A 69627-nucleotide genomic window follows, 5' to 3' on the forward strand; every position below is an offset into this window, starting at 1 on the left:
GCGGGCCACCGGAGTGGACTTGGAGTGATCGTGGCGAGCGGTCTCCGCCGGAGCGGGCCACCGGAGTGGACTTGGAGCGACCGTGGCGAGCGGTCTCCGCCGGAGCGGGCCACCGGAGTGGACTTGGAGCGTTGCTGACGATCCCATGAATTACGCCACCGGACCTTGCAGCAAGGTGTAGAAAACCAGACCTTATACTAGAAAGGAGCCCGGGACCTCTAGGGACAGCAGTCTCGGATACTAGGGAACTCGTAACAGGGAAGTGAAGTACGTAGGCTTAGGGTACATTACCAGGCTAAGCTACGCGGAGCTTCTCTACCCCAGGATACGGGCACCACTTCTCCGGAGCAGGTCCTTAGAGGTCCGAACTGCCTTCCAGCTAGAAGGGGTGTCCCCACCTAACCACAAGCCAACAACTCAATTTGGATCGTTAGCAACAAAAGAAAAGACTCCGTACGGAAGAAAGAAAACATGCAAGCTGAACGGACAAGTGCTATCAGGTTAATGTAAAGATAGGACTGAGAAAGTAAATCTCCTTCATTGCTTGATTCGTGGTGTACATCAGAGGTCGGGATTACGAGGACGGACCTCTACCGCTCTGGACCACTTGCTGGTGTCACCTGTTTGTGCGATGAAGCCAGAGGTCGGGTTTACAAGGGCAGACCTTTACCGCTCTGGACCACACGTAGGCACCAAATCATTACAAAGGAGAAACACACTCAATCCTACTCAATCCTATCTAGTGATAACCTACATCCGCTGCCCCGTAAGGCATGCACGTTGCTAGCCGTAGTGGAGCTGGCACCTTGGGGGCTCTTCTGAGTCGTTGGGGGCGAAGGCGACCTGGACGTGCTTGTTCAGCATCATCCAGCATCACCTCGGGAGCTTGCAGGGTTCTTCTCAGCACAAGAACTGTCCCACGCTCAGATAGCGTGGGAACAAATTCTTTGGCTTTGAATGGGAGTGCCCCTGCCGTTGCCAGCTGCCGATGGAAGCCAGCCCAATGGCCGCTCATAGTGAGCTGAAGCCAGCTCGACGCCCTGGCGCAGCGGAAGGACGGGTGCTCGTTTGGACAAGCACGGAGCGTGGAGAAGGGCGGTCGTTCGCCGGCTCCGCCTTGGTGCTGGCACAGGGCCCCCGCGCCTTGCGGTGGAGGCTGACGCCTATCTGCAGCAGCTCCAAGGGGGGCTTGAGCCAGGCGAGGGAGAAGGTGACGGACGTCCTTCCGGCTCCAGGCTCCATCTTGAGAAGAAACCTTGAGCCGCCGCCGCAGGAGACCCCCGGTGGTTGCTTGAGAGAAAACCTTGAGCCGACGCTAGGGTGTCGCAGGGTGACGCGCTGCAGGCGTCGCCCCTGCGCGCCTCCGTGCCGGCTCTGAGGTGTCGTAGTGGCGACGCACAGCAGGCGCCGCTGCCGTGCGCCACCGCACCGAGGACGCTGCCGCCTCGGTGTCAGGGCATGCGGCGTAGGTGACGCCGTGCCATTCTTCATCTTCTCGTTGTCGTTGCAGAGGACGAGCTCAACCTCAAAAGCCAGGAGGAGAGCGAAGATCTGGCCAACGCTTGCGCGCTCCCCACGGACGGCGCCAGATGTCGTGGCTCTAAGAGGAGGGCCACAGCCGGGTGGCGTAGTGCACCCGCCTAATCCCTGATGGTGGATACTCGGGAAAGTGCAAGCTATTCGACAGATCTACCCCTCCCCAAGAACACATGAACACTCGAGGATTTTAGAGTGGTTCGCGCCGCCGGAGCGTAATACCATACGTCCACTTGAGAGTAGTCTTGCTCTTGTGTCGGTGGATGAGTCTATCCTCTGCCTTCCAGTCCTCTTCTGGACCTGAGTGCTTCTATAACGGGCGTCTCCCTTTTATAGAGCAAGGAAGGCGCGTACACAGGTGTTGGACCCCGACAGGTGGGTTCAACAAGGATGTATACTATACTAAACAGACCCTAACGGAGCTACAATGATGAAGAATCTTTTGCCGGATACTCTTCATCGTCTTGTAGACTCTCTGATCGAGGGGTTCTTCTCCTGTCCCATCGGCGAGGTGCCCGTTGAGGTAGTGTAGGTTGCGGCGTAGACTGTTGGGTCTACCGTGTAGGCGTTATGATACTCCGTCGCCGAGTTGTCGTGTCTAACTGGCGCGGCAGACTAACGCGCGTGGCGTGAATGGTGCCAGCGGCTATACTGTGCACTTTGGTAACGCGCGACCAACAGTACAGCCTGGCTAAAGTCTCCTCGGGCTCTGCCGTGGCAGAGCGCACTTAACGTCTCATGGATTGAATACGGTAGGTGGGCAAGTCTTCCCGAGGAAGCTTGGCAGCCGTGCGCGCGTACCTGTGCCTGCTGACACGTGGCGGCTCCGGACCCCCCCAGGCGGGGTGTCTGTTCCCTCCCTACTGAGGGGTCCGTATAGTAAATGGGGGTCCGGGACCCCGTGGGAGGTCTGGGGCCCCCGGCTGTTTTTGGCTATGTGCTCCCTTCTCTGGGACACGTGGCGTCACCGGACCCGTCCCAGAGCTGGTAGCGGGTCTGGGGCCGTTGGTCCGGTGAGATGGAGTCGGACCCCTGGGGTTCGGCTGTTCAGCTCCTTTGGGCGTAGTTACGGATAACTACACGAATCTTGACAGAGCAAGAGGGGATCCCCTAGTCCAGAGGTACCGACACCATGCATGTGTCCAAATATTCGATGTGACGTTTTTTTAAAAAAAAATTGGGATCTAAACACAGCTGAAAATGAAAGGGCTCTCACGAGATCCAATGTGTGGTTTGAGGTCTAAACTTCAAAACCGGTGGAACTTGACTTCCATTCGATTTTGATGCTAAGGTTTAGTTTGTCGGATTCATAAAACTTGGAACGAACAAAGTACATATAAGCCAGCCTATGATTTTTTTAATCTAATATTAACCTGATATGTTCCCTTATTTCTTCTATCTTGGAAGATTAGCATTACTCATTTCCTAGCACAATCAAAGCTTCAGATTTTGTAAAAACGCAAACCAAATAATCTGAGTGCTAATCTTGATATAGTTGAAAATTATATATATATAAAATCTATTGTGCGATGACTAGTAGTATCTCCAATCCCCATACTAAATAACAATATATACAAATAGCGCTTATTGATATTGCATGTATATCTCTTACGATCATCTTAACATGATGCTTTGCTTTCATGATTCTTCAGATAATTCAACCAACATCATTTCCGTACTTCTCCTACAGCACTATGCACGAAATTTAATCACATGCCTTAAAACACTGCAAAATTTTTCAAGCACAAAGTTTCTTTTTAAATATTTTCAAGGGTAAAGTAAAGAACGGTTGAAAAAATTCAGGCCTAAAACCATCAGGGCCGGGTTAAGGCCGAAACCAGGCCTGGCTCATCTTGGCGGCCCGGCCCGGCCCTTGTGCTATACACCTAAGACCTCGAAGCAATGACTCCACACACACACCAATCCGTCGTCCTCTTCTTCGCCAGCGCCGCCGAACCCGCCACCAGCCTCCTCCCACCACCGAAGCACGCTGCCTCCCCGGAGGAGCTCTCCCCTCGCAGCCATCGCCACCGCGGTCACCCTCGTCCCTCCGCTCCTCCGCTGCTATCGGATTGGCGGTGGAGTGGAGATCGACCCGGTCTTGGAATTTCCTTTGTTGGTAAGGAACCCTAATTTGGTCAGATGGGATTTTCATCCTCGACAACGCGCGCGAGATCGATCGACCTCAGCTGACGCGAAGGGATTGGGAAGCCGAGGTGCGGGTGCAGTTGATTTTCTAGGAAGATTGGGGTTTCAGCTCAAACCCCCATGCTTGACGCTGAGGACGACCCCGGCGGGAGATGACGAGGATCTTCGTGCAGCGCGGGGCCGCCGGCTCCTCGTCCAGCTCCGGCCGCTCGGGCTCGCAGCCAGCGCAGCAGCAGCCGGCAGCTCCTGCCCGGGAGGAGGAGCTGCCGCTGCAGCCTCAGCCGCAGCAGCCGCCAGAGCTTTTGGCCTCAGATGATATAGCCGAGTATCTAAATGAGGGCAACGAGAACAGCAGCAGCAATAAGCCTTTGAGGCTGGATGACCCTGTTTCGGAGAGCTCGAGCTCGGCGGAGGAGAGGGCTGCGAGGGAGAAGCCTCCTAAGGATGACTCTAATGTAATCAACTCCACTTTCTTGGTGGAGGAATTGATAGGGCTCCATATCCCTGATGAGATCGAGCATGGGAATTCTGTGCCATCAGGCACTGGTTCGTCACAGATGGCGGGTGCAGCATCACACCCACCACCGCCGCCAGCTCCACCTCCAAAACCATCATCTGGGAATAATGGGTTGCGGAGAATGGGGTCTGCAAGTTCAAACAGTGTGCGGATTGGATCTTCAAGAAGGCCAGTAGCTTGGCCACCTGTGGCAGCCCGGACATCTGCTTCAGGTTCTCGGCCTTCTTCGCCTAGGTCACTGGTTGATGGTGAAGGGTACAACAGTGCAGATGAACAGGGTCCCTGTTACGCCTCGAGTTATGATGATTCGGTATGGTTTCCAGATGTCTTCTTCTGCTTTATATACGGGTTTTATTTTCTCGTATAAGATTTATAGCAGTCTTATGTGTTACATCATCATCTATTGTGAAATGTGAAGATAGTCCTAGAGATGTTAAGTAGCCTTGTAGTTGAACAATATTCTCTTTGGTACCTTCGCTGTTTCCTATAAGTGTATGAATACTTGATGAATTTGTATACCATGTGTTTTCCTCCACGGTGTCAATAACACATTCTTGGTAGAGTTATTTATTCTGATAATATAAGGAGACACTAATCTTTTTGGTCAAGAAAAAACTTGTGATTTCTTGCTTACAAAGTAACAGTTTTTTCATGTACATGAGCAGGTAATTTTTATATGATTGTATTTTTGCTACTTCTCATCTAATTTATTGCACCCAGGAAAGGGACCGCATGTTTGAGCATGACCTAAGGCGGGTGAAAGGGTTGGAAATCAGAAAGATGGCGGAAGATGGTAACTGTCTATTCAGAGCAGTTGCTGATCAAGTTTATGGAGATGCAGAAGCTTATGATATGGCTAGGCAGATGTGTGTTGATTATATGGTAGGTTGCATCGTTGCATCTGATTATGAATAGAAATTTGTCTAGTTTATATCTTTGTAAGGGCAATCTTGTGTTGGCACTGAGCATCATCATTTTAATTGATGAACACAATATTTAAGTTCTGACTTGTCTTGCTATATTCAACAAGCGCTCTTTCTATATCACGCTTATATATGAACACCAAGTCCTTAGATTTGTTAGTTTTAACATAGTTTTTGACACAAATTGTATGAGCTAAATAGTCCACTAACAATTTGAGACAACCCAATTTGCAATTAGACGGTTATGGAAATGGTTGCCACCTGTTCCATGTTTCCAGCGCCTAGCAAATAATGTCTTCTGCAGTGCCGTTACTGATGGTTATAACTGTTTCCAGCAAACGTTTCAGCTACATTCAATTGCTTTTTGGCATATCATGGATAGCATTAATTACTGTATCTTGTGTAAAAAAATGCAAAACACTGTCACATTCTATGCGGATGTTCTCTCTTGGTAGACAGAAAGTCCCAAGTTAAGGTATGGCCTATTTATCCATGGACTGGAATTTCCTTCCAGCGGGAAATGATCTAACCGGAATCTTTTCTGAGTTTAGATTCTTGTGCTATTTGCCCACTTGCCTTCTTTGATAAATTTCCATTTTGTGGAAGGATTAAGCCATCTTGTCTTTCTATTAAACAATCAGTCATTGTTGTAAATATGGGTCTTCTAGGATTTATAAAGGACGGACTGTATTTTTTGATTAAAAAAAGTATTTGGGGGTGCATAATATGCAATTGAGTGATGGGGGTAACTGCTGACCACGGTCTAGTTGTAGAACAGGGGAAACATGTGTTGCCATGATTTTCTGTTATCCGTTACTCTGTTAGCCATACAGTTGAAACACTCATTGTCGTTTTGTATTTCTTTTTCAGGAAAGGGAACGGGATCATTTCTCTCAGTTCATTACTGAAAGTTTTACATTATACTGTAAGAGGAAAAGGAGAGATAAGGTAAGCTATTAAATATATGCTTTGCAAATTATTAGTTTCCCACCTTTTTATTGGTCCATTTTCTTTTCCCAATTATTGAATCCAGCGCAGCCAATCTATTGCTATTATGAGGGGCATCTGTTGAGTTAATGTTGTGAGTTTTTAAAACCTACAACACTGCGCTTAGATGTAGATATTGAGCCTCAGAATTTGGAATTGGCATTGGCAGCTCCGAATATTGGCTGTTTGGATGTCCTAGAATCTGGAATTGGAAATGGACCTCAATACCAATTACCAAACGGCATTCACCCCACCCTCACCTCTTCACTTCCAATACCGAGCCAACCCCCTTTGTATTGGTTGGAATCATTCTCTTGTCCATCTCCCCTGCATCTTCTCTCTTTCTCTTTCTCTTTCTCCTCTGCGACGAGCCACGCATCCCCTCCCCTTCTATGGGTCATGACGCCCTTCCCCAGTCAGCATGGGCTGGCCACGCCACCCCTCCCCTTCCTGCGGGCCGTGCCGCCCCTCGACGGGGCCCAGCGAAGAAGAGACGGCCAGCGCGTGTGCCTCCTTGAGGGGGCCAGGGCGAAGGAGCTCTTTCCCATGGGCGGCGCCCCCTCCTCTCTTCCCCATGAATGGCACTTCATCCTCTTTTCCATCCGGCTGGAGATCCTTGCGCCGCCGCGACCCACCTCCGCCTTGCGCGCCGCTGCGACCGTCCTCCGCCGCGCCGGACCCCTACGCCATCGCGACCCTCATCCGCCGCACCCCTCCCTGCACCCCACCTCCGCCACCTCCCTTCTCAAATCCTCGTCAGCCTTGAGCCCCGCCACCGCGAGAGCCACCCGCTTGTGGGCTTGACCTCCGTGTGAGGAGGGGCGAGCATGGTGGCGGCGGCTGCCCGGAGGCTTCTTGCGCATGGAGAGCGGTGGAGAGGAAACAACGAAGATGGGTCAATTCCAATTTTATGATAGGCACATCCAAACGTGAATCGATATTGACGTCCCAGTTGAATTCGTTCTAGCAATTTCATCTAGATCCAAACAATAGCTTTGTCATTACTACCCATTTCCAAATGGGGTAAACTGACTGTCGTGCTTAATTTTTTTTCTTTTGCTTTCTTGTCTGCCCCTGCCAAGCATTTCCACGCAGCAAAAAATGAATTTGTCCCAACTTTGAAACCTTTCTGCTGATATTAGTATTGGATATATTAAGCATCTGCCTTTCTAGCACAAACTAACAGAATAGGAAATTCTAAAAGGAGAAATTTGGCCTTGTTGCCTCTTTCGCTTCTGCCATGCTGATTGGTTGTTTGATTCTTCAAGGTATATGGCAACAATGTTGAGATCCAGGCATTTGCAGAGATGTACAATCGCCCCATTCACATATATTCCTACAGTACAGGTAAACTGTGCTCAGCATTTGATGTTTTTTTATCCGTGTTGATTTTTTTTCTTATAATAGCTAGTGTTGACTTAACATGGTTTGCTGTTACTGCAGAGCCCATTAACATTTTCCAAGGTAGCTATAACACAGACGTTCCTCCTATTAGGTTAAGTTACCATCATGGTAATCATTATAATTCAGTGGTTGATCCCCGCCGACAGACAGTTGGGGCAGGCCTTGGATTTAGCTCCCTCAGAGGGGTACATTTTTGTTTCCTGAACCCCTTTGTCTTGCATTTAGTACATACAGTTATCTGTACACTTTTGGCCATTTTCTGGAGTAATGTTTATGTTATCTTTCAAATTGATTTATTTTGTCTAGCTGGTGGCCTAGTTAAATAATTTTTTGTTCCCTTTTTTGTAGACCAATAATGTTGACAGGGACCAGGTGAAGGCTGCTATAAGAGCTCAGCAAGATCAGCAGATTGAGAATGTAAGCAGTGCAAGTTATTTTCATGTGTTGTTGCCATCCCGATTCCTCATAAATCAAACAGACCTTTCTGAAGCTATCTTAGAATAAGATGGCATATGCTTAATTCTTGTTTTGGCAATGTCAGGCACTTTTGGCCGAAGGGAGATTCTACTCTGATTTGGAGTTGACAGAAAGGGAAATAGAACGGATGGTGATGGAGGCCTCAAGGGCAGAGTATCTGGCTGAGGAGAAAAAGCTTAACATCAGAGAGTCATCAACATCAGGGGCAGAGCCATCATCTTCTGCCGCAAGTAAGCTCACCTGTCTTGGAATTTGAAGAACTGAATAATGTCCTGCTGATCAATTTTTAATGAGACTGGCAATGCTTTCTTACCCTGCAGTTTGCGGGTCGTCTCATTCAGCTGCAGCAGTAGAGAGAGGGAGCGATGAGTGCTTTGTGCTCCCAGACACCGTGCTGACTCGCAGCATGCAGTTGCTCCTGGCCATGGGCTTCAGTTACCTCCAGGTCATGGAGGCCTACAGCATATTCGGCGAGGACGTGGACTCTATGATCTGCTACCTGGTGGAGACCGGAGGCCCTGGAGCCTCCGCAGGTGGTAGCAACCGCCGTAAAGGAAAGGCTGCTGAGTGATGTGCACACCTTCTTGTGAATGTGATGGATCGGAATCGTTGGGCATAAGTCATACCAGATAATGACAGCCGTGTGAGTTGAGATGTGGGTGTACCTGCTACCTTATGGGTGATAAATAAATGGAACTCGCGAGTTGCGACTTACATCAGGTATTCTGGTGTTTGATATGAATCGTTGTTGATGCTTTGTCGCTGGGAAAATTGCTGGGTTACGCAGGTGTCCGGTGTCCTCTGTTATCCTTGTGATGATTGTGGGAACTGGGAAGCCGACTTGACTGCTGTGCTGGACTGCTGGTTCACTCGGGCAATCTGCGATATGTTGTCTTATGCTTTTGAGTGCATGAGTGCGTGACATATACCATTACCAGACCTAAAGCTCGGCCTATTAAAAAAAAGGGACGTTTCGATCAAAATTTGGCCACAGTTTTGGTGCCACTTTTTTTGTAAGACAATTTTGGTGCCACTTTTTTTGTAAGACAATTTTGGGGCCAGTACCTGCACTATTATTGGGTGGGTGCGATGGTGCGCTTACAAAGCCCAATCCAACGTAGCATATGCACATCTAGGCCCACCGCAATAACCCCGCGCATTTTATCCAGGATCTAGCCCAAGGGAGTCCACATCCACTCGACGGGGCCGGATTGTCGGAGCCCACATGAATGCAGCACATGGGCACACCCACGCGCCCACGCCACGTGCTCATACGAGCTGGGTTCGTGCCCTCGCCTCCCGCGTCTCACACACGGGCGAGCGCGGCCCCAGCAGAACAGGAACGGCTCCGCCTCTCGCCGCCTAGCTCGCGGTCTCGCACCATTTCCTTCGCTCCAAGAAAAGGCGCCGCCATGGCCATGGCGGCGCTGCGCGGGGCCTCCCGCTGCCTGGCGCCAAGGGGGAGCGCCGTGGCCGCGCGGCCCATGCTCCTGGCGCACTCGCGCGGAATCACCTACAAGCTCTTCATTGGAGGTTGGTTGCTTACCTTAATTGCCCGTGTCCAGCCTCCTCCCCTCCTCACCAACGCGTCTGCTTCCTCAGTCGAGCGCTCTGTCCCCTCTCGCGCATCTCGCTGCTGGGGAGGGAAGCACATCTGCTGTGTGGCTCCTCGTTCGTCGCCAGGGCCTGCGTGCCTAGTGTTCGACGGAATGTCCGTACAGGCACGGCGCCTTGATGCCGTATTTTGATACAGCCACGTAGCTAAAACAACTTTAGTACTTTATCTGTTTGTCTGTGACGCACAGTTTAACTATATATTACCTCCAAAGCTAATCTAGTATTCGAGTTGCAAGTTGCAACACCAAAATCGTGATAATATGGAAGTAGTGTCGTCGAATTATGAAATCTAGTTGTATAATTTCGTACCACACAATACATAAAATCGGTATCGTGCAGTTTGAATATTGAAATTTGTGTTGGTGCATTGATTGAGTTCCTGCTGCTAGGCAAGAGATTAGTGCGTCTGACTTGTGAAGAGATGTCGGTTATTTTTTTCCCCACCATTAATAGTGCACATGTTTCAACGAAATGAATGTTTTTGGGCATTAGTTAATATGGTGCCACCATCTTTGATCAGATCTTGTTTATCAACTAACAACATAGGCTAATATGGTCCCCTAAATTTAATTTGAGGATCAAGTTCATCCCTCAACTTTCAGATAGGCTAATATAGTCCCTCAACTTTTGTTTTTTGGTCAAACTCATCCTTGTGCTATATTATACTCCATAATAACATAACATTTATGCAAAAGGTCCTCTTTACCCTTGTCTCCTTCCCCATCTAAATTTCTCAACAGTTTATTATTACTAAAAAAACATTTAGCCAATGCAAGTAAATCAGTGCAATGGCATGAGCATCAATGCATTTAGGAGCTGAACATCGCAAGTGTTTAATTGAGAACATAGAATTTTATTTATCCATGCATAGCATTGTATTGCGGGCGCATGGAGAGTGGAAATTAAGGAGGAGAAGAAGAAGCCAAGGGCAAAAAGGACTTTTTGTATTTATTTCAAATAATTAATTGTTATGGAGTATGATATCAGCATAAGTATGGGTATGAGTCTAAAATGAAAGTTGAGAGACTATATTGGCGAATTTGAAAGTTGAGGGACGAATTTGACCCTTACAATAAAGTTGAGGGACCAAAATGACTATTTTGCCTATCTGGAACTACAGGATTATGACATATTCAGTTGTTGTTGTTGCTTACTTTTTTCTCCATTAGTGTCTAAGGGTACATAACACATATTCAAATTATGAAACTTGAGTCATACAATTCAATAACACGTAATGCACAAAATCAAAAGCATGCAGTCTGGTTCTTGAAATGCATGGTAGCACATTGTTGAGTGTTTGCTGCTAGGGAAGAGATTAGGGCATCTGACTTCTGTGTAGGTATCGGTTCTCGCTTAGTTTTTTCACCACTTGTGTCTAGTGCATATGTTTTCAAGGAAATGAATGTTTTTGGGATATTGGTTAATATGGTGCTCCATCTATGATCAGGAGATCTTGTTTAACAACAAACAACTTAGGAATGCTAGCGTATTCGCTTGATCGCTTCTACTATTTTGAAGGTGGGCAGCAGGGCACCCTACCTTGGACTTTGGTTGGGCAAATGTTTCAGTGCGCTATGCCTTCATACTCTAAGAGTACATATTCAACCCTTCTTAAGTTGTAGATGCAGTAGAGTTACCATATACTACTGGTCAACCAGATTATAGTGGATTCCAACTGACAGCTTGGGTATATGTGGTTGTGGCTATTAATAAGTAAAACACAACCTCCAGATTGTAGTGGATTCCAACTGACAGCTTAGGTATATTGTTATGGATCTAGATCGGGATGGCCCTGGACCTCTAGGGCGCGGCTTCGACGCCGTGGTGGCGGTGCCGCGCCTCAAGAGACAGGACTACCCTAGACAGAGGATAACTGATATTCTCCTTGCTTCCTTAAAAGAGATACAATCCTATCCTTATATAGATGGGCTGACTTGATCCTTAAGAAACTTTGACTTAACCCTTAAGAAACCAATCTCTAAATTCAAGGAAATAACAAACCAATCTAATCAATTTTTTTTCTAATATCCGAACCTTATTACTGTTCACGGCGTGAACAGTACTTCCATGACATATGTATGGCTGTGTCTATTAATAAGTAAAACACAACCTCTATACTAAATATTCCAGAAAGGGTTGAAATTTGTTAATCTGTATGCTGATCTACTCTGAATTATGTCAAGTTATGAAGTGCGCATATCCTCATTGATGCCAGTTGCTAGTCATGCTGTACATGCATGTAACACATTGCTGCAGAATGTTATTCAAAAGATGAGATCTATTGAGATCAGCTGAGCTTCATTTAAGCTGAATTTCTGAGTTGGAGTTAAAGCACACACTATACACACTTGAGAATCTCTGGGACCAGTGGGAAATTGTTGTTCTGTGTTCTTTACGAGAATTTTGTCTATTGCTGTTTATACCCTCGTCTGAGTCCTCTGTCCTTGTGCAGGCTTATCACAGTTTGCAACGGAAGACAGCCTAGCAGAAGCGTTCTCTCGTTACGGCCAAGTAATAGAAGGTTTATCCTCATCACTTGCAAGAGCACACTTCTGTTGCTAGTTGATAATCATTCGGCCCACTATTGTTAGCTGTTACACAAGCTGGGGCTTCGTGTTTTGAGTGCAGCTACGATCATCACGGATAAGGTGACCAACAGACAAAAGGGGTTTGGCTTCGTGAAATTTGCTTCCGAGGAAGAAGCCAATAACGCGAGGGAAGAGATGAACGGCAAGGCAAGATGCTGATGGATTTGTCTACCTTCTTTGTAACTTGGAATTGTGAATATTTTTTGTGCCATTTGGAGAGAATCTAATATGTGCAAGCTTGTGTCAGGTACTGAATGGCCGTGTGATCTACGTCGACATTGCAAAGGCCAAACTGGACCGGGATGTAGATGCCCTGCCAATAGCGAGAGGCCCTCCTAAGCCAATTGGCAACGACTGAAAAAGAATGGCCTGGTGTGTAGACTCCATACTTCTCCTCTGCTCCTCTCTGCTGTACTAGTTCACTCCTCATATTCGGAAGCTCTAGATATGGAGTGATGTTTAATAATGTGTCGAGGTTTTGCGAGAATACAAATCAAGTCCACTTAATAAATATAGTACTTGTGAGATGTTTGTCCGGATCAGATGCTGTGTTTTCTTGGTCATGACTCATGAGCCTCTGCTGCTATAACGATAGGCGGCCACACGAAACATCTAGACGATGTTACGGGTTGCAGATGGGTAGTTGCTTGTGCTTCGTGTTCCTGAATCTGTTCGGAATCAATGCTTCGCAGTTCATCTGTACTTCTCTAACCTTCATCTGATTCCTGGAAATTCTTTCATCTGGCGGACCTGATCCCCGAAGTTGGGAAGAGTTTTTTTTTTTTTGAAGGAAGTTGGGAACAGTACTTGATTCTACGAAAATAATGAAAGGTAATGCACTCAACGGCAGATATTTTCTCCTGTATCGTTGTCACATTGTTTGTTAAAGGAAAACGACGCACATCAGTGCAGGACATGATGTTGTCCAGTCGCTCACTGTTACTACCAGGAAGAAGAAAAAAAGCGTTTACGGAAAAGTTTAGTGGTCGATGTTGTACGCTAATGACATGTCTAGTGCACCTGACGGTTGATCAGAGTAGTACTACATTTTATTGCGCCATTTCGTCGGCCGGCAGAGGCAGGCGCCGATCACCGGAGCGCGACCGCGGCGAGGCAGGTGAGCACGACGGCGGCGCTGACGGCGGAGCAGCACAGGTCCACGAGCGCCTCCCGCCGCGCCTTGCTCTCCTTCCTCCCCTTCTTGCGCCTGACGAACTCCTGGTACCGCCTCTTGGCCTCCTCCGGCTCCCGCTCCCGTCCCCTCCTGGGCGCCTCCATCGCCGCGGCGAGGAGCCGCAGCGTGCCCTCGCCGCTGACCGCGGCGCCGTCGGCGTCCTCGACGGCGAGGGCGACCTCGGTGACGTGGCCGGACCCCTCGGCGCAGGCCACGGTGGCCTCGAACTTGCACCCGCCCAGCACAACCGCGAAGCGCACCAGCGTCTCGCCCGTGTACCAGTGCCGGTCCACGGACACCGGGCGCCGGCTGGAGACGTTCACCGCCCGGCCCCGCGCCGGGTCCGCGACCACCCAGCTCAGCCGCAGCTCCGCGGGGGCGAGCGCGGGCGCGGCCGCCGGCGCCGGCGGCCTCTTGCGCTCGACGGCCTCGACGCGGAACGGCGAGCAGAGGAACCACGGCGACGACGCGGGCGTCGCCACGACGCGGGACAGCAGCGGCGCGCCCCCGCAGTAGACGTCCACCGCGGAGACCAGCTCGCCGGGGACGGGCGGCCGGAGCTCGCCAGCGGGCGCGGCCCCCGGGGACGACGGGAACGGGGAGGCGTCGGCGAAGAGCCGGCGCGGCGGGATCGCGGCGGCGAGGGGGCGGGCGCCCGGCAGCGCGAGCGACGGCCACTCGGCGAGGCAGAGCGAGCGCCACGTCTCCGGGTCCGCGGCGAGCGCGCGGAGCCCCGCCGTGACGCAGCTGGCGGCGGCCAGCGACCGCCCGTCCAGGCGCCGCAGCGCGCAGCCCAGCACGTCGGCGTGCAGCAGGTCCTCTACCGTGGTGGTCGCCATGCCCCCGGCCACTCGCGTTGCGACCCTGCTCGTCTGTTCCCGCTTGGAATCTCTTCTACTTGTTCAGGTAAAACTCGGGGCCTATGGCGAGGGACTGGACACGACGATTTAGCCGCGCGGGCTTTATATTATATATATAAACGCACGCGGGGCAGTGTAGTAGTTGACCCCGATCAAAGGCAGCTCGCTGCGGCACTCTGACGACCATCGCGTCGCCTCATTTACTGCTGCTGCTCCTGGGCCCGGGCGCCTCCGACGCGACTCCCGGTGCCCTGGCGCGCAGTTGATCGCGTGGCACTCCGGCGCGTGCCGACCTGCCGTGGCGTCGACGGGAACCGGCGCACGCGGGCTCGGACGTACAGCGCCCCCGCGCTGGGGCCGCGCGCGTTCCCCGCTCGGCGCTAGCCGTCCTCCTCGCGCGCCCGCGCCCGCGCCCGGACAGGGTACACCTGCTGGCCGTGGGTGGGGGCGGGGGCGCCGCGTGGTCGCGTCTCGCGCGTTCGCAGTTCGCACCGTACGGAGCTAGGGGGCGCTCGGCACACCCCCACCCCACCACCCCGCGGTTTCTCCACGCGCGCCGGCGCCAGCCGGAACGTTCGGGCGGTGCCTGTGGGCGCGGCGCCCGGGCGGAGCCACGGCACGGGCGTCAGTGTACTACGGCCATGTTGGATTGGATTCCCCCGTCCGTCTCCGACGAAGAAAAACGGGGTCGCGGTCGCGATCCTTCTTCTCGCGGGCGCCTACGCCACCATCGGGGGCTAGCTAGTCGTGCAGGAGCCGTGAGCCACAGCCATCGCCGGTCGCCGGGGCGGGGGGCGTAATTGCGCTAGTAGGCCGTCGTTTTCGCGAGCGGCCATCGTCCGGCCCTTTTCAAAACAAAAAAAAGTGCTGCACCGGCCGTTTAGGGCTCTGTTTGGATGAGAGTAGCACAGGTAGTACAAAAATTTTGATCAATAATTAGAAATACTAAATAAAGGTAATTTACAAAACTAACTCCACAGCCCCATACGACTTCGCGAGACGAACCTAATGAGGCCTTTGACCGTACGATTAGAGGATAGTTACTGTAGTATCACTGTAGTCAATCATCGATTAATTACTATCATTAGATTCATCGTGAAAAGTTACACCCATCCGTGAAAAGATTTTGCAAATAAACTTCGTTTAGTGCTCCATGCATATAAGATTCTTTTCTCGAGAATTATGTGTTATGCTATGCTAGGGAAAAACAAATAGGGCCTAGAGCAAGGGCAGAGGGGGGCAACTCCTTTCATGTCATATAGAGACACCACTTAGAGACATATACTATAATAATTTGTTTTTTAGATGGTCTCGAAGTATAGGAATGTTAATTTTTTACATACAAAATAAATGAAATATCATGAAATACGTGCGCAATAGACAGGTTAGGCTCCAAAAATCGACTCTTGTGCTTTGTTTCTCGTGCTGGAGGCATCTCTTACGTAAGAGCCTATGACACTCTTTCATCTCATTTCTCTCTCATCAATATAGAACTATTGCTGACATAGACGGACTAATAAATCCTTATTGTACCTGTCTCCAATCTACTGTGCAATCGCAGGCCAAAGTGTTCAACTAGCCTGCACGCTTTCAAAAGGGCGTCGACGCGTGTGCTTCGTGTCAACGTGCATGCTGCCGCCCCCGGCCACGTGCCGAGAAGCTATCTAGCTTGTGGCCTTGTGGGTGCTGGCGGGACCCCGGGGGTGGGGCTACTACTGTACGGTTCGCGTACGGTACGATCCAATCTCGAACGGAGTTTATGGGCGCGTTTAGTTTAAATTTTTTTTGGAAAACTACTGTAGTAATTTCAACCGAAGATTAGAAGAACTAAATATGATCTAATTATAAATCTAATTACACGGATGGACGGGAAATTACGAGACGAATCTATTAAACTTAATTAATCTATTATTAGAGATTGATTACTGTAGCACGACATTGTCTAATCATTGCATAATTATGTTCATTAGATTTGTCTCGCGATTTTGCACGGGAATTGTGGAATGGGTTTTGTCAGTTATCCACATTTAATACTCTTAATTAGTGGTTAAATATTTAAAATTACTGTAGCGCACAAAAAATTTTGGGAGCTAAACGGGCCTATGGATCACGCATCCTGTTGGTTTCCGCGAGATGAGGCAGCGTGACGGTCTGCCGTTCCATGTAGCTGTCAGACTAGTGAGCCGGAGGAAGACTCATCAAAAAAAAAAAAAAAAACTGGGCTAGCATTATATTACTGACTGCATTGCGATTGTACTAGGAGTTCCTGTATCCTGTGACTACCAGTACCATCGTTTCTACCGACCTTTTTTTTATCCATGTAATCTTTCCCTTAATCAGGCAGTGGTGTGTGGAGCATGGCTGCAGCATGCAGCCTCTGCCAGGACTGGCAGAGGAACAGGAACTGGAGATTGGTCAAACCTTCTACTGGTTCCAGATCTGCCTGCCAATTTTTTTTGAAAATACGCCTGGCACGGATAATAATAAAAAGAGAAAATAGTTATTAACTATTTCCTCGTTTTATTATCCTCAGATTAGTTCAGGCATCAGGGTTGCATAAAAAGAGGAAATGAAACAGTCTGGGTCGCTGGGAACACAACATCCATGTCTAGGCGAAATTCTTATAGAGCGCGCGTGCGCCACCAGGCATCGCAGCGAACGGCAGTCACTTTCCTATTCCACTTCGTATTCTTTAGTATTCTAGATACCGATTCGGATTCCATCTCATTTTTAAAAACTCCAACGCATTTTTTATTCCCCTTTTCCCGTGCCTTCAACCTCAAGATGCAAGCGGAAGGAGATCCAATCACCAGATTCTCTAGGGAGATGGGGCGGCGAATCACCGGACGACGAGGAGGGCAGCCGTGTCGATCTCGTCGTCATGCCCGCAGTTGCCGTGCGATTCATCTGCGCAGAGGGGCAGTATGTCAGAGACGAGGAGGGCTGCCGCTCCCAAGCTCGCTGCCTCGTCGTTTCGACTGCATCGAGGCGCAGTACGCCAGAGAAGAGAAGAGAATGCGCGCCGAGTTCGCTGCGCCATTCGTTTCGCCTGCATCGTGGAGAAGTTCGCCGCAGACGAGGAGGCAGCTGCGCCGAGGTCGCGGCTCCATAGCTTCACCGGCATTGAAATGGATCGAAGGGGACCGACGACGAGGTGGAAGGGGATCGCACTTGTCTTCACCATTGCTTTTTGGCAGTGAACTACTGGAGAATTGATCCTACTCTTGTCAACATCAACCACGACTACCATTGTTTTTTTTTTTGAAGTTCACGACTACCATTGTTGAACCTTCAATTCAAGTAACTGCAGCTAGTTGCATCGCCCCATCTGCCCCCGAAGACCATGGCATCTTCCTCCTAGGTAGCACCACAACACCAACATCCTATATGTCTCAAATTTTGGAACTGTTTTGCAATTATATGTCAAGAGTAGGTATCCTGTAAAGTTTTGCATATAGTAGTCAAAAGTTTGATTATATTCTATTTCAAAGAGTTGTGCGTACAAATTGAAAGTCAAGGATACTAGAGTTTTCAGTTATGTTTTTAGAATTTATTTAAACTACAAATGTAAAGTTTTGTACACCTAGTTAATAAGTTTTTAAAAATACTAATGTGGAATTTTTAGTTTAACTATATTTGTTAGAAAATTGGGAATTCTATAAAATTTTGAATATGTGCATTTAAAAGTAGGGATTCTAGAATTGTTTTTGTTAATATGTGGTCTTCAAGTTTTTTTATATTTTTTTTACAAAATGTTATGTATAGAACTTGAAATCTAAGGATGTGTAAATTTTTAAATCATGTAGTTGAAATTAATTGACCTACATATGTGAAGTTTTAAACATGTGGCTCATAAGCCTTAAAAGTATATATATATATATATATATATATATATATATATATATATATATATATATATATATATATATGAAATTTTTAAATATGTAAATTTTTTAAAGTTCCTGAAATTTGTAAGCAGTAAGTTCCTAAGTGTGGAGTGTAAAGTTTTGGCTCTAGGAGTATAATTTTTTAAATATACTAGTAGAAAGTTTCTAGATTCAATTTTATGGCTCATACCGTTTTTGTTTTGCATAGGAACAACTTTCTTATCATGAATGGGTCCATAAAGTTGTACTCTAGAGCCATGTACTCATTAGGTTGCTATAGTTTTAGAATGCAAAGTTTTAAAATAGATTTGGATCCAGAAGTTCAACATTTGAAATGCCCTTCTAGAAATTTTCTGGGTTAAATGCCCTTTACAATAAGAAATATAGAAATGAACAAACCTTTCAAGTATTGAGATCTAATAGTCTAAAATATTGAATCTATGGGCACAAAGTATTAGTCCGGGAGTACACAGTTTGAAATGAACCACTAGAAAGTTCCAACTATTTAGATTGTAAAGTTTTAAAATACAAAAATTAGGATCTGAGAAGACAAACTTTTACAACATGCTAACTGAAATTTTCTTAATTCAGAGGGCAAAGTTTGGAGTTTTTTTTAGTAAATAGTTTTAACTAGTGACTTGTCTTCAAATACCCTGAATTCGAAGTGCAAACTTATTGACTTTAGAGTTCAAATATTTTTTTATTTGTCTAGAAAGTTTTCATGTACAGTTTTTTAAATCTGTTTGTAAAAAGTTTTAAATATCCATATATAAAGTTTTTTATTTACAGGAGTTTTAGAGTTTACTGTGTTGCTGATTACTTATATTTTTTCTTCTAGTTTGTAGTACTGATAATAAGGAGGTACTTCACAAAAATTTGTGAATATTGAGAATAGCATTCATAAGATCTACAACCAAATTGGTGTGATAAACAGAATGTGCTGGTATGAAGTTCCTAAATTTTAGAATGTAAACTTCTTGGAATTCTAAAATTTTAGAGTTGAGTGTACAAAGTTTACATTGTTATAGTCTAAAGTTTATAAGTTTACATAGGTATAGTCTAAAGTTTATATTCAGGAGTGCAAAGTAATATGAATCATAAAGTTCCTAATATAGATTGCAAAGTTTTGGATCTAGGAGTACAAAGTTTGAAATGTGTTTGCAAAAATTTAATGATAAAATTTCTGCCAATAACTTGACCTCAAATTTTTTAAATCCCTAGCACAAAGTTTAAAGAGTTTGGGACCATCATGTCACTTCTACTAATAAAAATGATATTTGATGAAGAATATGGACACGTTGTTTATTCTATATTGGAAAATGACAACCAATCAGTTTCTTTTTATGTATCCTCTATACGCCTAAACATGAGATATTGGAGAATTATTCTACATCTTTTTTTATCAAATCTTGTGACTTTTTTGTTTCTATTTTTTATTCTTTTTTTACTACTTCTACATGTATATGTATGTGAAATCCCCGCCCATTCACTCACCCACTCACCCGCTGTCCCAAAAATGAAAAAATAAAATAAAATAGAAGGTAGAGTAGAGCATGCAACTAGAGATGTCAGGATGTACTTGTTACTGGAGAAGTCAAATGCTTGTTCGTTATTACTGCTGCCATTGCACGTGCCCTGCTTCCTATATGTAGCGCTCGTTCGCTGCATGATTGTTGTGGCGCACGATCGCCAAATAGCAGCCCCGCTGTCTAGGTGTTGCGTACATACTGGTTGTACGTAAACATCCCAGTCCGATCCGGTGCCCTGGCCGGCCATCACAGGCTCCCTAATCAGGCCTCGTAGAAAACCAATCAAGTACTCCCCCGTCCACAAAAAAAAGAATATAAATTTCACTTCAACCCTAAACCCTAAGAGTCAAACACTTTTAAGTTTAACTAAATTTATACAAAAAATTACTAATATTTGTGTCTCCGCATTGATATAGTATAGAAATATATTACATAATTAATTTAAAAATACTTATGTTGTAATATATATATTTGTACTAGTTTGTATAAATTTAGTCAAAATTGAAATTGTTTGACTCATCGGGAAACACGAGATTTACATTTTTTTTGGACGGAGGGAGTATATCGACGTACACAAATGACCCCACACACGAATAAGTACAGGAGGCTGGTACGTGGACACGTGTGGCGCCGTTTCGTTCATACACGTCTTGTTGTGACCCTCAGATCCTGCAAGCATGCACGAACAGATCCGTCACGGGAATGCACACGCGCCGTTCCGTTTCTGAGATGAAGGATCTCGGTGGATCACCGCATTCTGAGCTGACGAGCTGGTGGTTAGTGGGAGCAATCTGCGCGCTTGCTCCTCCTGGTTTCCTGTCTGAATCAGGGTTGGTGCGCCATGGCTGGCGCTGCTCGTATCTTTCAGCCGGGATCTCGTGTGGTGCCGGCCCGTCATGGGAGAAACAGAAACGTCTCGACATCCACGGGTGAAATCTCGGCACCTTGCTTCTCCTCCGAGCCTCGTCAGGAACTCCGGATGCGGATTGCCTGGGAGCTCTGCAACTGGACAGAGAAATGCCGCTTCTACCTGTAGGACAGGGACGTCAGGCTTAGGCCAAGGACCCACGGCACCCTACGTGGAAAAACCTCCGGCAAGTTGCAATAGCTACAAAAAAAAGAGCAGCTGGCGAGCTGGATTGTATCACACCACGAGCACGAGGTGCCTTGCCGCACTTGTACAGTACCAGGACTCTCTGCCCTCCTCGCTACACTTGTTCCCATCCCAGCCCTTGCTTGTTCTATATGCTTCGTTCAGTGAATCAGGCAGCGGCAGCGCGCTAGCGGAGGCGTCCGAGTCCGAGTGAACTTTGACAGACGGACACAGGCCGCCGACCTTTCAGTATCGTCGTCGTCGTAGCCCTCGTGATCGCAATACCCTTTTTCTTTTGGCTTCTCTCTTCTCCGTCACCGTCTTCCCTTTTCTTTTTCTCCCGCTCGCGCCTGAAGAACTGCTTCCCTTCCTTTGCGGCACCAGCAACTGATCAAAATCAGTTTGGACAGTAGACACGCATCTGCCTCGCCACCCTCTGGACGTAGGGACGCAGACCCCGGCACTGTGAACTGTGCCGTTTGGACTGGACTGGGCAGGGACGGAGTTTGACGCCGGGCCACCTCCCCGTTGTCCCTGTAAGGCGAAGGCGAAGCGTTCGGTGACACAGAAGAAGCTCAGCTCAGGCAAGCTGCACCGGTTCATCGTCGTTTCCTTTCGCGAAAGGACCTGCCACGGAAATCTGGAAGGAAGATCGCGTTGGACGCAAGCGCGAGTGCACACCAGCTATCGAAAGGACATGTCCGAGAGATGAATCCAAGCGTGGAATGAGCTCCGCTTGCTGTCTGGTCTCGCGCGCACGCCAGGTCGGCAAGCCGCAAGCTCCACCGGTTGGCGATTGGCTCGCCTCGCGGGTTTCTCCAACTCCCGTCAAGTGCCGGGGCCCGGAGCAGCAGGACGCTGTGCGCGGGCATGCACGCATCCGGAATCCTCGATCAAACCCTGTACTGCACTGCACACCGTTTGTTTGTTTGCCATCAGTTGCGGTGCTGTGCAACGAGGAAATTGGGAAATTGCGGTTGGGTGCCGCGCGCGAGGCCCCCCGAGTTCCAGTTCAACTTTGAATTCTTCCGCCTCTGTGGACCAATGCATGTACCGACTCTGAAGCAGCCGGATTTTTTTTTCCGCGGTGTTTGCTTGGCTGGTGCAGTACTGTTGACCGGCTGGTAGCTGGTGGCTAGTGCTGATTTAGTATGAGAGAACAGTATAGCTGATTGGTTGGCTGACAAACCAAACGAACACAGCATGTGTAGTGTAGAAAGACAGATTTTTTTTCGTCTGCAGTAGCGCAGCACGTGGCATCCAGATAGATCTTTTTTTATTTCTTCTTTTATTACCAACCGTGTAGTGTAGGAACAGGAACAGGATCAGAGGAGGACACCTTCCCAGTCCGGCCCGTCATCTGCTGTACACCAAAACATATTAATTCCGGCCTGCAGAAAGCCCATGATCTCCGTGACGGAAGGCCCACGATCGGTTCCACGCGCGCGACATAACATCTCTTATCCAGACATTATCCAAGTGGAGCGCTCCCATAGGTCCCCCGCCCACCCTTGAATCTATTCCATCCACTGCAAGTGATCCACGTCAGCCGAGCCCCCACAACAATCCGCGCGGCCTCATCTCCGCCTCTCGACCGGCTCCGGCGATCCGCCCGACTCCGCGGCCGCCCGCCGCAAAATAAGAGCGCGCCGGGCGCTCGGTCGACGCCGCACCCGCGCAGCGCGAACCAGCGACAGAGATCGACATGGCCGCCGCCGCCTCCTCCTCCGCCGTCCCCGGCCTCGCCGGCGCCGCCCTCGCCAGCCGGCCGGCATTCTCCACCAGTATGCGTCCCGTTTAGTTTCTTCCTTAGCTTGCACTGCAGCTCAAGGACTATAATGTTGAGGTTATGATCCTTAAGAGTAGTAATGTGTAATGCTCGGTCGATCGTCAGGCTTCGTGCGGGGCGGGCGGGTGTCGGCGAGGAACCCGCTGATGACGAGGAACCTGGAGAGGAACGGCAGGATCACCTGCATGACGTGAGTTGTTCCTGGCTTAGCTTTGTCGCCCAAGAGTAGCGGCGCTGATGTGGCGGGCCGGGCTCTGTGAAATGGTGAAATCGTTGCTGAAAATAATAGTCCATGCTGCTTGTCGTCTGCAGGTTCCCCCGGGACTGGCTGCGGAGGGACCTGAGCGTGATCGGCTTCGGGCTCATCGGGTGGATCGCCCCCTCCAGCATCCCGGTCATCAACGGCAATAGCCTCACGGGGCTCTTCTTCTCCAGCATCGGGCAGGAGCTCGCCCACTTCCCCACGCCCCCGCCCGTCACCTCCCAGTTCTGGTGAGCGAGAGATATCCAGAGTTCCAGACTCACACCACTCGCTAGCTCGATCGCACGGTGATCCGATCGATCCGCTTGTTGGCCACTGCCCGCATGCAGCGGCGGCGGCAGCATGCGTTGATGAAACTATTAATTGCAACTGACAGACGAACACCAACACGTTGCAGGCTGTGGCTGGTGACGTGGCACCTGGGTCTGTTCATCATGCTCACCTTCGGCCAGATCGGCTTCAAGGGCAGGACCGAGGACTACTTCGAGAAGTGAGAAGAAGCAAGCGGCTGAGCTCGACCTCGATCTGCTGTCCGCATTCCAACTTTGCTTTGCATAGGGCTCTGATCGATTTGGCTGAATTTATGTGTGGTGCTGCTTTTATGATGAGCTCAATGTACATCAATCGCCCCCCCCCCCTCCACGCTTGTGTTTAATTCGATGAATCTAGCTGCTAGTATATAGTAACTGGGAAAAATCTTTACGAAGTTTAATTTAAGCGACAGAAATTAAATGATAGAGAACTGTTCAGACAATTCGAATCACAAAGTGTGCAAACCAGAGATGTTTGCGGCGACTGGTGGCAACAAGTGGGTATACTTAAAATTGAGGATCTTGTGAAACTTGTCCAGAACCTCTCTAGGGTTAATCCTCCCAAATGTTTTCTTTTTTGGATAGCTAAATCTCACATGAGTGATTTGGAGGCTCTCATCGTTAGAATTTTCTTCTTCCCATCTACACCTCCTTCTCCAACTCCGGCGAGGTTAGAGTTCGGGGTTGCTGGGGCCGCTGTTCACCGCCGACCTTAGGAGCCTGGCGGTGGCGCGGTGGCCCGTCGGTGGTGGTGGGCACGGTGGTAGCGAGGCCGACGGCAGTGGCGCCACCGGCGTGGGCGGTGGAGGATAGTGGTCGAGCGGTACCAGGACGGGGGCGACGGCGATGGGTAGCAGCGGCGGGAGGGGCCGGTGCGGGGCGGGCTATGGTTGTGTTGTAGCTCTAGCGCAGCCCCAGCTTGCCCGCACCGGAGAGGCGGCGGCGTGGCTGGGTGGTGGCCGGCGCAAGGAAGAAGAAGGTGGGGGAAAGGGAGAAGGAAGAAGAAGAAGGTAGAAGGGATAAGGTAGGGAGAGAGTGGATGAATCTAAGCCATCCCTTTTAGATCCAATAACTTAGAAATTTGAGTGAGGAGAAGATTTATTTCACTCAAGTGATCAACACTACTAAAAAAATATTAACCGCGACCTTTAAAAATGACCTCAGAGGCGGGCAACAATTACAAACCGTTAATGCTAGTCATTAATCAAGGAGGGTTTATTTAAAGCAATCGCCTTAATCGATTAACCGAGGTGGGCACACAATAAGACAACTCATCTTGGCTGAATATCACCCTTTGTGTATATATACCATCTAGTTAGGGTTTCAGATCCTCCAACCCTATCTCCTCTTTCATGTGCGCCACCATTTTCCCCACTCACCTCCTCTCCGTCATTCCAGTTCTCCTCCTACGGTTCCCCATTTCTCTCCCCCCTCCGAACCCAGAACCCCAAACCCTAGCAGGCGGGGCCACCAAGCGCGCGACCGAGGCCGCCGCCGTCAGCGGCCGCCCCCCAGACCCACAGCCGCCCCCCGCGGTTGCGCCCGATGCCGGAGCGAGCGCTTCGGATCCTCCTCCTCGCCGCGGATTTGGTGGCAGCGTCGGCGCTCCGCCGATGGAGGCACGTGAATCCTCTTTGCGGCGGGGGACGGGGCGAGCGTGGCCGAGGCTGGCAGATCTAGCGGCGACGACGGATCCCATCCCCTTCTTCCCCACGGACGACAGTTTTGGCAGCCTGTGCGGGCGAGGCGGCGGGGCCAGATCCATTGACCTGGAGCGGTGGGTGGGCGGTAGGATGCGCTGCGGCGCCGGCGCCGGTGCAGCGATGGGCAGCCGACAGCAGTTGATGGGCTTGGCGGGCCTATGGATGGGCTTTCTATTTTTTTTATTCCATTTATCGACTGCGGGCACGGAAACCGCCTCGGTTATGGTCACGATTAACCGTGACCTTTGGTCCGAGGCGGTTGCAAATACCGTCTCGGTTAATGCTTTTTTATCCGCCTCGGTAAAGATTTTTGTAGTGGTGTAATATTGTACACCGTGTGTCGTTACTGAGATACACCCATTCCCAGTTTGTGATCTATGATGGATATTAGGTTAATCTAAGCGGCAGAGTACATCCGCCACCCTCTTCCAATGAACTTAGCAACTTCAATGGTAAAAGCACAATTAAATATTAAAAATGATCATGAGAGAAACAACGGATGTCCTTGGCCTTAAATAATGAAATTCTTTGAGAAAGCATGCAATAGTAAATCCAACATGCCTTTTTTTAAGACGGAATAGCTATTCGATCAATGGAATTGATAAATGCCGTGGACTACTATCGACAAGGTCATAGTCTCCTACTATTAGATACTACAAGTTGAGATTGTCAATAAACCTATTACTACTTTATCTAAAATGAAAAAAAATCATAACATCATCTTTTAAAAATTATATGACTACTTTTATCATAATAAGAATTGATCAATTCCCTGTCACATCAAAGGAAATATTGTTATTTAGAAGTACTAAATAAAATCTGTTTACAAAACTTTTTACACAGAGGAGTTGTAAATCACGAGACGAATCTATGAGCCTACTTAATCTATGATTTGCAATACTGATGCTACAGTAACCATCCACTGATGATAGAATAATATATTTCATTAGATTCGTCTCACGATTTACCATCCATCCATGTAAAAGGTTTTATAAATATATTTGACGATTTACCATCCATCCATGTAAAAAGTTTTATAAATATATTTTTTTCTAATACTTCTAAATTATAGTTTTTTAAAAAAAATTAGAGAGGAACTAAACATAGCCAAAGTTCTATGTAAAATTCTTAGGCAAATTCCAGAAAATGCCAAGCACCGAGGAGGCCCAAGCCCAAGCCCAACTCCCAACGAACACAGCCTTTTTTTCATTTTTATATTTAAAAATTAAAATTTAAAAAATATATGGCCGTTCCAAGAAATTTCAAAAATGGGCCCCTGTCGCCCATGGAGAGGGGCAGGGGGCGACAGGCCTTTTTTGTAAAAAAAATTTACAAACCGGTCCTCGGTCAGCGCGGCGCGGGGGCTCGGGGGGGGGGGGGGGGGGTCGTCCCCCAACGGGCGACAGGGGGCTGTCGCCCCCCTCGGGCGACAGGGTCCCCTCTATATAAGCCCTCCACCTCCATTCCCTACTCATTTCAGCCCAAAAATTCCACCAAATATCCAAAAAAGAGGGGTGAGGACAAGGGAAGCGGCGAAGCCCTGCCGGATTGCGCACTTGTGATCTACAAATAATTATATTTAACTTATGTATTTTTCGATTGATATTGTAGAGTAATTAAATTTAATTAATGCTATAGTAGAACCAATTTAAGTAGGAGTTTAAGGATACGCGTTTATTATTAGTTTAGTAAATTAAGACTATGCGTTTATTATTACAATTGCAGTACTATTAGAGACGTGTTTATAAATTAATTACGATTTAGAATAGAATTTCGCATATGCAGTATAGAATTTGAGTGTCATCACGTAGTTATGAATACTTAAATGTTGTAGTTGAAATCCATACTTAGTTTTTACGGATTATTGAATAAGGTAGTGAAGTAAAGAGTATAACTCGATAAGTATTCTGTGATACACAGATATGTCGAGCAAGATGCAGTTTCAAGTATTTTTTGGTGACTACAATATTTTGTATGGGCCAAATGGAGTAGATCTTTCTGCCTTTAAGTGCACATCTAGCGTCATAGATAAACCTCTGGAGAGGAGTTTTGGTTCCATATATAAGTGGCTGCAGCGTGGGTTCCGTGTTGATCCGGAAACACATGTGATGACCGTCCATTCTCTTGTTAATTGGGAAGTAGAAAGTGATTTATGGGAATTGATGATGATACACAACACTGATGACTGGAAGAGGTACATGCAAGCAGCTCTAGAGCGTGGGTGGCCTCTGGCCATTCTTGTTCAAACTCGGGAGAAGACACAAAATGAAATCCAACATGGTGCAGATCAAGCAACTCCGAGTATTCGAAGAGAGACCAACTATATTGAGCAAGATGAGTCAGAAGAGATAGAGAACCAAAACATCGGACCACAGGGTCTTGCTGATGAGGGGGAGAGGATACATAGCATCGTGGACGAGATGGAGGCAGAAGACCAAGCCGCAATGGAGATGGAAGAATATGAGGGCTCATCTGATGACGAGCAGTACTCATTGCCAAAAGAGGGGAAGGAACGTGATTTTGGCAATCGTGTCGTAGAAGACGTAAGAAATCAGGAGTGGGAGTACGGAGGGAATGAGGTAGTGCAAGGTGCAACATATCCAAACATTGAAGTCGTAAACATCAACAACCCCAAATTCAGTTTTGCACAAGAGTGACACAATATATGCAACAGAAGATAGAAAAAGCCAAACTACACCGCGTCATATCAACAGGTACAATGGAGCATAGATTTGAGGTTCTATACAAGGATAGAACTGGTCGTGGTATCCATAGAGATAGGGTGGTACAGGAGAGTTTGATTACAGTAGATGACAAAGCCTTCTGCTCCTGCATGAAGCCTAAGTTATTGCATTTGCCATGCTCGCATCTCATTGCGGCATATGCAGAGTCTGGGTTGCAGCCAGGAGTATTAGTTTCACCTTACTTCAGCAAGGAAGCAGCTGTATCGACCTGGGGACATGAGGTATACGGGATTGAAATAGTGGGACCTTTCATTCAGGATAATGAGGATAAGATGTTTATTCCTCATCCAGCCACTAAGAAAGGCAAAGGCCGCCGCCAGACACGTCGTATTCGGAATGGTATGGACGAGTCCGAGGCAAGCAAGGCACAAAAATATTGCAGCCAATGGAAGTGTCCTCAGAATGCACTTCACGATGCTGCTAACGCCGGTCCTTTCGGAAATCCCCGAGATGGAGCACCTCCTACGTTCAGACGACTATCGGCGAGAATTGCTCGTGGAAGGCACTCGGTGTCATGATCCACCAGTGTGCAGTTTGTAACTATATACTAATCGTAATATGTAGTAATCATATGTAGTAATCATGCGTCCAGTTTGTATGGAACATATCTGTACCTATGTGTCGTGGTGTGGCAAACCACAGCCGGGTGGCGGAATGCATCCGCCTAGGCCCAGAGGGTGAGTACTCGGGGGTTAGCTAGGACTAGTTCGATCTCCTGGAAGAATACGATGAACACAGCCGATTTAGAGTGGTTCGGGCCGCCGGAGCGTAATACCCTACGTCCACTGTGTGCTGTATTGCTTGAGTCTGGGTGAGCTTTTGTGCTCCAGAGTGCTTGTCCTGTGCAGCGAGCGTCTCCCCTTTATATCTCAAGGGAGGCGCGTACATGGCCGCTGGGTCCCCGACAGGTGGGCCCAATCAATGTAGTATAAAATAACGTACTGTTAATACATTATGGCGTTGCAGGCGGAGAAGATCTCATTCCTGGATTTCCTTGCCTGCCCGCGGGAATCCTCCGTCCAGCATATCCAAGCGCTGTCTTGTCGAAACGGCGCTAGGCGTAGCTTGTGGCGTCGCCTGCAGTGTAGCTGAACGGGCCGTGTAGCTTGTGGTGTAGGCGGCATGATGGAAAAGTGCCGTGCCGTCGTATCCAATTAATGCGGCAGACGGGCTCTGCGCGGTTATGGCGCAGGTGGCTGCACTGTGTTTCTCGGTAATACGCGGTCTACAGTGAGGCCTGACAAGGGCTGCCCCGCGTGCCGCGGCGGCAGAGCGCCTCAACTACCCACATTAAATGGGTGGGTGGGCGAGCCTTCCAGTGGAAGACCCGCACCCGCGCCCGTGCCTGCGGGACACATGGAGCCTCCGGACCCCCCCGGTGGTATGCTGGCCCTATGCGCGTGGGAGGTCCGGACAGACGCGGGGAGATCCCGGACCCCTATGGGGGTTCGGGCCCTCGGCCGTTGGCTCGGAGTTCTTAGGGACACGTGGCGTCTCCGGACCCGTCCCAGAGCTGGGAGCGGGTCCGGGGCCGTTGGCCCGGTGAGGTAGGAGCATGGCCCGTGGGGCCCAGCAGCTCCGCCCCTTATGGCGTAGTCGCGGATGACTATGCGAGTCCTGCCTTGCTGCAGTAGGAGTGGGTATCCCTGCTTCAGGGTACCGGCACTATGTATCAATCATGCGTCCAGTTTGTATCGAAACTATCTGTAATATATAAATATCGTGCGTCCAGTCACCTTAGACGAACTCGACAAGCTTACTCCAGACTCACCTGGCACGCACGGTGACCCCGATGTCTTGGGGTATTCACAGCTAGGAGGAGCACCACTTGGGATCTCTCAGCAGCAGACACCGCAGCCCCTTTTGCGTCCTGAGCGACAGGTGAGGTCTCCGGATCGTCACACCTACTCCGAGGGCCATGTCCGTGCACAGCAGAGGGCTAAGAGGGTCCGACGCCCTAGGTGTGGTTAGATATATCCGATGTTTGTATATCTGATGTTTATTTGTAATGAGATAGCTGTGGACCGCTTATTTGTACACTTCAACGTTCGCCTCTGATCACAAGTTGGTGCTTGAGGTGCTGCAGCATGACTTGACGAACCTCTTCCCTTTCCCTTTCTCTCTTTTCTGGATCTAGGTTCATATACAGGGGGAGGAACATCATGTGTTGCAGGCCATGGTTTGGGGGGCATGAAGTCATCCATGTCGTCATCCCAGTTAACACAATTTGGTGCTTTAGGTGCTGCAGTATGACTTGACGAACCTCCGGTCATCTGTTCTTGTGGAGGCCAAGTACTATCACCCGAAGATCTTCTCCACCTCCTTCGCCTAGTTTGCGGCATAAGTCCACCGAAGATACATACCAATTTACGGAAATTTGGTATCGATTTGTTAATCAATTCCGTGTCCTCGGGGTAATCTTAGCATATAATTAAACAATAATTTTACTATTTTATAAATATAGATTCCAAATGACGGATGGAATTAGAATTGAATAAGAGTTAACTTAATGTGCATCTCATACACCTCTGGCCGCATCCATATCTTACAAGAACTTTGTAAGAATCCAATGACATTAGGATGATTCGCTAGTTCACATACTCTCATGTATATATTCCGACATTCTAGCAGGTGTCCCTTTACATCTTGCGTTGTAATACCTCGAAATATTGTGAAATCTTTAAATTCTACTATTTTGGACAACACAATCTCTATCGTACCATCCGCTAATGGATTCAACTTCTTACTGATTAAAAGATATGTCATGATATCAAGTATTATACTAGATTTTTCTTCGGTCCATGAAAATCCTCCAGAATTGGAGGCAGCCATTGCCTTATGCTGTAATATCAATAATGTACTGTCATTATAAATTTACAATTCTATATTTCACTATCCAAAAATTAATTATATCCTCGAACTCGTACTTAAATTATTCTACTATAGCACTAATTGGAGGGGACCCTGTCGCCCGAGGGGAGCGACAGGCCCCCCTTGTCGCCCGTGGGGGGGCCGACCCCCGCCGCCGAGCCCCCGTGCCGCGCTGACCGAGGACCGGTTTGTAAATATTTTTTTACAAAAAAAGGCCTGTCGCCTCCTACCTGGGCGACAGGGGGCCTGTCGCCCTCTCCATGAGCGACAGGGAGCCATTTTTGAAATTTCTTGGAACGACCATATATTTTTAAAATTTTAATTTTTTTAAATATAAAAATGAAAAAAAAGGCACGAACACACCCACTCGAAAAGGCCGAAAGGCAAGGCAAGCGCAAATGCCACGACCGCCTGGTCACTACCTCCCCACTAGCCGGCGTAGCCGCATGACACCCGCCGCCGGACGGCCCTCACCTACGGTCGCCACCCTCCTCGGCCGCTGCCGCACCGCCTGCTGCGTCGCGCAGGTCCAATCCCGGATCGTCCTCCTCGGCCTCCACAACCACCAAGCCATCCTCGCCCGCTTCGCCGCCACCTGCACTGACCTCGCGTCCCCCTCCCCCATCGCCGCCGCCGCCAGCAGGCCATCCCCCGCGGTCGCCACCCTCCTCGGCCGCTGCCGCACGACTCGCTGCCTCGCCCAGCTCCACGCCCGCATCATCCGCCTTGGCCTCCACAACCACCACGCTCTCCTCGCCCGCTTCGCCGCTGCCTGCGACGCCCTCGAGTGCCCCTCCGTCACCGCCTCGTTCATCACCGCGCTTCCTGAATCCCACGCCGCCTCGCTTCGCCTCCGTAACGCCGTGCTTGCGTCCCTCGCTCGCCACGCTCCGCTCCACGCCGCGCTCGCGGAGTTCAACCTCCTCCTCCAACGAGGCGTGCGCCCCGACTCCTTTTCATTCCCTTGCCTCCTCCGCGCGTGCGCCCGCGCATCCTGCATCCCAGCCGGACGCGCCCTGCACGCCGCCGCCATCCGCCTCGGCGTCCACGCCGACCTCTTCGTCTGCACGGCGCTCATCCAGTTCTACGGGAGGTGCGGAACGGCCTGCGCGGCCCGGGCTCTATTTGATCAAATCGACATCCCCAGCGATGTTTCCTGGACCGCCATCATTGTGGCGTATGTCAACAATGGTGACATTGTCGCCGCCAGAGAGCTATTTGATAGAATGCCACAGCGGAACGTGGTGCACTGGAATGTTATGGTTGATGGGTATGTAAAGTGTGGGGACTTGGAGGGCGCAAGGAGGCTGTTTGATGAAATGCCTGACAGAAGTGCTATGGCATGCACATCGTTGATTGGTGGGTATGCAAAGTCAGGGAACTTGGAAGTTGCTAGATCGTTGTTTGATAAGTTAGAGGACCGGGATGTGTTCTCCTGGTCAGCGATGATATCAGGTTATGCGCAGAATGGTTACCCTGGAGAGGCACTGAGGATTTTCGATGAGTTCCAAAATCAAGGCATACGCCCAGACGAGCTTGTTGTTGTTGGTCTGATGTCAGCATGCTCCCAATTAGGTAACATCAGGTTGGCACGGTGGATTGAAGATTACATCGCAAAGTACTCGATAGATGTGAACAATGTCCATGTGTTGGCTGGTCTTGTGAACATGAATGCAAAGTGTGGGAACTTGGAGAGGGCTACTGTTTTATTTGAGTCAATGCCAGTTCGAGATGTGTTTTCATATTGTTCACTGATGCAAGGTCATTGCCTCCATGGTTCAGCTAATAAGGCTGTTGAACTTTTCTCTCGGATGCTTTTGGAGGGCCTTTCCCCTGATAATGCTGTGTTTACAGTTGTTTTAACAGCTTGCAGTCATGCTGGTCTAGTAGAAGAAGGGAAGAAGTTCTTTGATATGATGAAGAATGTGTACTTGATTGTGCCTTCTGGTGAGCATTATGCTTGCCTTGTCAGTCTTCTTGGACGCTGTGGGATGCTAAAAGAGGCATACGAGCTTATAATGTCTATGCCAGGGAAACCTCATCCTGGAGCATGGGGTGCACTGCTGGGTGGATGCAAGCTTCACAGTAACATTGAGCTTGGAAAAATCGCAGCAAAGAAGCTTTTTGAAATTGAACCAGATAATGCTGGAAATTATGTCTCTCTATCAAATATGTATGCTAACATCGACAGGTGGGGAGATGTTTCTGAACTTAGGGTTGAGATGACTGAAAGGAGGCTAACAAAAATTGCAGGTCGTACCTTAGTTTTGCACTGAAGCTGTGTTGATTAGAACGATGTATTTATCTTGACTTATGTTACTGGACCCCACTGGAACCTTAGGGGGCTGTGAATGAAGAAAAGAGACCTCATGACTGCTATGAATGGATGGAAAACAAGATATCATTACTGAAGTCATGCAGATGGTGGAAGTTAAGCATAAGCTGACATAGACAACATTCTGACCAACAGGCTGTTGTGTTAATAATAGGCAGGAGGCCACACTTAATTTGCTTAGTGTTCTCAGAGTTTCCTGCCAATTAAACGTTCTCAGAGCTGGGAGGATGGTTTGATTGCTGGTGAGACCTTCCACTGCTGCCACTGCTGATGAAATGATTTCCTGTGAGTGTTCCCTCCTGTTTAGTCTTTCCTTCTTCTTTTTTTCCCTGACTGCATCACTGCATCAAATTTTACCTGTTATATAATTCTATTCATCTAGTGTTTTTTTTTAGTGATTACTGGTGAACTCAGACTTCCAGCAAACAAACTGCTACTAGGGGTGATAATGGATCATGACCCTAATGGCCCCTTCAATCCAACTCAATCATCCTTAACTAAAAAAATATGTAAAATATGAGCCTGATCCTTAAAATTTATAGGCCCATTATCATCCCTAATTGCTACCGTTGATACGATGAAATGGTTGCTGGCATAGGACCACTTATCTAGGGATGCATGAGGGTATCCAATGGGTAGTACTGGGTCACTTAGTACATTTCCTTTTTCTTGCTTGGAATACTTTGTTTGAATTATTTTTGGTTTGACCCAGTGATCCACAAAAAGGAAAACTGCATCCCTACTTTTATCAGATGCTTGGATTAGTGTAACCTGTTAGTTGATACACAGCTCTCTTGCGTGTTCGAGAAAAAAAAAGTGTTAGTTATCTAAGGGCTCTTTTGAATAAGGAATCGCTCGTGAAACTTATCCTGTCCGATATGGTCTTGCCAAATTTCAGGATTGATGATTTGAGATTTTCTGGAAAAGGGTTACAAATTACATTAATGATTGGTAATTGCTTGGATGTGAAACCAACATATGCACTTGGTTTGTTTCCTGCTATATATCAAATCTTTAATTCTATTTGGCTTCCTGGAGGTATTCTAACGAGAAATGAGCCTGCTTGGCCATCTTGGGATCATTCCAGGTTAAGAAAACTAGCATGTTGTAGCATGTAAGCTTGACCCTGTAAGGATTATTGAAATACTAATTCTACAACTTTCTATATAATCCCCTTCGAACTGGCTTACCAATATTCATATTAGTTATCTATTCTGTTTTAAGTTTCTTCCTAGTACTCCCATTATTTCATTTATAGGGCATATTGGGATTTGAGAGGTCAAAATTTGTAAGCTTTGACTAATAGTTAAGTCAAAGTACATGCATGTCTTGTGTACAAAAGCTGCATCAGTAGATTAGGACTTCACAAATGCTTTAATAAGATATTGATTTTGGTATTAATAATAATAATATATTATTGGAGATTTAATGGTGAACGTATACTTTTAAATAGTTTCTAAAATCCTATTGATCCCTATAAAAGGAAACTGAGGGGTTTCAGCAATATAATTCTGTGGCCTGTAGTGTTTTTTTTACTTGCAGTAATACTTGCGATATGTGATAACAATTTAGAGTTAAGCTAAATCCATGTAACCAACAAAATAATCATTTCTTGTATCTTATAAAAGCAGAACATTGTAAATTATAGAAGTTCTATTAGTGGAGAAGTTATCAAGGAGACAAGGCAATATATTTTTTTCTCGAAAACAAGACACAAGACAACAAGGGTGATGCACCTTTCATATGTGGGTTATCAAAGCCTTTTTGTGTGCTACTATTATGCTCGTTGCAATTTCTCTACTACTTAAAACATTGGAGTTGGTGGTGATGGTGTGCCACCACCACTTTGCCCCTAAACTTCACCTTATTTACCCACCAACACCCTTAAGTCTGATTTTGCCATTTGTATTCCCTCTATGCCACCATTTTCAAATGAACTATCTATGCACATGTAATAGTTTGATTTGCTTCACCGTTGCAACGCACAGACAATTTTGCTACTGTTAAGAGTTATTGTAGGAAAGTAGGATGCGTATAATGTGGTCGATGTATTGCATTGAGTCCCTTGGGCGGGGTATATATAGAGTACATGGCTTGGAGGGCAAGTAGCCTCTCCTAGAGATTAAGGAAGGTTATCCCAGGATTACAATCAATCATAAACTAACCATATCCGGAGTTGCCTAATATACTCTAACACCCCCCCGCGGTCGTAGCGGTAGCAACACGAACGATCAGACTAGAGAATAATGGAGACGTATCCCCCCTGCAGTCGGAATGCCGGTGCGAAAGCTTTGACTGGAGACTCATGCAGATGATAGTCCTTTAGTGCCGTAGTAGCCGAAGTCGAGGTGGACGTGGTCGAAGCCGTGGAGGGGGCGCGGATCGAAGCGTCGTCGAGGTACTCGAGTACACAAACTCAGCAGCGTCTTGTCGAAGACAGCAGCAGGACGGTGCGGCAGATGACGATGGTAGACGGCACGGTTTGCGACTTAGGTCACGCTCAGGACAGGGGTGGCGACGACGCAGGTTGCAACAAGTGTCGCGCTCAGATCAGGGGTGGCGACGATGTCTTCCTTCAGGAACATCGACGGCGATGTCCGCGTGAGAACGGCTGGAGGCGCGGAGGCGGATCGAGCGCCTGCTTGACGAAGACCGGCGGCCAGTGGCGCCGCCGCCTGAAAAGGCGACGACACCGGTAGGGTGGCTTGATCACGAACGTCGTCGCTGCAGCCTGGAGGGCACGGCAACAACCTCGTCCTTCGGGAGTGTCGACGATGAACGGCGACGAACGGGAGGGCGACGCAAACCCGATCTTTGATCGGGAAAAAGAAAAGAAAAAACAGCAGCAGAGGACCATGGGTACAATCTCGGGTGCACATACCAGTTTCCCTCCCCTCCCTTATTTCTTCCCGATCGTGGTGAGCCACGTGCACAGAAAAAGAAAAGCAAAGGGCGGAGAGAGAAGGAGCCTGTAGAGACCCAATCCGATGCAGCAGATGCAGCACGGAGGTAGATGCAATCCGAGCGGCGCCTCTATTCGGCGGCGGCGCTGAGCACAGGGCCGGTAAGGGAGGGCGGAGGCCCCCACGGCGCTGCAACCCGCCGGCGACGATGGTGGAGCGGCGCGAGGGCGTGGTGGACGGGGCGGAGCGGGGTGGCCCCGTTGCAGCTCGTCCCGGCGGCCGATCTTGACGGGCGGCGCCGGAATCGACTGGCGGCACGGTAACCCGGCCTGATCTCGCGGCTCCAATGGCGCAGCGGCCTGGCGCACCTCGTACCTCCTCCTCAGCCGCGCGGTCGTACACAGGGAACGACGGCGCAGGAGGAGAGAGGGCCAGCACGGGGCCGCGCGCATGGGGGGAGTCAGCGTGGAAGGGGCGACGAGGGAGCCGACGAGATCGCATCACCACGGGAGGTAGGTCCTGCTGCTCGGCGACGCGACGGCGCGGTGGATCAGAGGGATCCGCGCGCTGATACTACGAGTGCGCAGCCCCCGGCGGAGATCGATCTCCCCGGGGGCGGCGCGACGGCAGTGGAAGTGGGGGCCTAGGTTGAAACCCTAACTCGTGATACCATGTAGGAAAGTAGAATGCGTATATTGTGGTCGATGTATTGCATTGAGCCCCTTGGGCGGGATATATATAGAGTACATGGCTTGGAGGGCAAGTAGCCTCTCCTAGAGATAAGGAAGGTTATCCCGGGATTACAGTCAATCCTAAACTAACCATATCCGGAGTTGCCTAATATACTCTAACAGTTACTCATAGCTGCCTGTATCCTAAATGTCCTACCGTCTTGCATGAACTGAGTGTCAAATTTGTTGTGCAGAGAACCCTCTCATCCTGTTATAATATCAAAATCAAACATTCAAACTTTAAACTTTGAACTGCACTGTGTTAAATTCTATCAAGTTATTTTTAGCTCTACCTGGCCTTTTGTATGAACTTTTTTTATAGTGAGCTGTTGAACACCATCTTCTCAAGTCAAAGAAAAACACATGTTCTTTTTGCATAGGGACATAGGCGTAGGAGAGTCTCGGTACCATGGTTCATTTATGGCTTGAACTTGAATAGCACCAGCGTCTAAATGAAATATATCGTTTCAGAAGTTCATTTACTATGTTATGGAGCTTCTGAACATGCATGCCTCAGTATAAATCCTGCATAGTCACTGTTGAGTTCAGTTGCACTTTCCAAACACAACTAGCACTGGAGTATTTCTTTTATGGTTTTTTTAATCTCTTGCAGGCTCCGTGGAAGATCAGGATGCTGTAGTACAAATATGGTCCTGATCAAGACATGAAGTTTTTTTTTTCCATTTGTTATGAAGGTACTTTTAATCTTGACCCTTAAGAATCAATAGAGAGTAGCTGTATTGCCTGTCAGTAGTACTGTTAAGGCAAATGCTTCTATATTCATCAATACATCATGCTTTTTTATTATTATTAACTTGACAAGGACAGAAACATGGTGTCTCTTCATTTTTGTTCAATATGCTTCCGTGGTCTGCATTTGCTACCGCAAATATTTGTCACCAAGCTGTAGTCACATTAACTTACACGTAGCATGATGGTGCAGCTATGCATAAACTTTTTTTTTTCTTGAACACGCAGGAGAACTGCACATCAATATATTAAGAAGAGTAAAAAAAGGGGGTAAAGAGCTCCAAAAAAAACAAAGAATGTTACAGGAATAAGGGTTTGTAACACACCCTTGGAGCACACACTAAGCTGTCTTACTGCCTAGCAATACTAAGGTAGGACCAGACCACTATCTCAAAAACAGCACTAGGAAGTAGGAGCCAGCCAGCCAGGGCAAGGAGATAAGACACTCTCGAGCCCCTGCTACAGACCACTGCTGAGCCTCCTCCCTGAAAGCCGATAAGACCCGGGTTAAACTAGGAGTCCCCCCATCAAAAACACAATAGTTACAATTCTTCCAAATTAGCCATGCTCCCAGGATAATGATGGAGTTAAACCCCTCTTTAACTTGACCAAAGAGCCTGCTGCCAGCTTCATCCCACCAGTCCACAAAAAATAGATTATCCATTTGTGGAGCAACAACTTTCAGCCCAAAGAGTTGCAGAATGAAAACGCAGGAGACCAGTAGGTGGTCTATTGTTTCACCAACCTGATCGCAGAGAGGAGTAGAGGACACTTTGGTGGGTGATTAAGCCCCCGACGAGCTAATCTTTCAGCCGTCCAACATCTATCATGAGCAACTGTCCACATAAAGAATTTGCACTTCCCTGGGGCCCAGCTCTTCCAAATTTTTTCCCAAGGATTGAAATGTGTGGCTCCAATAAATAAGGCCTCATATGCTGATTTAGTGGAGTACACTCCAGAAGTTGAGAACTTCCAAATATGTGTATCGTCCACCTCAGATTGCAGAACCACATTGGATAGGAGCTCCCATAGGTGAAGATATTCAATCAAAACAGGCACACTCAATGCACCTCTAATATCTGAAATCCATTTTCTACCAGTGATAGCATCATAGACAGACCTTTTTATTGCTCTTACTGCTATAGAATTGAACAAATGTGGCAGGACCTGTTGTAGGCTCTGACCAAATAGCCACTTATCTGTCCAAAAACGAGTATTTTATCCATTTCCTACCACTGTCTCAACAGCCAAAGCAAACAAGGCTTGAACTTGAGATTGAGCTTGGATGGGGAAGAAAGCCCAAGCTTTGTCTGGCTCTGTTTTCTGCAGCCACAGCCATGAGTTTCAGAGCCACCCCAGATTTTGAAGATTAGAGATACTGAGCCCCCCCAAATTCAGTGGCCTTGCGACCTTTGGCCAAGCAAGCAAGCAATGCCCTCCCCTAGCATCTCTCCTTCCTTTCCAAAGAAAGTTCTGTCTTATCTTGTCGATTGCCTCCCCTAGCTATGCATAAACTTTTTGAAAACAATTTTTAGAAGGTCACATGCTTACATTTCGTGGAGATCCAAGTAAGTGGCCATATATGGAGTAATAGAAAGATCAAATTTGAATCGTAATGTTGCACTGCTGAATTTTAATACTGTATTGACTTCTGACTCAAAATGTCAATGCCTAAAGTATAAAGTTATTTTACATTTCCATCGGGTGTGGATGTTAAAGCATTCACAGATTTAATATGTGATGTGCATTTAAACATGTTCGTGCCAATGTGCTAACTGAACAACTGAGATATTAATAGTCAAGTTTATGGTTGAAAACTGTTAGTTTCTGTAATCATTTAATCATAGTGAGAACCAATATTGAGGTGGAATTTGTTTGTATTTCCTGATAGCAGTCCTTCTGATCCCAGTCGTGTTTGAAAAATCCGATACAAGCAGGCACAGCTTCTTTTATTGTTGATACCATTGGTGTGGTAGTTTCAGGCTTTCAATTCTGAAGAAGGCATGAAAAAGATAACTTGTTGGTTTACTTGATGCCATACTCATGAAGTGTAGAGCCTGTTTAGTTCAAATGCAAATCTGTCAAAATTTCTCAATACTCACGAGCAACACGTGCGGTCCTTGATTTGAGCCCAGTTCTACATAAGCTGAGCTTCACTCCCTAGTTTTCTCAAGACATTATGTATGCATACCAAATTTTAAGCTGAGATCACGCTTACCAAAACTCTCCCAAGCTCGTACATGAAGTAGTTGCTCAGTTTTTGTGAGCTGAGCTTGAGTTTACTTGAGCTTTGGTTGAGCTGTCACAGAAGGTTTTATATTGAACTTTGGAAAAAACACCTCTTTTCCTGCATTCCCAGATTATTATTATAAACTTAATTAACTGATTTCTCGAGCTTCCTTCAACTGAGCTTGAGTCTTCATGAGCTTTGGCGGAGCCAAACTAGTGCTCAGCTCTAAACTCAAAGGCCAGCTTACACTCAGGACTCGGCTTGAACCTAGGCAGGCTCACCTGCTTGGCTTGTTTGCAGTTCTATAGAATTTAATTGTGTTCTTATTACTTGAAAGTCCACTAGGCTACATTGTACTTGTTACACTAACATGTCAAGCAGTTGCCATTAATGCTCACATGCTATTTACCTTTTGGCTCGAGGAATGATACTTTCAGATGCTTCCATTTGGGATACCTCTGGTTATGGCCGGTTGCAGAATCGGCACTATAGTAAATTAGTAAGTAACATGTCACAGTCACGCGTCTGTTAAATTATGGCCTCTTGTCCTAGTCTTAAAGAAAGCGATTAGAGTAGACTGATTCCTAAATGGATCCAAGTGGACCCACCTTTCACAGTGCTTCTTGCCTTTTCGTCTGCATACCAGCATACAAGATGCCTATGTGTGATTTTGTTAGTAGTTTTTGGGCTTTATAAAGCCAATGCTAACCATGGTAATTAGAGTAATGCTTCTAGGATGATACATGTTTGTAAATCAGCAAATAAGCGGATTACATTGTCATGATTGCTAATACAATGGCATGGAGCTGATCTAGCTAGAAAATGGGCTTCTCAGAGTATGAGTTCACATACGCTTAGCAACTAACAAGAGCATGACTTGTTATTATATTTGCTTTGCTTTACGAATTTTTGAGGTTTTGGTTATTATGGCAACAAAAAAAAGTTGAGCTTGAACAGATCCATGCATAGCAATATGGTGGGGATCATTGGCGAGCCATGATGGTCAGTCTTTTTTGGATTATAACAGGATATTAGTAAATTGGTAGATACAAAATACTTTTGCAGATGTGCTTGAAAGTTAGTGCTGTGCATGTGCTATCCTAGGTATATAAACCTCGCCTAGTGGCTACCCACCTAGCCTGCTGGAGCATCTCTTCCATAGGTGGTGCACGATCTTTTGTGTTTAGGGGTGTGTTTAGATCACTTTGCATTTTTCGTTTTTGGAAGGGAATCTTCAATATTTGAAGTATTAAATGTAGACTAATCACAAAACTAATTACAGATCTCGTCTGTAAACTACGCGACGAATCTAATGAGCCTAATTAATCCATCATTAGAGCATGTTTACTATAGCATTATTGTAGCAATTTAGTGTCTAATCACGTCATAATTAGGCTCATTAGATTCGTCTCGCGATTTACAGTTCATTTGTGTAATGCGATTTATTTTTTGACTACATTTAGTACACCATGCAAGCGATTTACAAAAATTTTGCGTTTTGCGTTTTGGGATCTAAACAAGGCCTGGCAGACAAACTTATCTTCATGTCGAGGGTATTAATAACTTGCCCACGTATGGTCCTGCACCAATACCACTCTCCCAGGTCAATGATCTTGTTATTAATGAAATCGAACTTTGATTCAAACATTGACCTTATGGTATTCATAGTAGTAGCTTCATAACAGTAACAACAATTTGGGGAGTATATAAAAAATATTTAAACTCTGCTTATCTGGTTGCTGTCTTAGATTCTTAGTGGGATGTGTGCCTGTTAGCACTATGTCTCCCTGTGAGCATGCGCACGAGTGTATGCGCATGTCGTGGCACATGTCTACCATCATGGTGCACGTACTGAATCCTGGGGTAATGCCTCTTTGGAGGAAGTTCGCAGTTCTTGCCGTGGTGCAGATGGGGCGCTAAATTTGTCCTGCTTGATCTTTGTTTGGTGATTAAGGTGTGATTATTTGACTAAAAGAATCTCTCTGCATAAGAACCTTCTGACATGTAGGCAAATCCGTTGAAGAAGTGGGTCTAATGTAGGTTGGACTACAGTGACGAGTCTCATGCAATTTCACTTATATGGATTGACTGAATCATATGATCCATTTTTTGGCAGGTTGCTAGAAACTATTCAAATTTTGAGTCATAAAATGCTCTGCTTGGCTTAATAATTTCATCAACTGTTCTCATATAATTTCAATAATATTAATGTCATGTTGCACCAGTGCTTCTCCGTAGTTTTAAATAAATAATAGAAGCATATAGTTAAATTGTTTAGAACATATAGGACAAGTATAAGCTGGAACAAAACATGAACTGGAAAAAATATTGAATAAGATCTAGACTGGTCCTATGGGTTGACATTAGGACTATAGTTTGTACTAAGACACTTATGGTGGTATTATGAAGGTTCAAAACTTTTTTGTGTAGTTTATTCAAGTTGGGCTATGAAGCTCATGGCAGTATCTTGAAGCAACTGCGTTAATGCTTTGTTCCCTCTAACAACGTGTCAGTTTCTTGCAGTAGTCAACTCCTGAGTTCGTACTAGCATTAAAAGGAAGATTAATGTGATGCCTGCACTCTGAGTCCACTATCTTCAAACTAAGTTAAACAAATTGTAGCTTAATGCATTGTTTTTTCTTTTGTTTTTTAAAAGATGCTTCGGATGCTTTAATGCATTGTTAGTCGGACGCGCTCGTGCGTGTGTGAGAAGATTAGGCGTTTGACTCACTCCTGCAACATTAATGCGCAGGATCTTTTCACTTGTGACTGGAATATGATATTTAGCCTTAAATTGCTTTTGAACCGCGAGTTACAGATAGCCGTGGCACTTAAACCCCACGGTGTTGCAAGGTTAAGATAATGGAAGATGTTCCCTTCGTGGGTGGGCTGATCTATTTTTCTATTCTTCCAAAGCAATAGGGGAGAGATGGAAATCTAAGGCCGACTGCCAATAGGAAGACTGCTATCGGTTTCTCTACATATCTTTTCTTATCTTTCAATTGTAAAGATTTCAGAATCAAGTATAGTGGAAATTAAATGATAATCATATATGAGTTTGGAGCTTCCTAGTGTAATCATTTTTTTATAATTCACCTTTATTTCCTTTTTCGTGATTTGAAGGGATTGCATGCAGTATGCAATGATGGGCCACTTGACGAATAAATGACACACTTATGGATAACTGGCTACGGCACACATTACTATAAAATTTTTTTTGCCATCTTGTGGTTTTTTACTGATAAGTTTTTGCTGGATATTTTACCCTTATGTTACTCGGTGCTATATGATTATTGTTAGGTGCTTCTCTATATCACTGCATTGTCGCTCCAACAAATGAAGATGACTTTCACAGATCTCCATGGAAAAAAATGGTAATTATCTCGGTTTAGGTACATGAAGCGGCTTTGGAATTATCAGGCACCAGGTTTGCTGCGTACAAGGCAAACTGCTCTTTTATAAGTGATGAGAGACGCCTAAGGCATCTTATAAATGATTTGTATTTTAAGAAAACATTAAGAACCAATACAGGAAAAAAACTGTACCATAAAGTAGAATTACAGCCGAATTTGACAAATTCTTCCTTCACTGCTTCGATCCCAAACTGAGAACCAAGATCTAGACGAATTCTAGTTGCACGGTGGCTTTTGGAAGTTGCAAAGGTTGCCTGTCCCTGGAAGGCAAATTTTGGAGAGATTGATAGATGCAGTAATACTTTTTTCTAAGCAATCAGGGTTTTTTCTTTCTTGAACACATATGAGAGCTGTGTATCTTTTTTCTTTTGAAAGGGGAGCTGTGCATCTTTGTATTGAGAGATAGTGGTCCAATTACAAGGAAAAACATTTTACGCCTTGGACCAGAGGGAGGAATTTACAGCTCTAAAACTGGACTATTACATAAAACACACATAGGATGATAGGACCAGACCAAAAAGCTATCAGGAGGTATTATCGAGGAATGTGCATGGTTGATCATGGGTATATTTTAGGAAAAGAAAGAAAAACGGTAATTTGTTTTTGTTATGCATGAGGAAACGTGAATGGGAGATGTTATTTGGTGGTAGAATTTGTAGAAAGTTTGGAAAAATAAAAGAATTTTAAAGTCCAGTAACAGACACTACATTTTTTACCTCAATCTCCCTGGCACAGCTATGTTGCCATAGAAAATAAAACGGCAAATAATTGAAACTGAACATTACATGGGCTAAATCATGCATTTTGCACTGCAGTTTCTCTATTTGTCTTCTAAAGTTCTAATATACAATTCAAATATTGTAGTGATTTCATTAAGAAAAACAAATTATATAATTTAAATTTACATAAGGAATTTGGTTCACGCACTACTTATCACAAAAAGGGTGATCGCATCAACAGTTAAACACTTTGACGCCATGTGAGTGGCCATTTATCAGTTTAACGCCAGCAGACCTGCACCAGAAATCAAGTTGTGAAGCTTAAAACAGTTTTATACCAATACCAAGATAAATTATTAAACTACATACAAAATGGAATTCAAAAGGAAAACTCAGGTGTACAGCAATTTTGAGACTTCTGGAGAAATCATACTTCGTCCGTATGGGTTTACTCAGAATTTGATCCATCAGTCTCTGCTAATTTCTCAATCAACAAAAAATTGTGTTACCAGTTGCAACAGGTGAAACCACAATAACATGACTGACGCGTGGGACTTTTCTTTTTTCCTTTGGTAAGCTTTAATCAATGCATTAGAATGCTCTATTGAATTTAAAAAAGGGCACATGGGATTGACACAAAACACCGACTAATCACAATTTATACATGTAAAATCATTTTAAACTATATCCTGTACTAAGTAACCTAGTGCCACAGTTATGAGGCCACATTCAGGTCAACCCCCTTGTCTCCGTAGTTGGGCTGAAGTTGCGTTCAACTCCGCGCCTTCCACCTGCAATGTTAAACACATCAACAAGGAATCATGGCGAATGATGGCAAAAAAATATGCACTCGGGTAAAGCAGATTTTAATCTTTGATCCCAAGGCGAATACAATTCGGCTCTGGATCCCAAAACCATTCATTACTGCTTCCATTTGCCCCAAAAGTGGCATTAATGCTGGGATTAGTTCCAGCAAAGGCACAAGAAAAAACAAATGCACAGATGGCTCCCCCTTAACCAAGTAGAGTAGCAGGCAGTAGCATTGACCAGACCCAATGCAACACACAAACCAAAACAACTTTAAGTGAGTTGTGTGTCATCATCATTAACCAAGGTGAGATATGGAAGCAATCTTGGGAGATTACATTAGTGGGTTCCTACTATGACTTGAAAAGCAATTTTTTGCCCTTTTTTTAAGTGAAAGGAGATTAAGCCGCAAACTGGGATGCAATATCTCCATAATACTAATAAGTCAACTGTCAAATTTAATATATACACTGTCAGCATTTAGACTTTGCAAGCTGGAAACAATCAAAACCCCAGCAGAGCTGTGATGCAGCGTGGGAGATGACTAATAGAAGGGGCTACTCTTATGTGCATCAAACAAAGTGACATTAATGAGTTTGCTTATCTCTTTGTCATTGTATCAAGATGCGCACCAGGCGATGTATGGGTACAGAGGCCTTGCCTTGCGCCATCTAAAGACTTAATTGTATGAGCTAGCAGCAGTACACCATCTAGAGTATTGAAGAGCCTCATTTATTCAAATAAACAAAAACAATGGCCCAACGTTCAAGTCCATTTAGTGCACATTTAGCAGTATTGTGCATTTGAAATACTGTGCCCAATAAATTCCATTCAAGGCCACATCAAGTTGTGAAATCAATTGGAGAGCCAGTCAAAATTCTACTGTACAAGATTTATAAATAATCAAAAGGAAAGAAAATTGATGAGTTTTTCAACACTCAACTGCTCAGCCAATAATAATTGTCATAATTATCTGATGAGTCCACCTAACTTCCCAGTGGCATATAAGGGATTATTTCTAAAATCTGTCGGAGGTTACTCATTTTCAAAATTTCGAAATATGATTTAGATATCAACAGGGAGTCTCAACACTCACCCACAATGCAACAAAAAATATGCCAAGATCTAGAAAAAAGTTGTGGAGCAATCACTTTTCATCGCTAGCAAGCTAAAAAATACCAATTATAAGCTAAATTTGTTTACCAATACAGTATGCACCATAATAGAAGCTTCCCAGCACTGGTTCTCATTTGGAAAAAGCAAAGCAAAGCAAAGCACAACAGCTGTAGATATGTATTCCAGCTCCTGTCTTCCTCATTTAGATTTGTCAATCCGTTGCATATGATCCAACAGGCCACCACAAAGCCTCTCACCTCGCACTTCTCTCCCACCCAACATATATTCAATCCTTCCCTTGCCACTCCCCAACCATGAATATGATAGGCAATAAAATGTGTATAATGTACTACTACCACGAGATAGGGAGTAATTAAATGGGAGCGTACCTCTTACTGTCACATTAAAGAAAACCAATTGACCTCCCATCCTTCCCCCACTATAAATACCACCCATCTCTTCTCCAACAGCACCGAAGAAACACCTCTGAGCATTCTAAAGCTCAGAGTCCTCTCCTCTAAGAGCATCACACATCGCTCTCATCTCCATCTGCTCACATCCAGCGCTTCATCACCCTGCAAAACAGTAAGTTCCCTTGCTATATGTATCCAGGCATCTAATCCTTGTAAGAGTAGGAAAGTCATTCTGAGGTGTGTATCTCAACCAGCTGATTCAAACGTTTGATGGATGCAGCCATCACATCCCTCCCAGGATGAGTCGCAGCAACAGGAAGAGCTCTAGGGGCCTTGACCTGAAGCTGAACCTTTCACTTCCGGCAACTGGAGACTCCTCCAGGAGGACGATGGCTGACGAGGAGTCATCCCCGAGCTCCTGCCTGTCATCTGAGAACGAGCATGGCCTGCAGTGGTCCAACAGCCCTGAGGCTACGTCCATGGTTCTTGCAGCCTGCCCTCGCTGCTTCATCTATGTGATGCTCCCCCAGGATGACCCTAGGTGCCCCCAGTGCAAGAGCCCCGTGCTCCTTGACTTCCTGCAGGATAACAACAACAGTAAGAACAACGGCAACAGCAATAGCAGCAGGAGCAGGAAGGGATGAGAAACATTCAAACATGGTTCCATTAGGCGGCACATCAAGAAAAAGCGCTATATGAAGTCCTAGGTCCAGTAAGTCTATTTTGTCTGGTCATTTCTTCAGTGTAACTGTGATATATCCATAAAAATTGTGAAGCTAGCACCCATGTGTTACTATCACAATTTTGATATACCACAGATACACTGGGGAGTGGGGACTATATCCTTCATCCTTGTTTCCTCCTTTCGAGGCTCTAAATGTAATAGTTTTGCTTAGAGATAGGACCAGACTTCCTGCCTTTTCATTTCAAGATAACAAGAAAAGTTCACCCCTGATAGTGTGAAATTGAGAAGTAACATCATCCTATCATCCATATGAGTTACAAATCCGAGCTTCCCCAAGACACCAATTCCAATTTCATCAATGTTTTATGTTAGATAAGTCATCCAAACCCAAAACAGGGAGAAGGGGATAACAGAGCAAGAACAGTCAACCCCCAGAAAAGGGGTATTAGGAAGTTGGCATCACAGGTTAGCTGAACTGACCAATTGGCATTACTGCTTCCACGTTGCAACATAAAGAGGGTGCTTCATGGATTCTCTCAACTAGCCCTGAAGAAGACGTTAAGCAATTGAAATGGTGATGGAATTCAAATTGGAAAGAGATATGTTTAAAACTGTTGAAAAAAGATGAAGTGACGCCATGCAATAAATACTAATTAATTTCAGCATGCGTCACTCTATCTCTTTCCATTATACATCCATCTGAATATGTGCATTATGACACAACAACCTTACTCAATGCTTCTTTGGTCAACTTTGTCAAGCCAATATATTTAAGTTCACTTGATAAAGACGCCTCAGGTTAAGTCCAGATGATCATTATCAGATACATGACCAGCCATACTACAAGTTGGTCTGAATCACATCAAAAGAACGATCCAAAGATCAAAAAAAAAAACATGTGCATATATAGTAGGCGTCCTTTAATTCATGTTGACTGGAAATAGCAAACTTGTCCCTTTCATTTCATTCATTGTAAAACAAGTGTTTTATGCAGTAATATGGTAGTTCAATGACAAGACAACAGAAAATGAATGAGCTGTTATTAGAGAAAGAAAGAAACAAAATGACAAGAACAACATAAAAAATTACAAGAAACATAGAAGAATTGAAATATCAGGCCAAAGTCTACAACGGTACATTTTGTTCAAAATAAAAAATTAGCTAATTTATCTGGCAACATGTCTGCAGCCGATTCATTTGGTGAATGTGAGAAACTATGTGTACTTGCCTTGTCATAGACAACTGACAAACCCATGATCTCAACTCTCAAATGAAATGATCAACCAAGATACAAATTTGACACACCTAAAGTATATAAGCAAATAGTTAAGTGCAAACATCTGCATGGAATCAAATTAGAGTATGATAGAATTGATAGAATTGAAACAAATAAAGGAACACCAAGGTGTTACCCTCTTTTATCAATGTGTATGTTCTTCCGTATTCACAAATTATATTATTTCTCGTATAAACATAATTCCTAAATCATTAGTGAAAAATGATAAATCTGAGGCCTGAGAGATTTTACTGAAGAGGGAAATTAAAGAATAAGAGGAATAATGGATCTTCTGAACTGCACATAATAATGAGCGCTCAAACTGCAGCTAAGGTCAACACAGGTGAATATATCCAAAAGTACATGATGTAGAGTGTCCCACACTGAAGCTCCACGGATATTTTTAAGTTGAGGTTAAAGGTGTCTTCAACAGAACCAAAGGAAGAAGCAGGATATCAGTTCATGAATACCTAAACAAAATTCACAGGAAGTTGATGTCCTCTTCTAACACCTTTCTGTGCTAACATCACAAACGTCAAGGTCATTTTCGTTGTATTTGTGGTCAAGCAATCCAGTGTGCAACAGATTCTGTACCAGCTAGTATATCTCATAACTGCAAAGAATACAGAATGCAAAATATCTTAGTGAGGAGTAAAAAATCAAGAAGGTAACCAACTAAATAGTTCATATGAATTTATTGTACATAATACAGAAAAAGGAAATATAACATTGCAACTCTGCACGTTTCTTTCAGCATCAGCAAACTTCATCTCAAGTTACAACCCAGTAGTCCAAGAAGCTAAATAGCAAGTGGCTACAACACTACATGCGGAATATATGAGCAATGGGGCTAAAACTCGCCCTGCACATGGTCCGGTTTCGACCCGGGCAACATATAACCAGCCCAAGTTAAACCGCTTCAGGAGATGATGCACGGGCTGGTTTGCGTCTGGTTTGAACCGCGTAACCCGTTCAAGGCTCAAGTAGTAGCTTGTACACAGTGTACCTTCGTGAATCGTGAGTTGTTTCCATGCGGCACCTCGTAAACACCAGCTGGTGCCCATCCCACGCAACCTGCGGCCGCATCATCATCTAAAAATTCATCCTCCAGTGCGACAGCTGGTGCCGCCCCCCCCCCCCCCCCCCCCTAGCAGCTAGTATTTCGCTTGTGTAATTATGTTTTCTGCAGTTAGCGGCGGGTTATTCTGGTAACCGTCCAACCCACGGGTTTCCAAACCGCCAACTGCGCTCTCTGACAGTTTGGGTTGGTTTTTAACCAAAAGCCGGTGAAACCGGACCATGTACAGGGCGAGCTAAAACTGCCTAGCATTCAACATAACATTTGAAACTCTAACAAAAAAGAGAATGAGTTATACCAGATGAACATGACGCTCTAAAAGAACCGATAGTAATTCATCCAATTGTCAATAAAAATAACAAAATATCTATTACTTGCACTTTTTTGCTTAACAGAAGAATTTGGGGTATTGAAATGTAGTCTGCCAAAAGAAAACTGCTGACAATATATGATGTTACCCTGACATGTGCAATGGAAATATGGAATATAAGGGACCTACGCTCAACATCTGAAGAATGAAGACAAGAACATTCACCTAATGCAGGCCCTATTTATCCACCAAAGGGTCCCAATGCCGACAAGTTTGGCTGCATATGCAGTCACCCAAGTGCCGCAGAGGCATATTGCCGGCCATGATCCCGCGGAAATCACATCACGTCACATGGAAATGTCTCAACGGGATTACCAGATACCGGCCTGGATTGGAAGGCTGGGGCATAGTTAAACTGCGACATTGCAGTCTTGCAGACATCTGCACGAAAGATTTTAATTGCAACTAAAGCACAAAATATAGCTTAAACTAGTGTTGTACGGATCCAAAAAAAAGAAGACGAAGAAATGGTCCCGCAAAAGGCTGCAATCACGAATCTAAGATCAAAATAGGGGCTGTAAAGAATCAAACAAGAAAAGCACGAAATGTTGGTGAAAATGCTCCCAAACATGCACGGAAAAATCGAGACCTCGACCGCCTCCGACGATGAGCAAGAGCAAGAGCGCAGCCGTGGCAAGTGGCTCCCCTAGATGCTTACCTCGATTCAGAAGCCCGTTCGCCGAGCACGACGAGAGGACCGGAGAGGCCGGAGGGCGAGGCGCCGACGAAGCCGCGGCCGCTGCCGTTTCGCTTCGCCTTCCGAAAGCGACGACGGCCACAGCCGCTGGACCGACATGGGCTTGTTGGGCCGCACTAGCCCAAGCAATCAGGGTTGGGCCCAACTGGGCCACGTCCTCGTTGGTGGGCTCCTCCCTCCTCTGTCGCCTCTGCTCTGTTTCGCTCTCCGCCGCCACCCACCGCTGCCATTCTTCCACCGAAGTGACCGAACCATCGCCGCCGGCGTTCATCTCCGTCGACACGGCGGCAACAAGCCGCGCGCAGGAGGCGAAGCTCGCCACCTAAACTTGCCGAGGCGTCGTGGCACGGAAGCGAAGACCAGTTCGATGTGCTTCCAATCCGAGAGGAAGAAGGCACCACAAGAGTTCCTACCTCGCCGCCGCTGATCCTCTTCGTAAAGCTATATCGAATCCGGGAAAGAACAAAACCGAAAAGGGAATCGCATAAAGAAACGAAACGATTCTGGAATCTTGGGGAGGATAAGCTATGTTAGGCAAACGACAAGGTCACCGTCACCTCGCCCCGACTGCTGCTGCGTGAAATCTTGCTGGCCCGACGGCACAGACTGATCGAAAACCCACTCGAGCTACTTGCTCCCTAGCTACCCTATCATTCGCATGCGATGCCACAAAAAAACAAAAGGTTACCTACCTCCTACCTTCTCTCAGCAACCTAGCTCCCATTTGTTTAGGCCAAGCCAGTCGGATCCAAGGTTCATGTGCATCTTCAGTTTTTCACCATGCCACCATGTGCACTCGATGGTGATATGATGCAGTATTGCAGTTGCCAATGTGGTCGACACGATCAATAATGCATCAAGCACTAAGAGAGGAAAAATCATGCACACGCTCGGCGCTAATCCTGCGGTCTCTCTCGATCATTTCGATCACGCATGGACCAGCAGCTAGCCGGCTCTCAATTCCAGCCGGTGTCTCGAGCAATTCAACATGCTCGAAGCTGGTGATCTGTGGGAATCCCAGGGCGACAGTGTGGTCACTGCTTCTATGCGAGGGAGCTTGATGAGCTAGAGACAAGGAGCTGGTCAACTCTGCATGTGCAGGCGGGGCATCATTATCCTTGTGGATCCGTAAGCGTATGCAGTTTTCTAGTAGCAACTCCACTCGATCATTTGGAAGCTCTGCTCCGAAGAATTGTTCCAAGACAGTGTGTCGTCTTGTTAAGTCAGACTGTCAGGGACATGTGTTCTGTAGGCCAGTTCCCCATGCTTCAATTCTGCTTCCCATAGTTCGGCACCATCAGAGGAACAGCCCTAATTAGTGACCTTCGCAACTAGTACCAGACTACCAGTAGGTGATTAAGTGCGATGATTGAAGTACATGAATACATTTTTTATGCAGAAAAAAACTTCGTTTGCACTATCTGATCCTACAGGGATTTCTCACTTGATAGTATGACACAACCTACTTGTGCTGAACACCTCTGAGGAGATTAGTCACAACACACTAAGCTACAAATCATACTGACTCTACCTCAACTAAAATCAAACACTCACAATTTATTTTGCGAAAACAACATCCGCAATTATCGGTTTAAAAAACCCCCAAATTATTGACATACTTTATATTTATCAGCTGCTGGATTTTTATTCACTTAATTTAAAAATGCTGGCAACAACAGGCATGCGGCTTGTGCTCCACCCACATAACCTGAACAACAACTACAATAACAACGAGAACACCATAACGATAAGAGAACAACAAGTAGGTGGCATCCAAACACAGCCAGAAACATGGAAGAAAATGCTCTAAAGCTTAACGGCCGCGCATGATGGCGTTTGTCGGCTTATAATTGCCTGAAACCTTGCTATCCTTTTGCCAAGGGAACAGGTCATTAGGCCCTGAAAAGCGCCGGTGAAAGTGATCGGGTGCTCTAACCTAAGAGGGGGAGGGGGGTGAATTAGGCATTAATAAAAATTTAGACATATGGCTCCAACTAGTTTACACAAAACTTAAACTAAAACAGGCTATCTAGATGTGCAACTAGATTGTTCTAGTGTGAAAACCCTATCCCAAAAGAGTTTAGCAACCTATAGCCTTTCCTACCAAGAAACTATTCTATGAAAGTAAAGGCACACAAATTGCTAGTATGAAATACGGAAGCTTAAAGAGCGGGATAGGAGATAACAAACTCTTGACGCGGGTATTTATCCCGTGGTTCGGTTAGCCACAAAGTCACACCTACATCCACGTTGTTGTAGCACTCATTAAGAGTATTGCTACTCGGCCACCAAGTCTCTTCCGTGAACACAATCATGGTCACCTTGCCCCCGGGTTCCACTAAGGAGCTTCTCCACAAAGGATGGGGGTCTCCACGTCCCCCGTACAAAGATGTCGTCGCCGCTCCACACCAAGTCGGAGGGTCGATGACGTTGCCGGCGAGCTTCATGCTCCAAGGTGCTGGCGCACCAAGCTCTTGTTTTGGTTCACTAGAGAACCACAGCACAAAAGCTCAAGGCCTTGCAATCTCACTCACTAAGAGCTAATCCTTTACACAACACTCTCAAAATGTGCTAAGGGCTAAGGATATGATCTTGATACTTTCGTATGGCTTGGAGATGTTCTTGGGTGTGTGTGGGATGTCCAGCAACTCCAGCAATCTTCAAATGGCCGGGGTGAGGCATATATATAGGCCACCAAGTCTTGTAGCCGTTGCTCCAACGGTCAGTAAAATTCTGCGTACCATCGGATGAACCGATGCTTCTGATATGGGTAGCGTCGGTTCATCCGGTCTCTCTAAGCACGAAGTAGTCGTTGAACTTCTGACAGCTGACACAGTGACCACCGGTTGAACCGATGCTTTGTTCCGATGCATCACCGGTTCATCCGGTGCTTAAGGATCTTCTTCTGACAGCTGACGTCATTACACCGATGGTATGCACCGATGCTTCACCGGTTCAACCAGTGCTGAAGAATCTTCTCCTGGGCTCTTGACATCGTCTCTGGAACATATGACGCTCAATGCACCGATGCCCCTTTTTGACCCGTCGGTTCATCCGGTGCCCATAAGCTGACTTGGCTTTGATTTCCTTCTGCACCAGAATTCCATAGCGTCGGTTCTTCCGACTACCATCGGATGCACCGATGCCCTTGGCGTCGGTTCTTCCGGTGCTACTGACTGAAGAGCTTTTAGGGCGCTGCCCTGAGACCCGCGAGGGGTGGCTCCCCCTCGACCCCCGTCTGCTAACCGGGTAGCGGAACCCCCGTAGGGGCGGCCCTTCGGGCCTAATTTTGCCTATCTTCTCTTTGTCTTTATCATCACTTGGACCTAAATGCCTGAGAATGTCATCTTAACAATCATATTAGTCCTATTGATTGCGTTGTCATTCGATCACCAAAATCACTTGAAATGACATAAATGGTGCTATGTTCGTTTCAGCCGGCAGTGCCCCCTTTGATTTGAGGCTTTGGGCACTTAGCCGCAGGATGGATCCATCAACTTTCTCTGTGGAACCAAGTGGCCCGTTGTATATTCCAGCCTAGCTTTTCTTGTCCTAAGGAACAGGGAAAGCCTCACAGGGGACATCAGGGACCATTGCAAGGACTCGTAGCCATTTTGCACCTCAAATAATTCCATTCATCTTCAGAGCAGCATGTCTAGCTTTGTAGCGGGCAGAAACAAAGAGAAAAAGGCATTCCCTGGACCGTCGGATGCTCGATCCGACGGCCCTGGGCACACACTGGCTGCTGCCTCTCATCACTCACACGTGCACAACCCCCCATCGACACGAACTTAAAGAACTGTAGGACACTAGCGCTCTAGTGCCCTTTTTAACCATGACACGAACGGAGGAGCTTTCCTCCTCAAAAGCAGCAATGGCGGATGCCAATATAGTTAAGCGATCGAGCACGGCTTTTGCGTGCTCATCTTGAGAACGACGACACGCTCGCGCGCGCGTGGAGGCTGAGCGAGCTCGTCTCGAGGGGGCTGCGAGCATGGCCACTGTGGCGTCGGGCCTGACGGCAGGAACAAGACGGGGGTGGCGAGTATGCCTTGTTTAATGGTAATCTCCCTGGGAAGCCGCCAAGGGAGAGATTTTTCTATGGGACGTTTCAAATTTTGTCACATTGCCCAACCACCCCTGTGATCGTCTGTCAGGGCATGGATCTCTCCAATCTCCCCATCTCCATTTTGGTCAGAGATGTATCACCCCATGGTGATAATCTCCCCAATGGCTCATGGTGATAATCTCCCCAATGGCTCCATGCCTGATGCATCACCTGATACATGCATCCATGGTGTACTTGGGCATGGTTACTTCTTCAGAAGTTCAGGGGGTGTTTAGTTTGTGAAAATTTTTGGATCAAATGTCACATCGATTGTTTGACCAGATGTTAGGAGGATTTTTCGGGCACTAATTAAAAAATTAATTTCAGAACTCACTTGGAAACCACGAGACGAATCTTTTGATGCCTTTGACCGCGTCATTAGCACATGTGGGTTACTGTAGCACTTATGACTAATCATGCACTAATTAGACTTAAAAGATTCGTCTCGTCGTAAACATTCAAATTGTATAATTAGTTTTGTTATTTAATTACATTTAGTGCTTTATACATGTGCTTCATTCAGACCATGAATGTCCTGTTGCAAGTTTTTGCTTACCGGACTTACAGGACAGCAGCACGCAAGCGCAGAACGATAAGTGTGAGATGTGACATCTTACACCTGCCACCTTGCATCCATTCAATAGATTGCAGAATGGGCCAGACAGGACCGAGCGGCTCAGTTGGTCCGCTCGCCAGTGAGCGTTCGGCGGGGCGCGGGTTCGATTTATGGGAATCGCAACCCGCGTGTCTCACCGGGTACTGAGGTGGTGTGCGTGTGTGAGATGGTGCAAGTAAGTCTTAGTATGATTCATTTCTAAGATTTTTTAGACAATCTCGTCTGCGTTGAGTTCAGTCAGCGTAGACATTCAAAATTTTTATATGACTCCCAATCCTGGGTGTTTTCAAAAAAAAATGCGCCAGACACCCTATAGATTTTTGCATCTGTCTTTTTTAATTGAAATTGGTCAGAGAACAGTATACAGCTACTATAGCAATTCAGGAAATATTGAATGTGGGATTCAGGGAGTGGCAGCATGAAGCAGGGAAATGCACAGGGTGCTCTCAATGCTTTCAGGAAGATGAACAGCAGCCAACGGGTCAAAATAGGACCAATGCCCCCAAGACCTGCAGACAACAGAACATTGCTTTGACCAGCACAGCTGTTTAGATTTTGTGCTGTTCCTAAAATGTATATCTTTTCTTGTATTTTTAAATGTTATGTATCCTTCTAGCAGAAAGCCAGAGAACAGCTACTGGCCACAAATAATAGTTTTTGGGGGCAGCTTTAGGACATACTAATAAAAATGCATTTGGAAAAGGCCAAAGAAAGCTGTTGATCAGAACCAGAGAGCAACGAACTATGAACATGATGAGCACATCTTTGCAACAAACATGTGTATCTCGGATAAAAAAGTCGAAAAGTTACTAGAACAGCACATAACTTTCTGCCAAGAATTAACTACTCCTAGCGCTGTCAATCTGTCATGCGCGAGAAGGAAAAGGTCGCTATGAAGTTGAAAGTGGTTAAGGCTATCTCCAATAACACGACTCAAACCCAAATTTGAGTCCCGAACAGTGTTTTGGGTCCTGAACAGTGTCCAAAAATGTTTTCCAACGGAGAGCTCAAACAGCCAACCCATTTTGCGTTGTCGGTGAGAGGATAGCTAAATATGCGTCTCTCTCCTCGACCCAAATGTACGCCTCTGCTGCGCCGCCCCGTCTCGCGGCTCTGCGTCGCCCGCCGCCTCGTCCTCCCACGGCTCCGCGCCGCCGGCTCGTCCTCCTGCGGTGCCCCGCTGACGAGGACCCGCGCGGGCCTCCGCCGCAGCCCCGCACCGCCGTCCGCGCCACCCCGCTGCGGCTGGCCTCCTGACGCCGCCTCGAGCCGGCTCCGAGCTCTTCGGCGTAGTCCGCGCCTCCCACGGCACCGTTCGCGCCTCCTGCGGCCCCGCGGCGGGTGCGGCGACCGCGGCGGCAGCGACCGGCACCGGCGCAGAGAGTGCTGTGGCGCGAGCTCAACGAGCATGTGGCGGCGCCGGGTACGCAGAGGAAGGGGCGGCATCGAGTGGAAGGGGGGCGGCCATGGCCGGCGACAGGAGCTGGTCGGCGGTGCAAGTGGCGGGTGCGACCGTGCGAGCTCGGGCCGGCGGCGGGCATGGCGGGTGCGCCGGCGAGCTCGGGTCGGCAGCAAGCATGGCGAGGGGCGAGGCGGCGCGCATGGCCGGACCCGCGCGGGCCTCCGCCGCAGCCCCGCACCGTTGTCCGCGCCACCCCGCTGCGGCTGGCCTCCTAACGCCGCCTCGAGCCGGCTCCGAGCTCCTCGGCCTAGTCCGCGCCTCCCACATTGCCGTTCGTGCCTCCTGCGGCCCCGCGGCTCGGCGCTCGGTGGGGAGGGAGGGAGGGAGGCGCCGTCGGCGGGGAGGGAGGGAGGCTCGGTGCTCGGCAGGGAGAAAAGCAGGCGGCGCATGCGGTGATCTGCTCTGCGGGGATATTTTTGGGTCTGTTGTTGGAGAACGGAAGGTTTGGGTGCGTGACCCTGGTTTCCTGCGTGACCCAAATGGAGGAATGGGTCTCGGATTTAGGTGAGGGCTGTTGGAGACAGTCAAGCAGGTCGTTCTGTGCTCAGGGTGAACAGTCACAAGCAGATAAACCTTGTCTTCTCCAAAAGTTTCGAAAAATATTAGGGTCTATGATTAACGGTTTGGCTAGCTGTGACGGGTGGCTGGTGCTGATTTGTTGTGAGAGAAAAGTACTGCTGCCTAGCTGGTGACTGATGGCTGATGTTAATTTGGTGTGGGAGAAAAGTACTGTTGGCTGGTTAGTAACATTTTATTAAAAAATAATCTATTTTATATTAAAAAGTTATAGTTAAAGTTTTTTAAAATATTGACTAGTATTTTAACACAATTTTGTCTTGACCCTGTTTGGTTCGTTTTAGAATTCCTAGAGCATGCAAGTCGAGAAATGAATCTTGCATGTATAGAGTACTAAATGAAGTATATTAGTAAAACCTTTTTAGGCGTGTAACTTTTCGTGATGAATCTAATGACGATAATTAATTGATGATTGACTACAATGATGCTACAGTAACAATCCTCTAATTACGCGGTCAAATACCTTATTATATTCTTCAGCGTTCGTAGCGCAATGGTTCTGGAGTTAATTTTGTAAACTGATTTTGTTTGACACCATAATTAACGGTCAAAGTGTTAATTTTATATAATTCTAGGAAACCAAACGGCGCCATGTTTTGGCTAGTGAACCATTTAATGGCAGTTAAAAAATTTCCTACAGTACCCGTCACATGACATATGCATGAAACATTAAATACAGTCAAAAAATAACTAATTACATAATTTAACTGATTAGCATGAGATAAATCTTTTAAATTTAATTAATCTATAATTAAATATTATTTATCAAATAATAACGAAATGTGCTAAAATATCAAAACACAAACTGTTTCCTTCGTAAAAGTGAAACCAAACCGCTCCGACGGTCCAACCCCTACAGTAAATGAGCATGACGGGGGAGGAGGAACTTCCTCTCATCTCCTCTTCCCTCTATAAAACAAGCGAAGCAAACGAACAGAGCAGAGCGGCAAGAAAAGCCCCCGCCGGCCAGTCGAGAGCGGCGCATCGCAATGCCTCCTTCCCTACACCCTCCCCACCTCCACTCCCACAAGCTGAAGCGGCGCCACCACCCCGCCGCCATGGCCAAGAAGGGCCTGGTCGCCATCCTCTACAAGCTCCGCGACGTGCACCGGCCCCCGTCGTCGCCGGCCTCTCCCTCGCCGTTGCCGTCGACCCCATCCGCGCACTACGCCCAGCGCTGCTACCCGCCGCCGCCGTCCGCGTGGCCGTGGCCGTCGTGCCGGCACCCGCGCACCAGCTCGTTCCGCGGGACCAAGGACGACGACGCCGCCGTGTTCCGGACCGCCAACACCGTCTACGACACGACCTCGGAGCAGTTCCTCCGGCGCTCTTCCATAGATGAGGCGGCGTGCGTCGACCGGAGCCCCCTGGCGTTGCCCGCTGCGGAGCCGGAGCAGGTGGAAGAGGAGGAGAAGGAGATGCAGCTGCGCGAGACAGCCGTCGTGCGCGGCTTGCGGTCGCAGCGACTGTTCTTCGATCCGGCCGGCGCAGAGTTCTTGCCCAAGCAGGTAACGCATTTTGCATGCCTTGTGCTGTCCCACGAGCAAGCACACCATTCGAATCGGCTCTAACGCGAGAGAGGTTTCAGGAGGCGGCGCCGGCGAGAGGCGAGAACGAGGCGGCTGCGGTGTTGTGCGTCAAGAACGAGGAACAATCGACCGCCGCGGCGCCCGACAAGAACGAGTCGGCGGAGGCGCAGGCCGCCGCGGTGAAGGGCGGCGCCGTGGTGGTGACGTTGGAATCGAAGGACCCGTACGGTGACTTCCGGGCGTCGATGGCGGAGATGGTGGCGGCGCACGGGCTGCGGGATTGGGAATCCCTGGAGGAGCTCCTGGCGTGGTACCTCAAGCTGAACGCCAAGGGCGTCCACGCCGCCATCGTCGGCGCATTCATCGACCTTCTCGTGAGCATGCAGCCGCAGGCGTCGTCCCCGCTGCCGAGCCCGCCGTCGCCGTCGCCCTCTTCGTCGTGCATCACGTTCGAGGAGTACTCGTCGGCGACCTTCGACGGGGAAGAAGGCAAGAGCTAAGCTGAGGTCGAGGAGTTCGTTGTTTTTTTTAATTATTTTTCTTGTCTCGTTTCAGAGATGGTAGTTTTTTTTTGTAAATTATTTTGTGTGCCTGTGGAGGAATGGAAGGTGAGGCCTGAATGTAGGCATGCATGGATGTACAGTTGCTAAAACTAGTTGATGCTAATCATCAGAGTAGATTAATGCCTAGACAACTACCAATTGACAATATTTTAGTTTGCATGTTTTTTGTTTGTCCTTTTGATTCCTGCTCTTGTGTAAACTAGACTGACTCTGATGCATGTTCCCTCTACGTGCCTGTTGCTGTTAGGCTGTGTTTGGCTGCTTTTGTTAACAATTTTCATAGCATTTGGGCCCGCAAGTTTGTGAAGATCCAAACAAAAGTTGAGTCAAACATTAGCCCCGTGCAGTGAACATTAAGCACTGTTGGTGTTTTCCTCGCTGCAGTATAAATGCTTCACCAACATTAAGCAGGGGTTGTTTGGATGGGGCCTGCGCAGAGCTGCCTGGCCCAGGCAGCGCTCCCAGGCGTCCGATTTCGAGCGCCTGGGGCTGAGATGGCTGCCTGGCCGGCAAGCTGGCTGCCAGGTCTCGATCCAAACAAGCATCAATGCGTCAGCAGGCGTTTGATCGGAGCATTGTACTCGCGCATTACCTGTCGTGTGCCATTGACGAGTGTATGACATGCGGGACACCACAGGGCACCGGTAATTTTTCCTTGTTACTAATTATTATTAGGTTTCAGTGGTCATCACCGGCCAAGCTTGTATGCTGTAGAAAAGCTGTCTTACTGCCTCTTCCCCTCTCTTCCCTTCTCTACCGTAGACAGGGCGAACAGAGGGTGATTTTCCTTCCGCCGGAGGAGAGAGGGAACCGCTGGAGCGACATGTGGGGTGCATACCCTACTCTAGTAGCTGTTTAGGCGGTAGTTTAGGGTCCTGTGTGCCCCCGGCGGCGATGCGGGTGTGTCTCTTTTGTCTCGTCCTCGGCTCCGGCGACGGCGGTTGTGGCTGCGTGGTGGCGACTTCCTCGTCTTCGGCGACGGACCGACGAGAAGCTCTTCCCTCCATGGAGGTGTTTATGGCGGCGCTTTGTGCGGAGGTGGTGACAGCGCCGCTGACCTACCTGCGTGGAGGTATGTTTACTCCCGGCGGCGTTGGCGAGGTGGAGGCAGCGCAGCCTTGGTGGAGTGCTCTTCTCCGACTCTTCCTCCACTACGCCGACTCTGGCTCCGGGGTTGACGGCGGGGTTGTGAGTTTCCTGTACAGGAGCTTGGGATCTGGAGGAGCTGGCAGCGTGTGTCCTTGGCGACGGCGACGGCGGATCTTCCAGGTCAGTACCACTGCGGGTTCTCTTCTCGTTGAGAAAGATGCTACGCAGGACGGCCCTGGTTATGTTTTCTTGGCTTCGGCCGCCGGATCTTGCGGCTTCAACATGAGTTGGCCGTCCTCGGCGTTCATAGCGGGAGGTTCCTTCGTCGGCAGCGACGGCGGCGGCGCGACAGATGGAGAAGGATCGGGAAGAGATGGACTTTGCAAATAGGCCCTTCTGGGTGTTGTTTGTAATTTCTGTTTTCCTCAAGGTCCTTTCTGTAATTGGGGCTGTACTGTGTACCTTTTCTTAATGGAAGAAATCCGTTCGGAAAAAAAAGCTTGTATGCTATAGTACTGCTATGTATATACGACTGAATGAAGGCAAGTTTTAGTCACGGCTTTATTTTTGCTGGTACGAGTTTCTAACGACGACATTTTAGAGGAAGAGATTGAAAAAATATAAGTATTATAGCAACTAGTCTATCAACCCGTGCTCCCGCACGGGCTAATTAGAATTAATACAAAATAAAATCAATAATTATAATTATCTATCTCATGCTCTTTTCGTCTATTCAATATTCTAACACATACTCTAAAATATATATTTATCATTATGTAGTTATAATAGATATTATTTTGTATCACACCTCTACATGTATTCAATATATGTTTAGTTGAACTATTTGCTTGTGAATTGGTATTCTTATCTCTTCCATCATACATGAATATATGGTGACATATATCATGAATGGTATTTTTATATAAATAATAATATAAATAAAATATTAATAATGATAGAAATAGTAATTTATAATTTTTGTATTGGTGCACTTTAATATATTGTTATAATTGTATAATTTAGATTCAGATTTATGAGTAATTTAACTTATAATAATAATGATATAATTGGATAATTTATATACAAATTTAGGGAAGTATTTGTATTATTTTTATAATAACATAGGTGGGTAATTTACACAAAGATTAGGGGGTTACTTTAGTTTTTTTATAATGGCAACGGTGGGTAATTTAGATACATGTTTAGGGGTTACTTTAGTCTATTTTCATAATGACAGAGGTGGATAATTATTAGAAAATAACAGATCCAATGGTTATTATAATTAGAATTGTTGGTTGATGAATGGATGTTTCTGATTTTTGTAAGAATTTATAGGATTTCTCTATTTTTTCAGAGTGTCCACTTAGGATTCTAGGTGGCTTCATGTGGAGGCTCCAATTAGTAATAGTAAAATTGCTTGCATGGGTAGCTTGACCTAGTAGTGACGGGTCCACCCGAGCTAGGCTTGATGGGTATTTGGGTCCACCCCAGCCAGAGCTATCCTGCTAAATTAAACTCGAAGGAGACAGATAGCTAGAGCTGTAGAGCAGAGTGTTTTCTCTAAGGGATAGAGCCTACAGAATTGTTTTGGCGAGGAATATTTAAGAGCAACTCCAGCAAATCCACTATCAAGCTCCCTACCTCAAATTTGAAGAATGGAGTTAAGAAAAACAACTTCAGCAGACTCTCTGATTGAGTGTCCAAATTAGGAAGGCCTCCAGATTTCCCCTTCCACCTCTTAGGTCTGGAGGGTCTCTAGAGAGCCCTCCATTCGTGTGCCGCATTCAACATCCTCTTGCTGAATAGATGGGGGTTGAAATACGAGGCCCTTGCTGGACTTGAATGCATTATTTGGAAGCTGTGAGATGGGGGTCAGCCCCAAAGACTATATGAGAGCTGTGATTTGGGGGGCCATTGTTGGGGATGTTGTTGGTGTAATTTGGTGACCCTTAGGTGCACTTTCGATCCTCCTTAGTTTAAATATTTGCATTACTTCTCTAAAATAAAATTCTATTTTACAAAAGTAGTATAAATATTTTAACTAAATAGAGTTGGAGGTGAATCCAAGGGTCACCAATTTACATCCCCTAGAACAACTAGTACCTGGGTTCAGTTTGGATTAGTTAGAGCAAGTATTATAAGAGATTTGTCAGCAGACTGAATGCCGAGGTGGAGGAGAGAGAGAAGAAACGGGCTGTAATCTTACACCCAGATTCGACACAAGAACTGAGAAACTTTGTGATAAGGACAAGTGGATCATATATAGGAGTGGGCTGAGAGGTAGGCTGCAAGGATCTTTATAGCTAGTAACCGGTTGAATTATTAATCTTGCTCTTAGAGCTAAATTAGCTGAATATTTGTGATTCGGGTGGGTCTAAATATGCACTTAAGGAAGACTCTAAGTGGTAGGTCAATGCGGTGGTAGTAGTAGGCCCTGTTTGTTTCTGCTTTTCTGAGAATCAGGATTCTGAGATAAGCCTGCTGCCTGGAGAATCGGCTGTTAGAATAAGTTGGGTGTTTGGCAATTCTGATTATTTTGAGTCGATTCTCTGAGTTGAGTGGTAAAATGTCTGAAATGCCCTTGAGGCTGATGACATCTCATTTTTTTGCTGAATACGAGTATAATTCAATAATTCTTATATTTTCTAAGTATCTTGACTACATAATATTACTATTAGATCAAATAGATTAATATCACAATATACCAATACATATTCCAGCACTAATTTCTAAACTACAAGTACATAAATGATGGATACAACTAAATCACGAAACCATAGCGGTAGCGATCGCATCACGAAATGCATTCATATCGACATCATCTCCAGTACCACCATCATCTATGTCATCATAAATTGGATGAGGACTATCATCTTCAACATCTTCTTGAAAATGCGGATCTTCTAAGTCACATTCCCTAATGAAATTGTGAAGGGCCATACAAGCAACTATAATCTTGGACTGCTTGTTAACTGGGTAACTCGGCAAGTTCAAGAGAATGCGCAACTTCATCTTTAGAACTCCAAATGACCGCTCAATCACATTTCTAAGGGATAAATGTGCATGATGGAACACCTCTTTCAATCCCACTGCTTGGTGACCATGACGCCATTCAGAAACATGATACCTTTGTGCCTTGTAGGGTGCAAGAAATCCTTTTCTATTAGGGTATCCAGAGTCAACAAGATAGTACTTTCCTGCATATCAAATTTATGTCATCTTACATAGCAATGAGGAATTATTGATCAAAACATAAATTGCATCGCAGCTTGTTCTTACCATGAGGAGGATGTGGAAATTGATCCTTGTATGTGAGCAGCGTATCCAATAGTACACGAGTGTCATGAATAGATCCAGGCCAACCAGTGACAACAAATATGAACAGCATATCAAAGTCACATACCGCCATCACATTTTGTCAGGCATACCCATGGCGGCCAATGTACTTGGGTTGCTCACTTAATGGCACAGTCACCGGTATATGAGTACCATCTATTGCACCTATGCAATCTTCGAAATGCGGCCAGAACCTAGCCTCTTGCAGTTTAGGATGGATTGTTCTAAATTGTGGATCTTTTGGCCTCACAATATCAAAAGCTAGTCTCATAATGGATTCAAGAACTTCTGCAAATTTTCTACTAACAGTTTCTAATGATCGCCGAAACTTGTTCCTACATTGTCTAAAAGATTGAGGTGAACCACAAGCCCACAAAAATATTCCTAAGGCTTCCTTGCTAGTGTACCTCCTACTAGATGTCAATCCATAATTTTGAACCAAGGTGTCATGAAACCGTAAGAAAACTGACCTTCGCATTTTGAATATGTCATAACAATCAACTGGATTCTGTTATGTTACTTCAACCCATTGTAATCCGGTCATGATAGGTAATGAGGAATTATCTATTATCTTCTTGTGCAAATTGCCTGATGCCATCCAATCCAAAGCAACCATGAAATCTTCATCATCATCACTAGACTCATCAACAACCATGACATTTCCAGACTCAGAAGTGCCTCCAGATTCACTAGAACAACTAGAGGAACTCATAGAATGAAAGCCTGTGAAAAAGTAATAATTCGCAAGCCAAATTTTTTATTGGTACAACACAACTGATAAATGTCTTAGGATAAAAATACTCCAAAGTCACACACAACAAATTTAAGGATGCAAGAAAAATGTCTCAAACTAGACATAAGTGTAATAATAACAAAAAAGAACACACTAATGCTTCTTTCTGTTCTCCCATGCCCTCCTTAGCCAACTCTGCCTTCCATTTGGTGTCTTCAGTGTAATGAATACATCACGGTTCTCCTTCTTGGTAAGAAGTTGTGTAGCATAGAAGTGTTCATCACTCCCTTCCTCAGCCCCATCATTAATGACTTGCTCCAACATACTTCCAATCTCATCTCTAACGAGATCAACAACCTGTGAAGTAGCAGAGTGTTTACTACTCTGAGCTTTAATCTCATATGCTTCAACTAAATGCTTCATGCATTGGTCTCTGAAAGTCTTCTTCTTCTTTCCCTTAGGTGATTAATGTGCAGCCTTTTTTTCTGCCCTCCTCTCCGTACTAGTTCCAATCCCACCTATCTCTCCATCATCATTACCCGCAGCATCACCCTCCCCAACTTCACCATCATTGTCATGCCCTGTTAGAACATAAGAGGTCTCATTTGTAACTATAACAGCTTCAAACATTATTCTCATTTGATCCTCATGCTCAAATGGTACAAATCTGAAATTAGCAGTACATCCAGGCATAGCCTACAAAATATATTAATGCATTCATTAGACAATTCGTTCAACAATACAAATTTGGAGGTATAGAAGATTAATGTATAGCTCACCTGTTCTTGTTCCTTCCACCAATCATCATCAGCAACAATGCAACCAGTACTGGGATCCCTTCCCAATCCTGTGGCTCTTAAGTTCAAGGTTTTCTATTATATATACCTTTTTTCAGCACATCCCATCGGTTCTTCATTTGCCCTTCAGTGTATGGTCTTTTGGTTCGTTCATAAAATTTGCGAACCAAATTTGCATATCCCACATTGTTCAAACATTGTTGAGGGCGATTGTGGGCAAGAACTTCTTCGCAGCAAATATCATTAAAAACTTTGGCGGCAAATGAATCCCATTTTGCCACTACCTTTCCTGGTTTTTCCATCTAAAAATACAAGGTCTATTATTTCAAAAAACAGTGTACTACCAAGTAATTCGTTTGCACATATCACTAATCTGCAGCAATCCATCTATGTTGCAACTATATATTCATCCAATTAACAGCATATCCTACACTAGACATTCATGCAATAAGCAAAAGAGGCACTTACAGCTTCTTGCACCAGATCGACGAGGATAGGGACACGAATTGAGCCGGCTGCAGATGTGCTCAACCTTGTGGAGGGCACCAGATCGACGAGGGCAGGGACACGGATCGGGCCGGCTGCAAATGTGATCAACCCTGTGAAAGGTAGGGGCATCAGTAGGTGGCCCGGCGGCGCTGCTCCAATCGCAGGAAATATGCATTCCCAGGAAATAAACAGGGCCAAAAAGGTCGGCGTGCGCACCTGACTTGCGGCAGCGGGGCGATTCCAGGTGGTGGCCGCGCAGATCCGAGACGATTCTAGGTGGCGGCGTGGATCCAGGACTTGCGGCGGCGGGGCGCTTCCAGGGGCTCCGCACGGCGCCTGGGACGAGTTGGCACGGTCGCGCGGGTGCTCCACCTCGCGTCTCGGCGCGGGAGGCACCGCAGGAGGGGGGGTGGTACAGGAGGGGCCGAGGGGGCGGCAAGATCCGGAGGTCGCAGCAGGCCGCAGCCGCGCGGGTTCTCGCAGCAGGGGGCCGGCGATGGTAGAGGAGGGGCGGCGGCGGTAGAGGAGGGGGCGGAGTAGGGGGCGGCGGTGGGGGCGGCGATCCAGGACAGACGGGCGGCGCCAAGATGCGGGGAGGAGTCCTATCGGGAGGGGTGGGAGATGGGGGAGGAGGGGTATCGGTGGGAAAATCTGCTCGCTTCTCCCGTGCACGAGGTTTTGGACGCGGTCGTCAGAATCGGTGTTTACGTTGTATCTGCGATTCCTGGAGAAGCCGCGGTTGAGAAAAGCGAAAAATAAGCGACGCGTTTGGGTGGGACTTTCGCTTTTCTCCATCCTGAATCGGCTTATAATCGAAAACAAACACGCCCGTGGACGTGTGAGCGAGGGTGACGCTAGCCATGTCTGGGCATTGAAGGTCAACCAGTTTGAGCGATTAGGACAGGCACATTACAACAATTGCCCGTTTTAATTTGACGATTGGAAGCAAAAGAATCACCCCCACTTCGTAGGCTTAGATATAGATCTTTTGGTGGTGAGCGGCGTCATGATGGTGGAGGTCAACATAAAGCTAGGGACATGGTTTAGATACTTGGATAGGATAGGATTAAGATGCCAGTGACTATACATTGCGCGCACGCACGCGCAATGCGTCACCTGAAGCGGTGTGACAGCCTCGTTCGCCCTTTTGCGGGGAGTACCCTGCACTACTAGAAAAAGAGCTCTTAGCACCGGTTGGAAACAAACTTAGGTACCGGTTTTTCAACCAGTGCCCCCAAAGTGAGACCAATAGGATCTGACTTTGACACCGGGTAAATCACCCGGTACCTAAAGCCACCTTTGGTACCGGTTGGAATTCCAACCAGTACCAAAGGCAGCTACGCCCGTAAGGCAGCTACGCCCGTTCCCTCTCATCATCTCCCGTTCTGTTGCTTGCACTCTCTCCCATTCCCTTCCCATCCTCCACTAGCATCCCATCCTCTACTTGCAGTAGAGATTCATTCAAAAGAATCAACAACAAAATATTGAATTGATCCAAAAAAATACTCATAGATCTGACAAATCATTCAAAAAATCATTCACAATCTATAATCCCACATGCATCTCTATTTAAAAAAATAAGAAAAAAAAGAAACAATGCCCCCGGTCCGGGACCTCCATGAGCAGCCAGTCCCTCCTCATGTCCTCCGTCAGCGCCATGAGCGACCTGAACTGGCGGTCGTCACGGACGAGCGCGCTGTAGGCTCGCAGCAGGTCGGCGCGGGCCAGGCGGGGTCGGATCGCCTTGAGCGCGTTGTAGATCTCCTCCGGGAGAGCGGCGCCACCCCGTCCGCGCTCGCCGTCACCAGCCTGCAAGGAAGAAGAAGACGAGGAATGGTTGGCGAACCATCACCGGCGGCGGAGTGGCCCATGGCCCGACTGACCCCGAGTTGGAAGCGGAAGCGGCGCGGATCCAGGTCGAGCTGGACGCGGGGGGCGGCGCCGGGCGCCCGGACGAGCGGAGGAGGCACGGCGGCGCGCGCGAACGGAAGAGCTCTGCCTCCGCGCGCCGGGTGCGCGCCCGGGAGCTCGAGCGGACGAGGCGCGACGTGCGTGAACGGAGGAGCTCCGCCTCCGCGCGCCGGGAGCTCGAGCTGCGGGTCCTCCACATCCGACGACGAGCCCGAGGAGGAGTCGTCCCCCGCCATCCCGCGCGCCCCTCCGCGGCGGCGGCGGCCGGCTCCCGCGGCGGAGGCGCCCGGCTCGGCTCTATCCGTGGTGGCGGCGCCCCGCGCGCCCCTCTCTGCGGCCGCGGGAGATAAGGTGGGAGAGATGAGTGGTAGAGAATGAGAGATGAGAGAGACGAGAGAATGAGAGATCGATTTGAGAGATGAATGGACAGGGACTTAAAATATCGCGGAGCCAAACTGGGCAGCCATGTTTTGGTGCCGGGCAATTCTTTCAACCGGTGCCAAAAAACGTGTTTTCAATTGCCACCAACCGGTACCTATATCTAAGGCATGCATTGACACCAGGTTATGGCGTGACCTGGTACCAATGTCTGCATCAATAGCACCGGGTCGTGCCTCCACCCGGTGCTATTGATGCATCGACCATTTGGTACCGGCTCATAGCATTACACGGTGCCTTTGTCAGTGCATTGGCACCGGTTTGTGCTGTGGCGCATCTTGCCAGCGCTTGGCGCAGGCCAATAGTACCGGCTAGTGTTGCAGCCGGTGCTGATGCCTTACATTAGTACCGGTTCAAACAACAAGTGGTACTTTTGGCCTGGATCTTTGGCCTGTTTTCTAGTAGTGCTGATGACGAAGTTGGGTTAGGATGGCAGCGGGCGGTGGAGGTGAATTTGGCGGCGGGACCATGAGAGATGGAGATGAAGAGGGTGACACAAGGAAGAATGACGACATGATTTGAGAGATTTCCCAAGGAAGACGACATGCTTGTTGGCCGCTTGTGTTGAGCGGGCCGGGCTTGTTCTGCGGTAAGGTTAGTGGCTAACAGCCTCCACGTTTGCTTTTAAGGTCTAGAAATTTCCACATTAATCGAAGAAAAAATAAAAAATAAAATTACCCATCACTGCCATTACGAAGAAATTAGTTTAAAATGTCCATATACATGTTTATAAATTACCCACCACCAGCACCATTAAAATATATTTCTATTTATAAATATAAATCTATCCATCGTTTTACATATCAAATTACATATCGTGATTACTTATAGGATACTAGCTACACAAACAATTAACATATTTTACCACACATATATCTTAATATATTACCAAAATCTCAAATGCACCATCACGATTATGTTATCATTAGTCAAAATAAACAAGATAATTTTAGACTTTGCACTATATTAGACTACCTCTCTCCAAAGATTTATTGCCGACATTGCTACAAGTCACTACCGTACCTCACAATTAACACCACAAGCTCAAAAAAAAATTAACACCACAAGCAGATCAGGAACCAGGAGAATATCGATCAAGCCATGTTTGGTACAGTAAACTCATTAGGATTGAACACGAACATAGATTGCTGAAATTGTGAACGAAATTTTGTATTCTGCACTATGAAGATTTGTTGGCTTCCAAAAAGTAAGAAACTTGGATCGATTATTCCCCAACAAAAACTAGGCCATGGAGGCATGATGCCATGCAACAGACGGTAGAATTAAACATAGTAGCAATAGACAAATAAGAGGATCATAGAATAGGGAAGCTAGCAAAAAAACAACTGAGTTAGTTGAATACTTGAACTGAGCAATGAGTAGCCTTACTGCAAGGGCTGACAGATAAGAAACATGTTATTACTACTACTACAGCGAATAGTAGTAGCTAAGATCAAGGAGATAGGGAGTCGTGACAAGATTAGTGTTGTACGCTTGCTATGCGGCCACATTATTGACAAAGAAATGTATTTAAAAGGAGGCACCACTGTACTAGCAGCAGAGAAGCATTCTTGATTACTGAAGCAAGTAGCATGTGATGAGAAAAATTTAAGTTTATGAATAATAATTAAATAAAAAATATAAGATATATTTAGAATATTAATACTAGCCGCGCATATGCGCGGGTTACCTCACTAGTTTTGAATTAAAAAGAGTTGGAGGTGAATCTAAATGTCACCAATTTACACCCTTAAAATAAGGTTAATATATCTCAATTGATAGATAACCTCCTCCGTATCGAGGCTACTATAATAGAAACTCTCCTCTAGGTTAACACGACCGCCAATGCATGTTTTAGGTAAGCCAACGAAAAAATGATGCGTCTAAAGGGGTGTGCTGCAAACAGCTGAAACGCTCGAGCGCTCCATAGACGACCCGAGTTGTCAAACCGGCTTATAATTTGTCTGGCACTCTGGCTCCTTCAACAGAGACGGTCAAACCAGACCATACAGTGCGCAAAACTAAACTGCACTATCA

The 69627-nt window shown here is 46.8% G+C and overlaps 6 protein-coding genes and 2 long non-coding RNA genes across 9 annotated transcripts; 6 read left to right on the forward strand and 2 right to left on the reverse strand.

The window, feature by feature from the left end:
• The first annotated feature begins 3438 nt into the window (after positions 1–3438).
• On the forward strand, positions 3439–8734 carry LOC120681784 (OVARIAN TUMOR DOMAIN-containing deubiquitinating enzyme 6-like). Its single transcript, XM_039963381.1, has 8 exons — positions 3439–4511; positions 4922–5083; positions 5995–6072; positions 7380–7458; positions 7555–7700; positions 7864–7932; positions 8057–8222; positions 8313–8734. The coding sequence occupies exons 1-8, from the start codon at positions 3837–3839 to the stop codon at positions 8561–8563; spliced, it is 1626 nt and encodes a 541-aa protein (XP_039819315.1). The 5' UTR covers positions 3439–3836; the 3' UTR covers positions 8564–8734.
• A 538-nt stretch (positions 8735–9272) lies between these two features.
• On the forward strand, positions 9273–12739 carry LOC120683590 (small RNA-binding protein 11, chloroplastic-like). The gene is made up of 4 exons (XM_039965678.1): positions 9273–9525; positions 12062–12130; positions 12238–12344; positions 12445–12739. The coding sequence occupies exons 1-4, from the start codon at positions 9405–9407 to the stop codon at positions 12553–12555; spliced, it is 408 nt and encodes a 135-aa protein (XP_039821612.1). The 5' UTR covers positions 9273–9404; the 3' UTR covers positions 12556–12739.
• Positions 12740–12913: 174 nt separating this feature from the next.
• On the reverse strand, positions 12914–14299 carry LOC120683589 (probable F-box protein At2g36090). The gene has a single exon (XM_039965677.1). The coding sequence runs from the start codon at positions 14208–14210 to the stop codon at positions 13287–13289; it is 924 nt and encodes a 307-aa protein (XP_039821611.1). The 5' UTR covers positions 14211–14299; the 3' UTR covers positions 12914–13286.
• An 8031-nt stretch (positions 14300–22330) lies between these two features.
• Positions 22331–23545, forward strand: LOC120682544 (photosystem I subunit O-like). The gene is made up of 4 exons (XM_039964499.1): positions 22331–22524; positions 22635–22719; positions 22842–23021; positions 23189–23545. Exons 1-4 carry the CDS (start codon positions 22446–22448, stop codon positions 23283–23285), a joined length of 441 nt encoding a protein of 146 aa, XP_039820433.1. The 5' UTR covers positions 22331–22445; the 3' UTR covers positions 23286–23545.
• Positions 23546–30801: 7256 nt separating this feature from the next.
• Positions 30802–37279, forward strand: LOC120682956 (putative pentatricopeptide repeat-containing protein At5g37570). Of its 2 annotated transcripts, none has more exons than XM_039964963.1 (2): positions 30802–33040; positions 37003–37279. In XM_039964963.1, exon 1 carries the CDS (start codon positions 30819–30821, stop codon positions 32694–32696), a length of 1878 nt encoding a protein of 625 aa, XP_039820897.1. In that variant the 5' UTR covers positions 30802–30818; the 3' UTR covers positions 32697–33040; positions 37003–37279. The 2 variants fall into 2 exon arrangements, with proteins under 2 accessions (XP_039820897.1, XP_039820898.1); XM_039964964.1 differs by having other exon boundaries at positions 30802–32997.
• Positions 37280–43573: 6294 nt separating this feature from the next.
• Positions 43574–50015, reverse strand: LOC120683884. Its single transcript, XR_005678969.1, has 5 exons — positions 49905–50015; positions 49412–49627; positions 47003–48411; positions 45814–46415; positions 43574–44292 (listed from the first exon to the last, which is right to left on the reverse strand). It is a non-coding gene; the product is annotated as an uncharacterized LOC120683884 (long non-coding RNA).
• LOC120683883 lies at positions 45896–46830 on the forward strand. The gene is made up of 2 exons (XR_005678968.1): positions 45896–46009; positions 46118–46830. It is a non-coding gene; the product is annotated as an uncharacterized LOC120683883 (long non-coding RNA).
• Positions 50016–57645: 7630 nt separating the features above from the next.
• LOC120682753 (transcription repressor OFP13-like) lies at positions 57646–58944 on the forward strand. Its single transcript, XM_039964755.1, has 2 exons — positions 57646–58213; positions 58294–58944. Exons 1-2 carry the CDS (start codon positions 57695–57697, stop codon positions 58732–58734), a joined length of 960 nt encoding a protein of 319 aa, XP_039820689.1. The 5' UTR covers positions 57646–57694; the 3' UTR covers positions 58735–58944.
• The last annotated feature ends 10683 nt before the right edge of the window (positions 58945–69627 follow it).

The sequence above is a fragment of the Panicum virgatum genome, chromosome 7N, assembly GCF_016808335.1.
Source record: "Panicum virgatum strain AP13 chromosome 7N, P.virgatum_v5, whole genome shotgun sequence".
NCBI classification, from domain to species: domain Eukaryota; kingdom Viridiplantae; phylum Streptophyta; class Magnoliopsida; order Poales; family Poaceae; genus Panicum; species Panicum virgatum.

Coding starts and splice junctions, on each gene's coding strand:
- LOC120682544 (XM_039964499.1), top strand. CDS start 22,446: ATGGCCGCCGCCGCCTCCTCCTCCGCCGTCCCCGGCCTCGCCGGCGCC. Junction 22,720..22,841: donor GGCAGGATCACCTGCATGAC/GTGAGTTGTTCC, acceptor TGTCGTCTGCAG/GTTCCCCCGGGACTGGCTGC. Junction 23,022..23,188: donor CCCGTCACCTCCCAGTTCTG/GTGAGCGAGAGA, acceptor AACACGTTGCAG/GCTGTGGCTGGTGACGTGGC.
- LOC120683589 (XM_039965677.1), bottom strand. CDS start 14,210: ATGGCGACCACCACGGTAGAGGACCTGCTGCACGCCGACGTGCTGGGC.
- LOC120682753 (XM_039964755.1), top strand. CDS start 57,695: ATGCCTCCTTCCCTACACCCTCCCCACCTCCACTCCCACAAGCTGAAG. Junction 58,214..58,293: donor CAGAGTTCTTGCCCAAGCAG/GTAACGCATTTT, acceptor GAGAGGTTTCAG/GAGGCGGCGCCGGCGAGAGG.
- LOC120682956 (XM_039964963.1), top strand. CDS start 30,819: ATGCCACGACCGCCTGGTCACTACCTCCCCACTAGCCGGCGTAGCCGC.
- LOC120683590 (XM_039965678.1), top strand. CDS start 9,405: ATGGCCATGGCGGCGCTGCGCGGGGCCTCCCGCTGCCTGGCGCCAAGG. Junction 12,131..12,237: donor TTACGGCCAAGTAATAGAAG/GTTTATCCTCAT, acceptor TTTTGAGTGCAG/CTACGATCATCACGGATAAG. Junction 12,345..12,444: donor GGGAAGAGATGAACGGCAAG/GCAAGATGCTGA, acceptor AGCTTGTGTCAG/GTACTGAATGGCCGTGTGAT.
- LOC120681784 (XM_039963381.1), top strand. CDS start 3,837: ATGACGAGGATCTTCGTGCAGCGCGGGGCCGCCGGCTCCTCGTCCAGC. Junction 5,084..5,994: donor AGATGTGTGTTGATTATATG/GTAGGTTGCATC, acceptor TTTCTTTTTCAG/GAAAGGGAACGGGATCATTT. Junction 7,701..7,863: donor GATTTAGCTCCCTCAGAGGG/GTACATTTTTGT, acceptor CCTTTTTTGTAG/ACCAATAATGTTGACAGGGA.